The 72,089-nt window shown below is 44.0% G+C and overlaps 4 protein-coding genes across 4 annotated transcripts; all 4 read right to left on the reverse strand.

Annotated features, from left to right (window-relative positions):
- Positions 1-1,279: 1,279 nt before the first annotated feature.
- On the reverse strand, positions 1,280-5,240 carry LOC310818415 (cholesterol 24-hydroxylase-like; the record flags this gene model as incomplete). Its single annotated transcript, XM_083689359.1, has 14 exons — positions 1,280-1,432; positions 1,565-1,631; positions 1,758-1,846; positions 2,059-2,169; positions 2,679-2,763; positions 2,886-2,958; positions 3,075-3,140; positions 3,298-3,460; positions 3,558-3,671; positions 3,923-4,061; positions 4,237-4,323; positions 4,553-4,626; positions 4,867-4,948; positions 5,200-5,240. 14 exons carry the CDS (start codon positions 5,238-5,240, stop codon positions 1,280-1,282), a joined length of 1,344 nt encoding a protein of 447 aa, XP_083545485.1.
- Positions 5,241-14,843: 9,603 nt separating this feature from the next.
- Positions 14,844-23,968, reverse strand: ism2b (isthmin 2b; the record flags this gene model as incomplete). Its single annotated transcript, XM_083688349.1, has 6 exons — positions 14,844-15,361; positions 15,583-15,651; positions 15,952-16,092; positions 18,784-19,117; positions 19,909-20,166; positions 23,828-23,968. The coding sequence occupies 6 exons, from the start codon at positions 23,966-23,968 to the stop codon at positions 14,844-14,846; spliced, it is 1,461 nt and encodes a 486-aa protein (XP_083544475.1).
- Positions 23,969-25,128: 1,160 nt separating this feature from the next.
- Positions 25,129-39,733, reverse strand: sptlc2b (serine palmitoyltransferase, long chain base subunit 2b). Its single transcript, XM_083688972.1, has 12 exons — positions 39,551-39,733; positions 36,567-36,761; positions 36,020-36,174; positions 35,358-35,506; positions 34,945-35,069; positions 34,037-34,130; positions 33,426-33,531; positions 32,377-32,596; positions 31,622-31,748; positions 28,942-29,077; positions 28,577-28,706; positions 25,129-27,585 (listed from the first exon to the last, which is right to left on the reverse strand). Exons 1-12 carry the CDS (start codon positions 39,689-39,691, stop codon positions 27,472-27,474), a joined length of 1,692 nt encoding a protein of 563 aa, XP_083545098.1. The 5' UTR covers positions 39,692-39,733; the 3' UTR covers positions 25,129-27,471.
- A 6,532-nt stretch (positions 39,734-46,265) lies between these two features.
- Positions 46,266-53,234, reverse strand: snw1 (SNW domain containing 1). Its single transcript, XM_083688518.1, has 14 exons — positions 53,205-53,234; positions 52,533-52,686; positions 52,080-52,241; positions 51,764-51,859; positions 51,444-51,550; positions 51,057-51,161; positions 50,855-50,924; positions 50,611-50,676; positions 50,400-50,516; positions 49,892-50,036; positions 49,297-49,399; positions 47,788-47,905; positions 47,379-47,542; positions 46,266-47,092 (listed from the first exon to the last, which is right to left on the reverse strand). The coding sequence occupies exons 1-14, from the start codon at positions 53,216-53,218 to the stop codon at positions 46,900-46,902; spliced, it is 1,614 nt and encodes a 537-aa protein (XP_083544644.1). The 5' UTR covers positions 53,219-53,234; the 3' UTR covers positions 46,266-46,899.
- Positions 53,235-72,089: the final 18,855 nt, after the last annotated feature.

A 72,089-nucleotide genomic window follows, 5' to 3' on the forward strand; every position in this document is an offset into this window, starting at 1 on the left:
AGACATCGCTTTAGACTCAAACTCACCTGATCTGCATTCTAGAAATGTTGCTGAGTAGAGTGGTACCGAAAAATAGTTGTGTACAGTCCTTTATTCTGGGGCAACACTATTTCATCAGGGTAATTAGGATATAAGAATAATTACAAACCCTTCTGGGGAAATACTATACCAAATATTATATGGTGATGATTGATATATATTTTATTAAGATAATTAGCATATTGTTTGTGGTTCCTTGATCCCTATTTTCCATGTTTCAATGCTAAATACAGTTTAACTTGGGCGCTCTTATTTTGAAGAAATTCTCATTTACCAACATTTACATTGACCAGAAGTAGGTGTGCGGAGTTCCACTATTAGAGCTCAGAAAACACAGATGTAGGGATCTGGGTCAAGGGGTAACCTGGCTCAACTTGCTCCGTAATGGTGGAAAAATAAACCCATAATAATTGTTTGATTTAAAATCCAAACTGTTGGAGTGTAGAGCTAAAAGAAGACAATATGCTCCCTCTTTCCAATACTTATATAGGGCACTGTACAACCAAGTTCAGAGCCAAACCAGGAAAAAAAATATCCCTGTAACCATGTACCATGATAATGTAAAAAGAGAAAATGAAAATGTAATTGAATGTAAACCCTATTGCATTTTTAATTGTAATGCAATAATTTTCATTTTATTATAATGTGGAATGTGGCCCCATGCATACATCATGCAAAATCAACTTGAAGTGAATGACAGAAGCATGTGAAACCATGTGAAGATAATTGCCATGTGAAGATAATCATATCTAAAGCCCACATACTGTACATGCACTCCCCTGGTGACCCACTTCACACAATGAGTACACATGTTTCAAATGTTCAGTAACATGAAAGCTTAAGAAACAGAGAATACATTTCCCTTAGCTGAGTATTCTCAACAGGCTATAATACAAATCAGAGTTACATTCTGAATTGACACGCAAGAAGGTAAGTGCTAGGACATCCAAAATTGAGATTGCTTTGAAGGTGATCAGTGCCACCCTGTGTTCAAATGTAGGTTGTTGTGTGCCTGATAAAATGTCACTCTGACAGGCACTGTGCATAAAAATATTGATCATACAAAATCTTTGTTTAATAAAATGCAAATCTCATCTTTCATAACATAATCAAAAACAAGATAATAGACATGAACTTTGTATAAAACACTGATTAACTGTTAGGACATTGTTATGTTAAAGTCTGACCGAGTAGTTCTATCCCAGTTGTTGAAAGACAGGTGATAATCATCACTTCACATTCATGTTGGGGTCTGTTTGCGGTGTCGAATGGTGCAGACCACCCCACTCTTTGGTCTCAGAGTCCCAGTGTCCAGGATGTCGAAGGACTGGCCAGGAACCAGACTGAAGTCAAACCTCTGCACCAGTTTGGCCATCACAACCTTAGCCTCCATCTGCAAACATACAGCCATCAACACGGTTGTCAAATGTTACACTACAGACTTTGGATAGATGAGATACAGTACATATCTCATGATTGTTGCGAATGTGCGTGCTTGCGTGTGTGTGTGCGTGCGTGTGTTCACCTGTGCAAAGTTCTGTCCCAGACAGGAGCGTGGGCCCAGGGCAAAAGGGTAGTAGCAGTAATAGGGCCTTCAAGAGAAAACAAAACACAACATCCAACATCTCCATCAAACGTCATATATATTGATCCATCATACTGGGGTAATGTAGCCTACAGTAAGTGTTTGGTAGATGATGCATACATTCCATACTTACTTGGCAGCATCTGGATGAAACCTCTCTGGATCAAACCTCAGTGGATCCTCAAAGTATTTATCCATCCTTCCAGTGACATATGTATTGAACTATGAGAGGACAATTCATTTACCTTTATTTTTGACCTTATATTAGTGACTTTTAAAATGAATGAATTTCTGCCATTTATTTTCAGTCTGAAATGTATGTACAGATATATTTCAGGTACATATACAGTATGAGAGCATGCTTATGTTCTCTATACTAACACTAATAAAGATAACAAATCAAAATAAACAACTCTGATTATGAGGCCACTCACAACAGCTGCGACTCCGCCAGGGATGGGGACGCCGGCGATGACCATGTCTTCTGGCAAGAAGCGAGACGTTCCTGGAGCCGTGGGGTACATTCTCAATGTCTCCTTTAACACCTGATGGGGGGGGGGGGGGGGGGGCGTAATAGAAAAGTGATATGAAATCAAAAGAAAAGTGTAGACATTGTGCAGGGGGAGAATATATTTCTGAACTTGCATAGATGAGTTATCATCAGGACGACTTTGGTGAGTGAACATCTGAAATCAACCCGGGATAACCTGAACTGGCAGTATACTCCTGAAACAACACAACACACGCATATACAGTATGCTGTCAGATTAGAATTAGTGTTGTATTTATAGAGAGTCTTTGATTCAAGGTCTCAAGGAGATTTAAATTGTATGGGGGAAACTCCCCATCACCTGCCAATCGTCTGAGTGGTCATTTAGCTTTTATTCAACCAGTCAGGAGACAAAACAAAGTGATTGTTTAAAGAACAATCTGGACCTCTACTGCTCAAATGCTGCATAATCTTTGCTCTAGATCGAAGACAATTATAATGGCCGTTGGCAACTTGACGTCAGTTTCAATTACACCTCAACTATAATGGGCAGGTGATATTTACCTGAGATAAGTAGGTCATTTTCCCCAGGTCGTCATAGCTGATGTCCTTCTTCATCCCAATGACCTCATCCAACTCCTCCCTGACCCTTGGGAAGTTAAACATCTCTGAAACCAATTACCTTTGTGATGATGATAGTTACCAAAGAAAAGAAAAAAATGTTGAAAACAAGTGTTGAAGAAAATAAATAATGTATACTCTCTGGTTTACTTTGTCATTATCTCTGGCAGTCGACTGAGCTCCATAATGGCAAAAGCTAGTTGATTGGCTGTTGTCTCTTGCCCTATAAAAGAAAACAACAATACAACAACCTAGCTGTTGTATAGTTTCGGGTGTGTGGAGTGTTACTTATCAAGAAGGATTTATTTCAAAACAAATATGGCTAATTCAAGGGAGTACCCGCGATAAAGAACGTCACAAAGTTGTCCAGCATAACCTCTTCATCCTCTTTATCCATGTTTTCCTCTGAAATTAATTATATACACGTGTTACAACAAGATGGTAGTGACTGTTCATCAATAACTTGCCAAACTTGATGTGTGCAACTGTTATGAATTAGTTATGAATGACTCAGCTCTACATGGCATTGGGAGAGCTTCTAGCATGGTAATTGTTCTCCAACCTTTTCCAGCTGTCTTGAGGATCTGGGTGAGGATGTCTTTAGGAACGTCCTCTCCGTTTTGGACGGCCCTCTTCCTCTCCTTGATCCACTTATCACCAGTAGTGCGCAGTAGCTGACACGCCTCCCTCACCTCCTTGATGAACTTCCAGTTCTTCGGGTAGAACTGGAAATGACCAATTATACCATCAAGCCCTCAATGTGCCACAGGAGGTGACCATATTACTCATTCAACATCATTACAGATATAATCACCATTTTACCTGGAAAAAGGCATCCCTGACATAGTGGAACATGCCTTTCAGACACATCTCTATGGCGTTAGGAAAAGGGGAGTCAGTCTGTTGAGCCAAATTCAAATCCACTCCAAATGCCGCCTGCATACAATTGAGGTAGAGAAGAGGACAGGTTACCAATATCTAATTTACCAATGGAAGTAAGGACTGTCTTGTGTTGTACACAGTGGTTTGAATCTACAATGAATCCATATATGGATTCATTCAATCCTACAATGAATCTACATACTGTAAATTGTATTTTTGAATTGTCAAATAAAGTCAACCAATCAATCACATCAATCACTCAATCATCAAAGTGGGTGGTAATTGCAGGGTAACAGGACCCTGACCTTGACAATGACATCCAAGGTCACAGAGTTAATCAGAGGATGCATGGTAGTGGGCGTGTTGCCGTCTGCCAAGTCCTCAAGTCTGTCCATCAGTGTCTCTGCCGTCTCATTGAAGGTCCCCATCAGACCCCTCAGGTACCTGCCAAACACAGAATGGTTGAGTGACTGATACTAAGATTCTACTGTGTAAGCTTAGGACAGTCTTAGGGGGGCAATGTGAGACACTTTAGATTTTGGTGAGAATTGTATGTATTCATCTTTGAGCCTAGAATCACTAGAGTTTGACTTACGGATGGAGTAATGGAGTTACTTACAAACTGCTGAAGGCAGGGTCCATGATTCTGCGCTGTTTGTACCAATGTTCGTGATCCATTGCCGTGATAAGGCCACTTCCCAGAAACCTACAGAGAAAAAAAAGACGTTTTTTTCCCCTTGCTACTGGGATCATGATGAGATTACTCATGTTAACCTGCATAAGTAGGCAGTGGTGACAATTTAATTAATTCACTAGGGGAACCTGGGTGGGTCCAGAGACAAATAAAAGGCTAAAGTAAAAGTATTGTTCAGGTGGGTTCCCCCCATGTCCATCACTGTACAGTAGGTACACCAACACAATTCAGAAGGAATCACCTCTGTCCAAACAAGTAGAATAGACGTTTGTAGACCAATCGGTCTTTAAGGTACTTTGGGGACATCAGGATCTCCTGTGGAGACAATTCATGTGTTTGATTTGTTTTGGAAGTTTCCGGAGCACATTGAATGGAAGAGAGAGAGAAAGGTATGTACCGTATAATAAACGTGAAGAAACTCAATTTCTTCACATACAGTTCTCAATAAAGTGCATTTTGAGCAAGAGGCAGTCTGATACATTTATTGTGCAGTTGATTACACAACAGTGAAGCATATCTGGAAACCAGGTGTGGAGAGGTTGGGGACAGTTTTACCTTTGTGGCTTCCGGATCATCGATACATATCATAACAAAGTGTAGAGTATTGATCCGGTATACCGGTCCATATATCTCAGCCCTGTGAAAGATCACATTATCAGCACTAAACCTAACCCTAACCCTCAGACATGAGGTGGCCAAGCTGCAACCTCTAACTCTGGATTCGAGCCAACTCTCAGACTCAGAAATCATGTGTGTGCGTACGTGCGTGCAAGGGGGGGGCGTTTGGAGGGGTGTGCCTGTCTGCAGAATCATCATGCCCCGCACTATTACAATACCAACACACAGTCTCCCCCACTGAACCTGTACAAGCCAGCCGATGCCTCTCACCATTTCAGGAATGTGTCGTGTGTACATCGACCCTCTGCCATTTCTCTTATAATAATTGGTGCTTGTCCAAACAGAAAACTATGGGAAAGATGAGGGAAGTGAAAAGTAGGCAATTAAATGATGCGTACCTTATGAGTGACCCATGCATTCTCTTACAAATAGGATATCTTTCACAATTAAATACGTCACTCAAATTATTGATGGCAATAAAACACATTTTGCATTAGGTGTTAATGCTATTTAGGTAGGCTAACCACAATTAGATAATTTGAATAATATATAATATATATAATATACTATATATACTATATATGCCATTTAGCTGACGCGTTTATCCAAAGCGATTTACATTGCAGTGAGTGCATACATTTCAATATATATACTCACCTTTCCCTTGGCGGCCCCGGTATATGATCATATTTCCAATGAATATATTTCACATACAGACAATACCCGACAAATGCGATACAAATAAGAACAAACAGGTATGCAAACACATAAGCAATCCAACTTGCAATCAAATGAAACATTGCCATGTTGCTTGATTATGAACTTCACCAAGGCGAGAGACCAGACCGGACCAGACTGTTTTGATGAAACACTATCGCATAAGATTTCCGCCGCGTTCTCTTGCACACCCAAATGTCCTTATCTCTGAATGTGTGGCCAAGGTTCGAGCAGTGGGCAAGGATCGTCGAGTCGCGCAGCTGGCTTCATAGCACAGTGGTTAGGGCACTGGTCTTGTAAAATAATAAGGTATTTAATAACGGAAGCTGGGAATGGGACAAGCAGGGGGAAATGACAAACAAGGTAGGGCAGGTCAGGCAGGTAGTGCGGGCAGGCAGGTTGACAGGCGGACAGGTAGACAGGTGAATAACCGGGTAGGGTTTCTGGGGAATAAAGGAAAGACTGTTAAAAACAGAGAACAAACACGAGGACTAGTATTTAGAGGACTGAATCCTCGCTGGGGTCTGGACTAGGAAAACGTTTCAGCCTTCACTATATTTGACACTCTTTCACTTCAGTGAGAGCCAGTAATGAGAGCCAGTCTAAAAAGTGACTAACCTCTAACTAACTAAGTCGGCCTGCTAGTACGAGAGTTCACCAATTGGGGCAAATGCCCTTGGTGTCCAAGACCCAATTGAGTGGCCAATCTAGTTCATCAGTGTTTGTACAGTGACTGGTGTGTACATAGACATTCATTATCAGAAAATATAGAACTTCGGGAGAAAAAACAGAGTTTGCTCAAACTTCCAGTGTAATCAAATGAGAAAAAGAGCAGCATCACAGCGTGAATATGTCAGGGGCTCCAATACAGTCTAGGTCTAAGTGATGTATCATAAATATTTGGTATGCACTTTGCACTCAATAAAACCTAGTCATGCATGGCCAATTAAATGGAGTTAAATGAGAGGTGAATTAGAGTTTTGTATCTCTAAACTTCGAATACTGTTACAGTTATGCCAAAATTACAGCCTATGCCGCCTCTCTCACTCAAATCTGCTTCAGTGGGGAGGGAATTCCTCCATGACTAAAAATAGGCTCATCGGTCTCGGATCATTGATACGGGATCATTGGTAGAAATTGCGTAGCGGTGAAGGCTGGGTAAAAGTGGGAGGCGACGGATAGGCCTATCCAAACGACGCACAAGTTCAAAATAGCATTCCGACGCGGTGGATGAGGCAGCCGACCGACGCACATGAACATTGTAAATCAAAGATGTGAGGGGTTGAACATTCCTCCATCGTGCATTACTCTGAAGACGTTCGTATCTCTTCATTGAATTTGTTGTGCAGTGCCATGATGAGTGTGTGAAGAGGAGTCGAGAGGCGTAGACTATGGCCCATCTGTTGGCTAGACATGGAGGTTGATGACCGTGATTTATTTGGAGGGGATAACAGTTTCTCAGTTTGTGATTCTTCCAATGGATAAAGTTGATCACTTCTGAAGTCTTGATACGTTCGATAAATACCATGAATTGGTCCAGAAGAGAGCGTCTTTCATTTCAATCAAGTCATTATGTAGAACGAAAAACATTGAATGTGTTATCCACTATGTTACCATAGATATTGTAGAGAGATGGCTCACATCCAGGAACCACTTCGGTCCAAACCAGAAAAGACGCACAAAGATAAGAGGTCTTCTTTGCGGGTACTTAAATGACATGAAGAACAGGTGGTGGCAGGGGTGGGTGGTTAAGTTTTAGGATGTATTTCAGAATATTAGTTTTAATCTGTATACTTTTTCTTTGCCGAATACTCTCGTGATTCTTGTCAGTTAACTGTGATTCACTGTGACCTGTGATCTGTTCACCAAGAGCACATTCTCACCTCGTCTCCCCGCAGCAGCATGGCACCCAGAGAACAAGGTCCACTGCTGAGCGCAGGTCATATACAATCACACGTGATTGATTTGATTCGATGATCAAATTTAAAGTCCAATCCGGTGCCTGGTGTTAGATGGTTTAATTCAACCATGGGAACTGAGTCTACGATGATAAGGGTCGACTGATACTATGGACGCATCTTCTCCATAGTCTCAAGTGGCTTCCCATTCCTTGTCTCTTTTTATTTTTCATACTGTAGCTTGAAAAGCAAAAGCAAATCCCCAAGATGGCTTCAACTATACCCCTTATAATAAGTCTTTTATGTTTTCAGATCAGTGCAGATTAAGGTGACGAGCGTAGAAGAGGACACTGCTTCAGACGATTGGGACGCAGCCCATGACTCAGTGATGTATATTGAAGAATGTTGAACAGCAGGGGGCACTGTGAGCCCGGTCTTGAAATTGATGCGGTCATCCTGAGGGCCTCCTCTACATTGTCTTTCCCCAACCAACCTATCCCGAAAGACTTTATTATAGTAAAATGTCTTTGACATGATTTGTTGTTGATATTATTGTTGTAAACTGGATTGACTCTATTGATATTCAATGTAGTATTTCACATTTCAGAGAGATTATACCATACTGACTAGATACTGTATTGAAATCCAAATTGGCAATCTTTCTCCTACACTTGTGGCACAAACTACAAACTCTAGTGCTGTATCACAATATACATGTACATATTGTATCCAATAACTCGCGAGTCCAAAAAAAAAAAAAAGGAGCAATCATATTTCTGGCCTATGCCTTGGCCCTGTGTAAGCGCTGGAGGCGAGGGGCTGTTTGATGTTGTTATGGCTGGCTGTCTGCCTTCTCAGTAGCTCTGCAGCTCCAGGTCAGCCTTGTGTCGCAGGGAGCAGGGTATAATGTGTTGGCTGCTCCTGTGATTACGAGAAAGAGAGGAGAGATAGAGAGAGAGGAGAGAGAGGGGAGAGAGAGAGGGGGGGGAGAGGGGAGATAGAGGAGAGAGAGAGAGAGAGAGAGAGAGTGAGAGAATTAAGACTTCCACTGGACATGACAACGAAACAAGGTTTTGGAGTCTCATTCCACAAAGGAATGCCATATTTCGGGGGACTTTTCTGAGGATATTGCTTGCCCATGTTGGGTTCAAATCAAGGCCTAAGCTGCTTCTGAATATTGTTGTTTTGGTCACTCACAACAAAAGGGCAAGGCAGTGATGTCATTACAACTACAACTGCCCCACGATACAAACATAAGCAACTACAAAAGTAGGCCTGCAACATTTTGACATGCTTACATTTTGTAATATGAACCCATGTCAGGTAAGATGAGGTTTATTAAGGATGAAATGAGAGAGAACAGCTCATAAAGCTATTAGCTATTTTCCCTAAAGGTGAGCCTCTCGACCTCCACAGTTCACAGATGTTTATCCATGCCCTGAATGGAGGCTGGAATTGGAGATTAGCTAGATTGAGACAAGGCCCTTCTCTGTGTGTGTGTGTGTGTGTGTGTGTGTGTGTGTGTGTGTGTGTGTGGCGCATGTGTGCAACTGCATACTCGCGAGTGCATACTTGCATGTGTGTGTGTGTGTGTGTGTGTGTGTGTGTGTGTGTGTGTGTGTGTGTGTGTGTGCGTGCGTGCGCATGTGTGCAACTGCATACTCGCGAGTGCATACTTGCATGTGTGTGTGTGTGTGTGTGTGTGTGTGTGCGTGCGTGCGTGCGCATGTGTGCAACTGCATACTCGCGAGTGCATCCTTGCATGTGTGTGTGTGTGTGTGTGTGTGTGTGTGTGTGTGTGTATGGGCCTGTGTATCACTCTCACATGTGAGTCACAGGGGAGTTGGGGACTCTGTGGGTGGTATAGGGAGAGGTGGAGGACTAGGAGCCGTGCTGCCTTGCCTGTCCAGTGCGGTCGTACACAGAGGAAATCTCATATTCCTGTCAGCCTAGAAGAGTAAACAGGCTTGTAACCACCAAGAGCTGGCAGTCGGCCTGGGCAGCCATGACTAAGACTAAAGAGGAGAAATGGATGCACATCACCTCGTCACACACACACACACACACACACACACACACACACACACACACACACACACACACACACACACACACACACACACACACACACTCTGCGCAGCTTTGTCTCAGATGCCTCAGATCTCATTGTTTTTCCTCCTCTTTCTTTTCATCCTCATTTTTTATTTTACTTTTTGTAGGTCTATACATCTTTGAGAAGATTTGTCATTAGATAATATTGGATGTTACACACATTTTTTTTTTTTTTACATGTTTTTACATACACAGTTGTATATACTGTAACTGCACAATCTATAGATGAGTATTTCTACCCGATGACGGACATCTGTGTTTTTGTGAAATATGGAGATGATATATCGTGAGATGATGTGCGTGTCCTGCCCATGCTGGCAAATGTATTCAGCTCATTGAAAAACACCTCTTTCCTGATCAAGATTTCAGATAACATCAGTCCCGAAAATGTCTCCAGTCTTTTTATGTTATTTTCCTTTAGCTTTTTCTTTGGCTCTGTTCTGTCTACACATCTGTGGATATTTATCTATTATTCTGAACCACAAATGTGGTCAACATCTGTCTGGCAATATTCCATAGAGGGCTCATCTGTAGTCAACTTTCGACTTGCCATAGCAGACAGTAGTACTATAGAGACACACACACCAACCCCTTAGCAGCCAGTCTCATGTGTGTGAATGAATGTTGTGTGTTTCTTAGTTAAGCGTTTCCCGATTTTAATTATACACTCACAAACTAAGTCCTCCCGGTGTCACCTTTGACCCAAGCTTAGGCTGACCTAATGTTCCATAGGAAGCGTATTACTGGTCCTCTGATGTTTTCCCTCTTCTTATACAGGTCAAACAGAGCAAAAAGAAACGCATATGGCGACCTATAGGAATTACTCGAGAATCTAGAAAGCGTATTTAGATTACCTAAGCCTGTGGATTTACGTTACCCCGACCCTTGACCCTGTAATCCCTGTTATTTAATCCCCTTGTAAGAGTATACCGACAGACATGATTTCGTACAGGACAACCCAGAAAAGAGAGAAGGAGAGATTAATGGCCATGATGCCGACTACCATATGTAGAATTAATGGGGAAATAATTCTGAACCAGGGGAGGCTGGTGGAGGTAGAAATCATTCTAGTGAATATAATATAATAAGCAATGGTACCGAAACACACGTGTTTGATACCATTTCTCATTCCATTCCATCCATTACAATGAACCTGTCCTCCGATTTCTCCATCCACCAGCCTCCACTGTAATCTGAACTATGTTTGCCTGCTTGATGCAAATTCGAAGTCCCTGGCTCTCTGTGCACAAAGTGGTCTGGACTGGGCCAGGCAGCTATTATGTGCCCTGCCTCTTCTCCTAGTGAGAGAAAACAACTTGGTTTGAAAACATGTTTTAGGTTAAATATCCTGGTAAAATCCTGTAATTATTCCTAATATTTCCAATATAGATTAGTGCCTGTAATGTCACCGGAATCTGGGTTCAACTGATGAAGTAACTGATGTCATATAGAGTGCACAGTCAAAAGGAAGGATCAAAGCAAGTAGATGTTTGATTCTGTTGACCCGTGGTGTTTTTCACAAAGCTAATTTAACACTGAACACACGCCATCCATGTGTTACTGAAGCTGCTGTGTCAGGGTGCAAAGTAAAATCCTTGTTCCTAGTTCACTCAGAATACACAGTGATGCAGTTATGACTTTTTTGAACTCCTAAATGCACTGTTGAGGAATAAATCTCTCAATAAATCCCCAAAACGTTGGCTGATATGTTCCTCTGAGGCAACAATTTTGGACACGTGAGAAAGAGCCTTTTGAAACTTCATAGTCTTGTTTAAAGTTAACAGTGTTGGTCTATTTCGATTTTCTATTCGAAGAAGATTGTTCAAATTTGAGCTACATAAAGGACCAGTTAAGCCATGTTGTGTTATTCTCCACATTTGCTTACTGTATCTTGATCCTTTGGAGTTGGTGAACTAAGCTAAATGTTCTTCTCATGCCACGATTCCCACTCGTACACACAAAAGACCCTTTGATCCCACGCTTTGTTTGCGTCTAAGATGATAGCAGATAGAGCACTTTGGACAGGAATAAACAACACATAAAATGAAACATTCTGCCGGGTCTAATATGTATGAAGTTACAGGCCTTGGTTTCTGATTGAAAACAGATTGGCTCACATATGTTGAGGGTTTGTGCCCTGTAAGATCAGTGGGCGATGTCTGGATGGTCCTGGTTAAATCACAGCAAGTGGAACAACAAAGACATCAAAACCCATTCAGTTCCTTTCTCCTTGACTGGGCTGGGACCCTAGGAGAAGAGCATCCATCCTTTACTCTGATCCCATTCTTGTGAAAATGTTTATTTTGGTCACAACAAAGCAGGCTCATGCTCACCAAAGTTCACTGGTGTTGCTGTGCTGTGTTGTGAATGGGTAGTGGATTTTCGCTGGGAAAGTGAACTACAGATATAAAAAGGGGTACGAAAAGCATTCTCCCATGGGCATAGCCGAGGAACATATTTTGGTTCAAGGTAGAATCTTTTTTTCGAAGAGTGTAGAGATATAACTAGTATTCTCTAACACAACTGTTATTTAAACATAATAATAATAATAATAATAAAGCTGTTGTTTGATGTGCACAAAGACAGAATAAGAAAGAGTAAGAATAAGGATATTTTGTATAGAATAAGGACACTTCAAATGAGCCAGACAATGAATGCAACGTCTTTATAATATTCCTCATTGTAATTATCACAACATATTTTTTAGCACTGAAGTACAAGATAAAATGATATACAGACACTCGATGCTTGTTGCTGTTGAAGTTGTGTGAGGCAAGTGGTTTCCCTTTTTACGGCTGTCGCCTGTGTGTATATCAGTCCAAGTAGTGCACCATGTGGATTATAGAGTCTGTTCAAAGCTTCAGCAAACTTAAAAAAAAAAAAAAAAAAAACGGACAATAAATACTGTACAAGACCATATGTAATAACTAGTTTAAGAAATCACAAAAAGTTCATGCTTTAACAGAAACTCACATCATGATATATACTTACAAAGAACAATGCAGCTTTTCTGGCAAGTTATCTCTTCACGATAACACTAACATGTATAAACAAATGACAAAACATGAGTACATTTGATATTCATCATACACATAATAACTTGTATATATACTGATGTATTGTTATTGATATATATATATATATATATATATATATATATATATATATATATATATATATATATATATATATATATATATATATATATATATATATATATATATATATACCTTAAATAAAGTGCCTTCCTTTAAAAATGTGATTCAGAAACGTAACACGTGTTCGCATACATTTCAAAATAGAATTCCTGAAAGAGGTTTGGAGCATAAACATGAAGACTTCAAGCCAACAGTTCCCACATCTATGACGCCTCAGCAAATACAACGCAACATATCATATCATAACGACAACAGCTATTCAAATTTTTATTCGATTTATTGACAGTTAAATCGCTTGCCAAAAAACTGCACAAAGAGCATCATATTATAATCTTTATAGTCCCTACTGTATTCATTCACTCTTTATTCATTTTCCACCGGAGATCAAACGTTCTGTGTCCCCTTATATGCACTATTCTCAATTTGAATGCACACTCTGAAGTACTGAACCGGGTCCCAACAGTGCTCCACTGCAGAGGTAAATGGACTAATCTCTAACAACAACGATAACGTGAGTCCCCCTGAGAAAACTGTAGAAACACATCCATGAAGAATAGATTCTCAAACTGTCAGTTACACTGAGCACTGTACGATCAGCTCAGCTTAGTAGATACTATGAAGAGAAGAACAGTCTCCTAATTAAATCGTGTACTATGCACGGTAGTACACGTTCCCAATTGCGTGTCCTGGTTGACGCATTCGAGAGATTTTTGGACGATACGTCAAAAACTGAACATACGCTACATTAGGGGAAGTGAATTTGTTCTTACATGACTTGCGTAAAAAGTTAATCTTCATTAACTTAAAATTGCGTGTTGGTTAGGCAGTATTAGACATTAACGTTGAATGATTAAGGTAAGGGTAAGTTGTCAGGGGAAGGCAGTACACGCAATTGGGACGCATACGATTGTGTATATATGTACACGATTTGAGTAGGAGACCAGTCTGTAAGAGAAACACCAGACCAGTCTGTAAGAGAAACACCACTGTTCTGTTGGCATATTGAAAGGTATGAGCATGAGGTGATTGGTGGTATTGTCTGTATTGATCTATCTATCAATAGATTCATACTGTATGAACTATGTATTAGCTTGTCACCAAATGTCTTTATCTCAGCCTTAACCTTACTTTAACCTTACTTCGAGAAATGACTCCCCGAATTCCTATCTACATGGATATAGTCCTGTGGTCCTTGATTCAAATACTGTCCTAAGGCTTGATGTGAGACGTAGGTGGCAGCAGCATTTCTATGGAGTTACCTTGATTGAAATGCTAGCAATTTGGCTGGAAATCTTCCCCTGAAGCTGATGCATTGTTTCATTCCTCAAATTCATGCAGGTTGGTTCAATCAAAAAAGCCCCTCCAGTACCTAGCAAGTGTCCTAATCTCCTTTATAGCAGCATAGTCTGTATTATTATTCATAATATGTTGGACTTTCCATACACATTCTGTCTCATCAATACCCTCTGGATTATAAAACATACCACAGTACCATACATCATTTCACACAGCAAAATCAAATCAGCAATTTGATTCTTTTTTTTTGTTGTTGTTGTTGCTGATCGGCCAAATAGCTCCTAAACACCAATAAAAAGCCACCGGCGAGCGAGACGTCATGCTTACATGCACACGACAGTGCGTACCAGACTAAAGGAGAGAGAAAGAGCTTGTTTCTACCATGCTGGATGGATGCGTAACAGGTTGAAAAGCATTGTGACAGGACCGCATCTTTTTTTTGTTCTTGTCATTCAGTTCTGTTCATTAAAGTTCAGTTCTGTGAAGTTCTGTTCAGTTGGGCCATGCAGGACGCTGCGCCAAATCCTAACTTGAGATGATAAGTTTGTAATTCAAACTTCCACCCCCAAAATCTCCCATTGGTCATCAATGCATGGTGATAAACATAACACATCATGCAAGTCATACACAACACTCCCCTTCTCAAGTTAGGATTGGGCCGCCGCCCGACCCATGTAATCTCCTGCTCCTCCTTCTGGGTGCTGTAGTTTTGTAGTTTTGTAGTTTTGGCTGCTCAGTACTCCCGGGCTTCCTCCAGCTCGTTCATGAACACGTCCTCGTGGGGGTTCGCCGGGCAGCTCAGTCCATTGTTTGGCGGCCTCACGGCGTGGAAGCGGCTCCAGTCCCCTTTACACAGGATCCAGGGAAGCACATCCACCTTGAAGTGGAGCTCGGGCGAGAACTCTGTGCTGATGAGGTTGGGCGTGCCTGCGCCCTTCCCCCGTGTGATCAGCCGGCCATGGTCATCGTAGCAACAATGCTGGGCGGCCAGCGTGGTGCCATCCCCAGAGAGCGCCGAGCGGACACACGTCCTCGCTGATGGCTTGTAGATGTCCAGGCGCTCCTTGGGTCCGCTGGCGTCTCGCCACCGGAAGGGTCGTTCGTGTCCCTCGTCGAAGATGCTGACCACCGTGTAGGCAGTGGCCGAGGGGTAGGCGCAGGGGCAGCTGGGGAGCTCAGACAGGACCTGGTGGAGGTACCTCTGGAGGAACTCACTCTTACAGTTGAGCCACTTCTCACAGCTGTCCACATCTGTGGGGTGAACAAGGAGATACTGCATGAAATGTCTGGGTCACACATAAAGTCTTCCTACCTATGGTAGGTTATTACATGATTATTACCTAGGTGGCTATAGTGTTGTTATCAATGTTTGCTGGGATTGCTAGGATAAACCTATTTGGCTAAACGTAGTAGTTAACTAACCCCATTTGTGTTCATTTGTTTGTTTAACCCGTACAAGACATTCTACTGACCTGCGCCGAAAGGTTCAGTGCCGTTCTCCATCTCGAAGGGGAAGGGCTCCACCACTGTGTTAACGTCATCTGCAGAGAGAAGAGTAGAACAACAACAACCACACAGTCAGACAACATGCTGTATATCTCTTACAATGACCATGTAGGACAGACTCAGACAGTGGCATTCTAACTCGAGATCCACATGTGTAACATTTGCGTAAATCTTCAATTGAAGTCGATGGGAAATGTGCTCAATGATTCGTCTTACGTATGCAGATCTTGAGCTCAGCTCCTCAGATCCAGAGTTCCACTGGGAACTACTTCTATATAATTCTAGAAGAGACTAGAAAATCTAGAATAGACATGTTAGCTCATATGAAAGCTCACCGGTACAAGGTTCAAGGTCACACTTGGAGGCTTCGGTCAGTGTGCAGGAGTAGCCACATGACCGGGTCCTCTTCCTTTCCCCATGGCCACAGGTGACTGAGCAGGGGGACCAGGCACTCCACTCCTCTGCATCCCCCTTCTCTGTACATAGAGGAAGACAAAATAACAATGCTCAGAACACATCACAACATACCGTGTTTCATTTGAGTCCTCGGTTCGAATGAGTGAACCTAACTGGATTAAGAAACCTACGAGCTGGTATGTCCCTTAATCTCATAAAGGAGCAATAACATCAGGATGTTCACTCTGTAATCAGAGAGAGTTGAATTCCTCTCTCAGCTGTGAAGGAGGCTACGTCATATCTGCGGCCACGGAGCTACATTAAAAGCATTTGGCTCATTTCACCGCTTACATTTAACAAGCTTTCGAGGAAGAGAAAAACAACAACTTCAAAGCACTTGTTAGGGGATTAGGGGTGGGCACAATGGAAAGTCCTCCAACAAAATTGTGTTACCGGAAATAAATCAAATTAGAAAAACAATGTATACGACATAAATAGCCTAAATTAATTAGTATAAAGTTAACCATATTAACTTAACATATTAGGCTACATCTTGAAAGCTCCCCAATGTCATTGGACATTGCATTAATGACACAGAGGGCATCCCAGTGAGAAAAAAAAGGTTCCGTTGCCTCAAATCCTATTTCCTGTTATTACATTGACCATGTTAACGAAAACAAAATCCATAACAAGTCTTTCATATAGTACTTATAGGCCTTATGTCAATGTCCTCCATCTCAAGCAGCGTAGACTTATACTTTTCCTTTGGTCTAACCTTTCCTGGGCCCATAGTCCTGTAATGTAGGGTTTGTGTCAAATTAGAGAGGAGCTCTGCTGGGGCTGCAGCTATGTGCCTTCTGAAAGGTTTTCTGCCTGGTGTTAATGATACCAAAAACATGTTAGCCCTCGATTAGAGGCGAGGTGGGCGCTGAAATGGCAGCTTTGGTGCAGCGTGCGCCCGCACCTCCTTTGTGACGCTGCCAGCTCGCCAAGTGGCCACACACAGGAATAGATTCCACAGGAGAGTTTTTAATTACAGGAGAAACCAACGTTGGTATCTATGCTTTATGTTCACGAAGCCTTTAGATCTGACCACTTAATAGACATTGTTGCCCATTCATGATCGCCCACTTGAAATGCACTTCATTTAGACATTGAAGGTTAATGGTTCATAAACATGGGGGTAAATGTCACATACTAGCATGGAGCTTTTCATACAGTTTAATGTGTGGTGTGGCATTTTCGGGATTATGGGTACTTGCTGTGTGTCTGCTAGAATTTCAAGATTAGGTTACCTAAAGACCATGTATTCAGTATTCAGTTGGGAATAAATATACTGTTTAAGATAATCTGAAGCAGAGAGGCAAATCACACATTCATGACAAAGAATGAGTTTAGAATGTATGCCTGTATACATGTGAGTGGACCCTCATTGGAACCAGGGATGCAGCCCCTCAGTCACTCTCTTTGCACTGTAGCCTCTCTATCCTCATTGGTCTGGTCAGCCCAGCCCAGGCCAGCCCAGCCCAGGCCAGGCCAGCCCAGCCCAGCCCAGGCCAGCCCAGCCCAGACCAGACCAGCCCAGTTCAGCCCAGCATAGCTCAGCCCAGCCCAGGCCAGCCCAGCCCAGTCCAGACCAGCCCTGCCCAGACCAGCCCAGACCAGCCCAGACCAGCCCTGCCCAGACCAGCCCAGACCAGCCCTGCCCAGACCAGCCCAGACCAGACCAGCCCTGCCCAGACCAGCCCACTGTCCCTTCCCTTCCTCCCTTTTCATTTGTCCCTCAGCTGAATCAAGCTGTGCAGCCAGAAGGCACGCTGCTCTTTTTCCCACCAGAAGGGAAAGAGGAGAATTAAGAGAAACAAAAACACAATAGAGGCGTAATGTTATGCACGACCCTGAAAGCCCCTGAATTCTTGAACCGGCTCAAAAGGCCCTAGCCGCCGGAGGGCAGAGGGCTGCCGGGGTCTGGGGCCCTGGGGGATGAAAAGACCAGCCGAATGGCCCCTGTCATTCTGTGTTCCCAATCTGCCCCTCTAATTGTCCACAAGCAGTGGGCTGTTTTGTCAGGGGGGGAACAGCCTCACGCTGCCATTAGCGAGCGCATCGGGCCCGTCTTCAAAAGGCAGGCCTCTCCGGCTAGCAGGACCAGTGTCGACTTCAAAGGCACCGGGGCCCACAATGCCCTGACGGTCGAGTGCTCGCGGTTGCTCAGTCAGGACAGGCAGCCCCCTGCCCGCCGCAGACCTCAGTCAATCTACCTCTCGCTCCCTGTATCTCTCTCTCTCTCTCTCTCTCTCTCTCTCTCTCTCTTCTCTCTCTCTCTTAGCCTCTACCAAGCCTACAGCTCTCGTTCTCGCTCTCGTTCTCTCTCTCTCTCTCTTTCTCTCTTGCAGTCTCTGTCTGTCTCTCTTTTCTCTTTTTTTCTTTCTATTACTTTTAGCCTGATGAATTCACAATAATCTATTTTTACATTCTCAACTTTTGGAGGCCATTTTGTCATTTTCAACTGCAATTGTGTATGGAAAAGCTAAATCGAGTGACACGTTTTTTTCCCTCCTATAAGCTGATTATCAGATGTATTGCTAGCGACTAGCACGTATACATAGATACTAGGTCAAGTGGTCCCAGCAGTGACCCTCTTAATTGATCCTGAATGGATGAATTAAATCATATTGAGTTGATAAAGTCCTACCAAATGGAATTGAATGTCATTGTGTTTAGTTGTCTGGAGTGCCAGCTGAGCCAGTGTACCACTAAGCGAGGCTCACCATAGTAGCTCTGTGTCGCGTCCCACCCTTCGTTCCAATGGCTGTCCCAGTCTCCGCCCACCCCACTGGGGAGGGGCTCCTCGCTTCCGTACTCCAGCGTGTAATCTTCCTCCTCCTCTTCCTCCTCTCCCGTGTCCTCCAGGCCCGAGCGACCCGTCCCGTCTTCGCTGGAGTCAGCATCGGTGTAGCCCCAGAATAGAGGCCAGAACAGCTTCTTCCCTCCTAGCCAGTCCACTGTGGAAGAGGGGGAGGAGGAGGAGGGCAGCCAGTCTTTATCCTTAGCCAGGTCCATCTCCACCTCCATCTGAGGGTCATCCACCACCTCAATGGTCACCTGAGGGGGAGGGGGAGGGAGAGTGGCTGCTTTAGAGGACTAGACCTTCATATAAACGTGTGCCTGAGAAACCAAGTTGTACATGGTAGAGTAGGAAACATAAAAAGACATTGGCTTTGAATAGACCAAGAATATGCCCCACAACGGAATAGCTATGTATTATCCGAAAGCCACAATGACAGTCAGAATTGAGTAGCAAACTCACTTCAAACCAACCATCACACAACCAAGGGGGGGAATTTCCGGAAACTACCAACTTAGTGCTCTTATTCAACCAGCCAGACATAAGCATGATCACTCAGTCAGATGAGCCCAGTTCCTTCCTCCCTTCCTTCCGTCTCACAGGGGGAAATGTGAACATTTATTACAATTAACTCCATCTCATTAAGCCTCTATGTATGAGTCATCCCTGGATGTTAGGTGGGGGACCCGCGCTTCTGTAGACATACAGCCTAGACCAGGGAACAGGAGGGCTAAAGCCTGGGACTGACTTACGCACACATGGGTTAGGGTTAGAGATGACAGAGTTCATTATGTCGGCTAACCACAATCTGATTACTTCAATTACAATCTGACACTGTGATCTTAAGTCTCTCTGATGTCTAATCAATGACTCGCGCTGTGCTTGATTTAGTCTGTCTGGTGCAATAGAGCCTATGGAAATCTAAATCCAAGTACACCACAAACATGTACTGTATATGTGACCCAGGTTTGTGTGAAAACTGACTTGTTTGAAATACGCCACTTATGTGAAGCTGAACCTCACACATTGCCTAAACCCCACCACTCACCTGGATGTTGGGGTTTTGGGAGCTGATGTCTGCATTGGCGAGGTCAGGGAAGTTCTTCAGGTCCAGGACGAAGGGTTTGGTCTCCTCCTCTGGCTCGGGCTGGGGTAAGACCCCCACGGACCTGTGTTGGGAGTGGGACCACCTCCTCTGGTGGCGGTGGGGGCCGGTGGCAGGCAGTAGACTCTGGACCTGGTTCTGCTGCTCCAGGGCCTCAGGACCTGCATGGTGGACCCCACTTGGGAGTTGCTGGGCACGAGTCTGAGGAAAAAAACACAATCAAGAACCACATTATTTAATGGTTCCCCAAGCAGTCAGTTTAAAAGGAGAACTTGCTCTCATTTACAGTCATGAAACACAGTGGTCTGGACCATAACAGTCTAAAGACTTGGGATGAATCATAGTAAATAGCTACTGGCTGGCTTCTGACTGGCTTGATACATTTGCTATTGGCTTAATAATTGGTTTAATGGTTGGTTGATGAACCCCTCAAGAATATTCCTGCTGGTATTGCTTAGTTAATCGGAAAAACCCCTATAACGTTTCGCCATGTTGCAACTGACTCAGACAGTGCCCCTCAAAACCATTGGGGCGGCCAACCAACCGACCCCCGTTTCTCTTTCTTTTTCCCACAGCAGCCATGGCATCCAGGCCTTTGACAAAGAGGAGCCTGTGCCAGATTCTCCCATTTTAATGAGAGGGCCTGGGAGGCGTGGGACCCCTGGGCCGTCCTGTGTGTGTCTGAACCTGCCGTGCCACCGCCACCGCTCGCCATCGCCCGCCATCGCCCGCCACAGGCACAACATGCCACAGGTTCCCTTTCAGGTCCTCCACAGGCCGCCCATCAGGAAGTGGGTATAGTTATAGGTTATACTGTATATGACCACTGATAGAGTCAGATAGTCTTTCTACCCCCCACATCCCTAACGCCCCCCCCCCGCCCCCCCCCCCGCCCCCCCTCCTCCATTCCACCAAGCCAGTACAGTATCTCCTGTGCAACCAAATACCACAAACATGCGACAGAGGACCTCAAGACTGGAGGGATGCCAGCCTGTGGTCTCTGCAATGTGATGCTGTTTAATAAAACAATGAGGGGAGAGCTGAAGAAAAAAAAAAATCTGGACCGGTGACAAAACGGTTGAGAAAGTTGTGGTTACGGTCCCTAGAACAGGCCGTACTTTTTCAGTGGCTGCAATTGTCCCATAAAAAGTCAGCCGGTCTGATTCAACCATGGGAACACATGGTGGCCATTTAGAGGCGAAGCCTGTCAAACATCATGAGGGGCAAAGAGTCAGAGGCAGAGGGAAGATCCTGTAATAGGCTTCCTCAGGGCCTAGTCAGCTCTCTCTCTCTCTGTTTCTCTCTCTCACTCTCTCTTAAGATGGATTATCATGATCATACATGGCTCAAAGTGCTTGCAAATGAACCAGACAGTGCAGTCCCACAAGACAAGCCTCTAAAGCTCCTTTTCCTTGCTTGTGCCATGTTTAAGTGGTGTGTCATCATTTGAATGGTCTTACTGTAGCTTGGTACTGGTATTCTCAGTGTCTCTTTCCTTGACTTTTGAGAGGCGTAGTTGTAGCTAGATCTGGGTCTCAGTCTGACTATGTGTGCCTAGACTTCCTACTCAATATTTATTTTGCTCCATTGTGCTGTTCAGTGAAGTGAGACACCACTGGAAAAAGGTCACACACACACACACACACACACACACACACACACACACACACACACACACACACACACACACACACACACACACACACACACACACACACAGACCACACACACACATACACACACACACACACACACACACACACACACAGAGACAGACAAGACTTAGACTAGAGTCATGAGGGCCACATACTTTCACACCTTCCTCATCTTGTCTTTTTACACATCTGGATCCTGTATTCAGTCACCCTGTATATCACTCTCCTCCTCTTCTCTCTCTCCCTCCCCCTCTCTCTGATCCCCTTCTCCCCCCCCCCCTCTCTCTCTCTCTCTCTCTGATCTCCCTCTCTCTGATCCCTCACTCCCTCTCTCTGCAGAAGGGCTGCCCTGATCAAAGGCCTATTGGCTGATGGTATGTGGTCTGTCTTTACAGGCCACTATGGGGATGCAATAGTCCCAGTCCCTGCCATTCCGACTTCCTTCACACACACACAGCACTATTGAATTCCCCCCCAATGTGAAACAAAGCCTTGTGTCCCTGCGTAGGGGGTGGCGGGTGGGACACTGGATCCATTTAGGCCTGGTGGTGACACACATTCAGATGGGAGAGGAGAGAGGAGGTCGACATACTGTATGGTAAAGCAAAAAGGGGAAGGCAGGCAGGCGGCGTGATGGCAGCGTTGATTTATGTGGCCACAGATATCAAAGGACTGCACTTGGCCATTTCCAAACCATTACAGAAGAACAATAAACTATGGGGCCCCTTTGATCGCCTCTTGGAAATGTTGGACCGAAAAAAAAAGGAAAAACAAATGCAGGCTTGGAAAGAGGAGGGGAAACAGATAGGGCAAACAGGTCTCAATATTTGGGAAAGAGGCCATGCACACTCCATCCCTCCCAACCCCCAGCCCCCCTCCCTCACCCCCCCTAAGATGAGGGAAACCAAAAACAGGAAATTCCACATTAACACAGAAAAGGGCCAAAGTAAACAATCAAAGGGATAACCTTTGACCTTATTCCAGTGTGAGAGCCGCTTTGGGTCTCGGCTCGCTTTAGCCCAGTTACATAAGCCCTCGTTATTGTGCAGCTCTACTGTACTGTGCTATGTACACACACACACACCCCCCCCATCCCCCCCCCTCCTCCTCCCACCCCCCCTTTGGACCTGCATAGACCAGGTCACTGGCAAAGGTGCACAGTCACCATGGCACTGACCCTTCAGTGCCCAAAACGCACACCCTCGTTTCTGACACATCATGCACTCTTTTTTGGTTTTCTGCGTGATGCCAACTGACATCAATCTGTGAGTTAGACTATGGGACAGGACACAATTGTGGTATCCTGACAGAATGCTACAGGAAAGGTTAAAAAAAGATCTGAAACATGCTGAGACCTGGAGTCTGCCTCTGCACCTTCACTCTTTCTATTTTTGCATCTTTATGTGACCCTTCAGCTCCACACACACAAACATGCACGCATGCACGCGTACAGTAGAGGCACGCACGCATGCACACACACACACACACACACACACACACAAACAAACACACACATAAACACATACACACAAACACACACACACTCAGACTAATACATCCATATATGTCCATGAGCGGCACAAACACCCTCTTGGATACTGAACAGAGGTAACTAACAGACCTGGGTGCGTGTCAAAAGAAATACAGCTTTTGAATTTATTGAAGGTGCCGTACAACAGCAGCCTGTGTAATGCTACGCTCAGCCTAGACTGACCTTGCTTCAATGCTCAAGATACCTTACTATACATGGAGAGACTGAACAATCCCAACAACTCATCACCCTGCAGTCCAGGAGATTTTTCATTCATTTGTCCTTTGATCCATGACTCATGATGAGATGCAGTGAATAGGCTATGCACTAGTGTGCATTACATTGTTAGAGTCTTTGATATCTGGGTTTGGTGAGACAAAGTTAGTATGTTTATGCATTTAATGCATAATAACATCACATAGCATCAGACCAGACCAAGTTATTGGCCTCCAAAATATAAATCAGCATTTGGAAAAAACATGAATGGGATTAAGAACATTTTGTTACAATTAATTACAATAAAGCACATATATATTTGACTACTTGCACAGAAGTTAATTTACACTGACTCAATTCATTAATGAACAGTTTTTGTTATTTTTTGCTGATTAACTCAGCTATTTTAACACTGCGTCAGATAAACACAGACCAGGATTTTATTTATGCATTTGCTTACCTCCAAAGAAACTCCGTTATGGACCTTGTTTGCTGAGTTCTTATGTCTGGTGGGAAATCCCATCACCAAACTAACGAAAAGTATTAGAAAGATAATCAATAGCATCAGGAATCTCCCTCCGGCTTGACACATTTTCTCCATTGAAACGATTAGTAAGAGGTATTTCGTGGTCCTCAAATCTATCCAACTTATTCTTCAATTTTAGTTGAAGAATTTCTTTACTTTCTTTTGAAAGGAACGTTATTCTCTATCCCTCATCACATATTCTCCTTCCAAAGCAAGTTGTTTCTGAACAAGTGAATTTTCAGCCAGAGCATCGAAGTCACCCACTTATAAAGAAGTGCGCTTGTGTCCACTAGCACCCGACGCACTATCCATATCCGCACCAGGACGCAACTCTCGCTTCGACCCACAAAGCGCTTGTTTTCACGTTTCTCTGTCTGTCCGTATGGCGCGTCTAGGTAAATGTCTGGCGCTCATCAAGCTTCCCCATACAATCAGACTAGAGCTTTAAGTACCAAAGCTCTCAAAATACCCATGCAATGTCCCCGTCCGCACTGGTGCACGTTTATTCAACTACTTTAGAGTTCGACTCATTTTCTCGTGGTTGGCTGGGTGTTTTCTTCCAATACATTGACATTGGAGTTCGGTGTGGGTTTTTTTTTCTCTCTGACGCGCTAATCCATCATCCAATTGAAGTGCCTTATCCACGCAGGTTGTGTGTCCCGGAGTGTGTCTCCTTTCGCGTTGGTAACGCAACCTGTTTTACGCACTGTCGTCTTCCCTAGCGGACTGCTGCTGAGGAGGTGGAGATGCTCATGACACACCCTAATTCTGATTACCTCTAGGATCCAGTAACCCGAATGGAGATCGAATGCCATCATATATGAGAACTGAGCAGTGACAACTGGTGCGCATAAAGGTAAAGGAGAGCAACTGACATGATTTTGGATGGACAGGTATAGACAACACATGATGCGAGAAGGCACAACAAAGCCATATCTTCTCATTGTTGAAGAGTTAATCAACTAATAGTGTGGGAGTACTTAGATCAAAAGTATCTCATCCAAATGTATGACTCATTTACACACATTTTTCTCCAATATGAATGTCAGATCACCATGTGCACCAATGGGCTTTTGAATGCACTGTGCTTGTGTGTGTGTGTGTGTGGTCAAAGCAAAGGAAAAGCCACAATGCAATGTCATTTAATGACATCCTGTAAAAACATTCAGATTAAACAGTGTGTGTGTGTGTGTGTGTGTGTGTATACCATGACCAATAAAGACACACTCCAGAACTTGATACAAAGATAGACTTTAATCATTGCACTGTTTCCAACAACATATATCATGGCTTCAAAAACCTCTTTAAGTGGTTTATCTTCAACCCAAATATGTTGAACTTGCCAAGGGTACAATCTACTGATAACATGTTTACACAGTAGTAGGTCGGTTGACAGATCTCTCTGTGCCAGGTTGAACAAGGACATTTTACATAAAAGGGCTCTTCCCATGTTTAAAATACATTTACTTTCTTAAATCAAATGATTACTGGACATGTGTGTTTTAGCATGTTATGTTTCAACCCAAACAGCCTTCCTGAGATAAATGGTCATGTTGCTGTCTGCAATCACATTGTGCCTCAACAGAAAGGAGAAAGAAACCGACAAAGACAAACATGGGCCCACCCAGCTTGAACACTGTTGACAAGAAGCAAGGTTTCAATCCACATGACAAATAACAGACAAGACGAGACGATACACTTTTAGTGTACACTACCATTCCCTGTTTCTTGTGTTTTTAAATCAAACGCTTGGCTCAAGTGTCATTGAAGTATTACGAACCAAACCTGCTGCTATGCAGAGGAGACCAGTAACCTCTTCGGAATAAGTGTCATTCTCAGAAGACAATGCATGACTGTGACTTAAGTCTGGTGAGCGGACGTGTACTGACACCAAGCGCTATTTGTGTTCATATTAAAATCCACAAATCTTAGTTATTAGTTCCAAAATGAGCATGTAGGAGGAATGTTCACCTAGCCAGCTTCAGGTCTTACAGACTGGCTAAAAAGCGGCCAAAACATATTTACAGTATATTTCAATTCAAATGGACAGAGTGGAAAAAAACAACAACATGTAAACACCACAAACTGGACATTCGACGATGACATCATAGGCATACTTCAAATGACCCAAGGGCTGACATAGAAAGTCATAACACAACACAACACAACACAAAACAAAAACACAAGCCAAAGACAGCTCAAAGCTGGAATGCCATTAGATAAGATAATTATGATACAGTGGGCGAAGAGACGCTTCCTTAAGCTGAGCACCGAAAGCCCCAAAAAACTCCTTCCTTATCATTGACTACATCATCTGTGCATTCTTAATGCCTATCAGTAGTACTAGCACTGAATACGACGTGTAGTTTACCAACACACACGTCACACTCTGGAACATATTTGGAGCTGCCTTTAAAATAAAAGAACATCTTCCACAAAACACAAGACTCTTGAAAAAACGAGGACATTTGAAATAAATATAGGTATCTGTAAATCAAAGGAGCATCGTTTTGAATGCAGCATCATCATACATACAGATACAGGCGGGCTAGACAGCGTTTCATTGTGTTAAGGCATGGACATCAACGCTGGTTAATAATTAGCACTTTAGTGAAGGTAGAAACCCAGATGACATGTAGTTCTTTAGCTTGTAGAAATGTTGAAATGACATTTGGGCTTTGAGTGCAGGTGTAAACTAAACTCTAAATATGGCTGAAAAATGATAGAAAAAATAAAATCAGTAGAAAAATATTTCAAACAAGTTCACTCTGTTGGGTTCTTTCCCTGCCTTTTCACCTTCATCTGATCTTTTCTGAGCGCATGTGTGTCACATTCAGAGAGAGAATCATAGAAAATATATACTTTGGTTAGAGAAAGAACCCACTGACAGTATTCAAGTAACACACGTAGCAGAATGGAAAGCTTGAAGTTCAAAACAAGCAAGGTACACTAGATGATGTACCGCCTTTAAAATTTAACCATGTATTTTAGTGGGTTACCTTGTGGGGTTTGTTACCCTAAAACAGTGCTCTACCGAGGTCATGATAAATATTATTTACAATTATTTCTTTACTTCATTTTGTTTTAGAACATCTTCCATTAACCAACCTCTATATTTATTTATCTATGTTTAACCAAACAAGTGGTATATCTTAATGGCAACACGTTCAATCACGTCTAACCCCCTGGATTTCCTTGTCTTTTACGAAAAAGAAACTCCATGTTGCTATTATTGCACGAAAACAACATCCTAAAGCAGTGTGCACACAGAAGTATTACTTGAAATGTTAGGTCCAACACAAATAAGGTCACAATAATTTAAGATAAGACAAGCGTGGAGCTCACACACTTCAAAACGACACTGCCATAGGTGGTTGACTTTCATACGTCACAGGAGGAGTCACACAGGACTGTTCTACTGTGGGGGGTGGGGGGGACCAGTGCAGTCTTTGGTTCTGGTGAGTGGGTCAGGATAGGGATAGGAGAGTGGTTCGGGGGGGGGGGGGGGGTTGAGGGTTGGGCTGTGTGGGTGGGGTCAGGGTGAGATGGGCTGTTGGTGGGGGGGAAGGTGGGCTGTATCAGTCCTGCAACAGGCTCTCCTCAGACTTCCATCCCTGGGAAGGCAGCAGCTTCTCCTCTCTGGAGTACTTGATCTGCAACAGGTCTCCCACTTCACTGATCGCCTCCAATGCCTGAGAGAGACGAGATGGGAGAGAAAGTGTGATTTGAGAGAGAGAAACAACATACATTGGTCATGAGCTGGAAAGTTATTGAGGGAAAATACAGCATGAAGGATTATCACCAATTGTGTGTGTAATCATGTGAGTGGAGACAACTGGGGGGCTACCATGAGAGAATCTAGAGTAAGAAATAAATCATAGCAAAGCAAAGCAACAACTGAGCAACAACTCCTTAGTCTTCCACCGGAGACGTTATCTATGTTGCAATACTGAAAGCCACCTGGAAACAATTTACCTTCCCTTACTCCCTCTCTCTCTCCTTTCAAGATTCAACAACTTGAGCAAGAGAGCGCTGGCCTGGGTTTTTCGAAAGACAGAAAACGTGGTTTCTAGCATTCAACAAAGGAATGCTGATGTGCATTAAATTTACCATTATAAAACAGCGTTGACATGATTATCAAAAAAGATGAATGAAGTGTCTTTGGAGAGACAACACACACACACAAATAAAACAAAATCTGGGCTCCACCACAGTTATGGCACTGCCTTCCAAGCCCCTTTGAGCCGCACTAATAAAGGACACATTGAAATGCCTTTATTATGCACAACACACCTGCTCCACATCAACCCTGACTGTAGAGAGACAGGCCTCACTGACTCACTGCTGGAAAACACTCACTCTCACTACTTTGAAGGGGAGTGCCTATCAGCAATCGAATGATGCTCCTCTCTCGAGGAGGGAGAAATAAAGACTTCACTCACGTACCCACAGTCCATGTTCGGACCAGTTTCAGATGCATATCTACAGTCTAAAGTAAGCCTCATCCCCACTGATCAGTAATCATAAGACCAGGTGAGAATAATCAAGTGGAGGCCTTTCAAGTGGAATAATAATCAAGTGGAAATACCCTTTAGACTATTGAGAAAGAGGTACGACACACCCAAGGAGGTGTGGTGGAGGAGGCATGTTTCGGCTGAGGACTGTGATTGATCGGTGACTCACCGTGTCGAGCATCTCTCTAGTGTGGGCGGCCGACACGCAGAAACGCGCTCTGGACTCTATGATGGGCGTGGCCGGGAACCCGACTACCACCGTGCCAATGTTCCTCTTCAGCATCTCCCTGCCGAACGCCCTGCAAACACAACACAAAACAAGACTTAGCAAGACTCTTCCACCACACCCACTGCTGTTGCCCAGGCCAGCCTAAATCTCCCATTGATATCAATGTATGATATACACAAAAGTAAAGAGTTATACATAAAGTATCGTGCATCTCAAGTTAGAATTAGACTGTGTGTTTAAGGTTTGAATTAAAGCACACAGGTGAATTCCGAACCATCCAATATCCTTCATTAAAAGGAACCTACCCTATTTTGGCGGGCATGTAGAGCATCATGGGTACGACAGGCGAGTCGTCATTGCCGTAGATGATGAAGCCCATCTCACGGAGTTTCCTGCGGAAGTACGTTGTGTTCTCTGACAGCTGCCTGAGACGGTCACCACCTGGAGAGGAGGAGAAACATTTGAAACATTAATTATCTGACCACAAAGAGTCTTTTTAATGACACTTGTTCACAACCTCCATTCTAGTCCATTGACCTTTCCCCTGAGCCGCATATGACTTTTAGAGGAGGCTTCCGATTGCCATTTACACCATTCCCTGTGCTGCCTTTGGTCTTCCCTGATCTGAAAGGTCTGGATAGAGTTCAGCAATGGCAATGGCTCCACCGTACTGTCCAAAATGTAGCTATTGAAGACACTACGGCAGAGCTTGGGTAAGGGGCTAGGGACTGAAATGGAGCCAGGCTTCAGTCTCCTGGTTCCATTCTTCATATGTAGGCCTATGCTCAGTCACAGTCACTGGTGATTGCTACATCGAGTTATATTGAAAAAGCCACCTTCCGTCTACCTGCTCCAAACAAAACAGGTGTACAATGTCAACAACAACCCCACCCATCTGCCACTGTGTTGAAAAAAACCCGGAAAATCTACAGCTTCAAAGCTGTATCCCAGACACAACAAGTCTGAAATTAAATTCACACAGACGTATTCCATTTTTTTTTCAGAGCCCAGGAATTCAAAGCCATTCTGAGCACTGTGGAGTGATTAGCTGAAAAAAAAAAGAAGAAAAAAAAGAAGGGAGATATTTTCAGACGGATTGCTTTTCACTCGTTTGACATTCCTTTCATATTGAGGTATGTCCTCTTGTCTTGTCTCATGTCCCATACACATACTGATCCAATTCATGTCAGCTTCAAACCAGGAACAGCCATTTTATTTTGGCCTCCCATACAACGACCCAACGTTAGCTAGCTGCTACAATGCCACTTCAACTTACTCAGGCATGTTCTTGGGGCTTCAAAGGCCTGAATTTCAAACACATGAGGCTGCCTGAAACCAATCAGACTGTCAATGTCACTCTTCTATGAGGAAAGTGTCAAGTCAGGACTGCAAGATCAGCCATTTCTGTTTGCACCACAGAGAATGGTCTGGATAGAGCCGAAAGATCTGCTGTACTGAGGCTCACACCTGGCTTGAAATAAAAGGTAGAAGTTGACCACTAACTACTGCTACAGAGCCAGCTATTTATCCTGTCCCCTAATGGTTAAGGTTAGGTTTGGGGTTGTGTAATCTGATCCTAGATCTGTGGTTCAGGGTAACTTGTACCTCAAGTCCCCATCGGGAGTCCGGAGGAAACGCCCTGTTAGAGCAACACGGCCCTGGAATGACCTGGTCCCTTGCTGGGCTGACTGTGTGTGATGGGCTGAGTGGAGTCCAATCCCACTCGGAGGTCCCTTAAGAGTAGGGCGCCACCCAGAGTTCTGGCTCCCAGTGCCAAGCCGCTTTGTACCCAGCTGGAGGCCACACACACGCCATAAAGCCAAATGTGGGAAAGTCCACACAACCACTTCAAGAGCTTCAATCACAGGGAAGTAGGGGACTGTCCAGAGAGTTGACCCTGACTCCTGGCTCTGGAAGGGGGATAAAGAGAGAGGAGGTTGGGGGGGGGGCGACCTCCACATGTGGACTTTGTGTTAAAGGGGTGCCTTTTCTTACTTCTACTCCAACCAGGGGAGGCTGGTGGAGGTAGAAATCGGAGGACAGGCTCATTGAAAGCCTGTCCTACGATTTCTACCTCCATCAGCCTCCACTGACTTGCAAAAAAAGTCCATACTGTGCTCTCACAAGTGTTGTTTATGCCATCTCTCCACCATTCAGCTGAGGCACATTGGGACCCCCCGAATCCATTTGCAGCCCTCTCAAAAACAGGAAATGGACTCTTTCAACATCATCCACTTTCCCTCAGATACCAATAAGTGTGTGTGTGTGTGTGTGTGTGTGCCCATGTTGTAGAGTACGTGGGTCCAAAGGGGAATAGAATGGCATCAACATGTACCATGTGAGTATGATTAGCCAGCCATTCCTTTGTTTACCTTCTTCTTGCCAGTGAGGCATGTACAGCCTTTTTTCACTTGACTCTGGGTGTCTGCTTGCCAAGGTCAATAAAAACACCTAGCTTCAGGGTCAAAGTACAGAACAAAGATGGGGGCGGATCTAAAAAAAAACCTGCCTATGACGTCATTGCAAACCCCTCTCTGTCATCTGTTAGAGAAGCCATGACTTTCCATGAAGAGAAGAGACCAACCAGCTGGTTTTATACAACCCCAATGGAGGACATACACTGTGCTGCATAAGCCTGTGCTGCCATCCTGTGGTTAAAGGTAGTATGACACTTCTAACACTACAGTGCCAAGCACTGTCTTATACAGCTGCTCCCAAATTTGCATGTGCCATGCCTGCTGTGACCAACATAAAGCCCTGAAGCTGTCTGAATTTACATGTAATTTTCTAAGTAAATAAAAACCCATGTTTTGGTTTGGCCACAGCCCACCTGTGAGTCCCTACCCACCATTGGTGAAACAACAGTTTAAAGCAAAAACAATCAATAAGAACCTATCAACCTATCCACAAACATTACTGAATCCCCTTCTATTCACTAGGACAGTGTCTTCCCGGCGACAGCAGAGGCTTGCTGTTTACACCCACCCAGCGTAGTGCCGTCCTCTCCCATGATGACCTTCATGGAGGTGATGATCTGTTGGGCCACGGGCGGGGACATGGACGTGGCATAGATGGCGCTGTGGGAGTGGCTCCGCAGGTAGTCGATCAGCTCCTGGGACGAGGAAGAGAGACAACCATTACACCTCTAAAACCAACACTTAACCTGGTCGCCATCTGTTGGTGGAGTATAGCAATTGCACTTCCATTCCAGTGCTTCCATTGTGCCTGACCAGGAAATTAAACACACCTCTATACAAATATTGTATATCTAGCAAGCTCCCATTACTGTCGTTGTCATGCCAAACCTGTTTTGGCGATACAGTCTATATACATACAATATATACTTTGGCTATGCACAATCACATCCAGGGTGACCAGGCAAACATTTTCTTTCTGACAAACTCAAACTGTTTTCCACCATTGGGAGCTGGATGGACCTAATCCTGGGTGGTGATGACTGAGGCTTATTCCTAACCAATAGTGTAAAAAACAAAACCGGAAAAACCATCCTGATGACTAACGACCACACACACCCAACATGTGAGGAACCATCCTTCCTCCGACTCTAAATGAAAATCAGACCAGAGTTGTAGATTATAGACGATAAATCACAAGAAACAAATAAGTTGACTCTGAATCAGACAGCTGCTAATCAGAATCATGGTCAGGTTATCTTGGGACACACGGCCAGTACTCTTCCCTTTAACCCGTAATACGTAGGTTACGGAGTAGTGCCTCACCCTCTTCCCTCCGATGTATCCCCCAGCAGACCCAAAGCTCTTAGTGAAGGTGCCCATCATGATGTCCACATCTTTGGGGTCCAGACCAAAGTAGTCGACCACACCTCGTCCGTGGGGCCCCAGGGCTCCGATGCTGTGGGCCTCGTCCAGGTACAGGTAGGCCTTGTAACGCTTCTTCAGGGCAATGACCTCAGGTAGACGCACGATGGAACCCTCCATACTAGGATATCGGGAGACAAACAGGGTGAGATATACAGGACAGAAATAGATAGATGTACACACACAATGTTTTTCATAGGATGTTTCTTCACCTACAGTCGTTGAGAAGACCATATAAAGTGTTTGGCAGCTTCTTGTGTTGTGCGTGTACTTTATTCAGCACTTAAATGTGTTTTTCTCTAGATCCCCAGGGATGAGCCAGTCGATTAGCTATACATTAGTGAACCCCATTGACTGGTCGAGGACACGGCTGGAGCCTCCCTAAGAATAATGACATGGATCACATGGATTGGTTGACCTCTTACAGAGGTCACCCTCTGAAGAGCTCAGTGATTTTACAGTATGTCCAAGTCAGCGGCATGATTCACTCCATACAACGGCTGTGAACAGCGACATACTCCACCAGAAAACAGCAGCACCCTGACTGAACATACAGTACATAAAACAGAATATGCTGACAAGTTTTCCTCAGCGAGCCATACTGCTTCCTTCTGCGGAAGTGTACGTCACAGATCCAATACACCTAGAGGTTGTTAAAGCCGGTGTATACCTAACAGATACAGGAGGTTATAAAAGGTATACCTCACATACTGTACAGTACATACCTCGGGGTTAGAAACGGTCGTTAACCTAACATATACTGTAGTATGACTAGAGCTTGTAAAGATACACGCCCTTTTCCATACTGTTATAGAGAGAGTTAAACAGGGACTTCTGTCATCACCACCGCATGCTGACTAAGGGTTGTAAATATCCATTATGATGGATGACCGAGGGTTGTAAAAGGTACATATCTATACAGCACAACAAAAGATAAAAGCTGTGTGTACCTGTAGATTCCCTCCACAAGAATGAGGATCTTCTTCCAGGGCCGGTGTGTTCTGGGTTGGCCGTTAACGATGGCGTCTCTCAACAGCTTCTCCAGACTCTGCATATCTGGAGAACAGAGAGGGGGTAGCAAGGTTACAGAGGAGAACACGAACACACACACACACACACACACACACACACACACACACACGGAGCCTAAAACTAGAGTTTTAAGCTTCATTTAAGTTCAAAAGTAGACAGGAGGAGTGAGAGGAAACTAAATAAACAATATTGCATCGTTTGATACTGCATGACAGAATAGTAATAGCAGGTATGTTGTATTACTGTACGTGACTACAGAGTGATTGCACCAACAGTGTGTCTGATTCAAAAGGTGGGTGAAACTGTACATTTATATGTTGAACGTGTCAGGGGCGCGGTGTGGGTGGGTGGGGGGGGGGCCAAACACACCCATTACTGTGTGCGGTAAACAAACAAAAAAGAGCTGTGTTGTATAAGTGCATTGTACGGAGCAGGCCCTGCATGAGCTGATTGAAACGGACCCATTGCCCCTGGTGTTTCTGCTTGTGTGGTAAATAATTAGAGTCCATAGCGGTGTTTGCTTACTCACTATTGTGTTTGAAGACGCGGATGGTGGACCCAGACAGCCGAGCCCCGAGGACCAGCGACGCGTGGTTCAGCTCGTCGCTCAGGACCAGACAACCCTACCAGAACAACAACAATAAAAACAATATTCATTTTTTCTATACGTACGGTAGCACCTTTCATAAAACATAGGGTTAGAGTTAAAGTCCTTTACAGTTAGCGATTAGCCTTAAAGGGAGGGGCAGAGGACACTGTCAGTGCCTGTTAGTGATACCTCTTCCATCTCCTGACACCCCTCCCTTTTACCAAAACATTACACCACCTCGTCTGGTGAATGAAGGATTGACTGCAATCACACAATTACAAGCAGATGTGAGGAAGGGAGGAGGAGAAACTCGCTGGGTTAAGAATTCATGACGTGTCCGCTGACATGTGACTGGTCTTTGACTCTCCTCCATGAGCGCAGTGCTTCTGGCGCCTGTCAGGAAATGTGTTGCTATGCTCATGAGGAAGTGCATGTGTCTGTCAGTCAGGAGCTTTACTTGTCAAAACAAGCACTTAAGAGGCCTGGAGGGGAGAGGAAGTGGAGTAGTGAGGTTTGTGTGGGTGTGTGTGTGTGTGTGTGTGTGTGTGTGGGTGTGTGTGTGTGTGTGTGTGTGTGTATGTGATTCAGGCCGAAATCATTTCCTATTCTCGCTCAAGGCCATTCATGGGTTGCCGTAACAGCCCCATGCACTGGGAATGTTTTGAGAACACAGGAATCGGGAGGAAACTAGTGTTATGGAACAGTGTGAACTCCAGTGTCCACAGTACAAATTGCAGAAACATAACATGTTTTCTCCCTCACAAATAAGAAAATAGGCTTAGCCCAACTTGTACGGTAGGACACCAGGTATGATTTCAGAGAGAGGGAGAGAGAAAGAACATTCTTACCTTCCCAGTGAGAGCAGGAATGTTCATTGAATTGGTGGCGAAGCCCATGCCAAATGCCACCGATGATTCAACACCAAGGAACCTGGCAACCAACTGCTCCAGCTCCTCGTGTATGTCCAAGTTCCCTGGATAAACAACAACAACAACGTCTGCTCATCAATAACAAAAATAACAGCTTGGCTCACAACAACAGCGGTGTAACACCAGGCACGGAAAAGGACTTGGCCTTCATGTAAATGTATGATCTACAACATGTGATTATGCTCTGTACTCTGTCATTGCGGGGACACTGTCAAAAACCATGACGACTTCCGTTTCATTCTTTCCAGGGAATGAAAATTAGATTACACAATAACAGAGTGAAAACAGGATGCGAGCGCGGCGGCGGTCATAATACCGTGGCGGCCTCTTACCCATCTCGTGGCGGGTGCTGATCACTCCCACCCCGTACTTGTGCGTGGCCTCGGTGGCGGACTCAGCGCACCGCCCTGTGTTCTCAGCAAAGCCCAAGTAGTTATAGGAACCCATGTTAATGACGTCCTTCACCACCCTGCCCGTGTCCCTGAGGGAGAAGAGGAGACAGACACAAACACTCAGCGACTCTGAAAAAGACCGTGACACGACGCAGCGTGACGATAACAAGAGATATGGATGGAGGATGCCTCTTAGTTTAATCTGTTCTGTTATCAGGCCTACTTGCCATTTTAGCACGGGTCGGAAGTGAAGGACCACTCATTAACTAAGTGGCTGTGAAAGGCTACCGATACAAAATCGCACTGGCCTTGCTAAAAGCCAAAGCCTCTATCATTAACACACAGTATCTGGTGGTTTCGTCCTTCCTTTTATCATTCAAAGTGGGGCAATGACCTCAGGCACATAAGGGTCCTCCATGCGGAGGTAGGGGTACAAAACACCGAGTTGTAGAAGTACTGACACACACACCCCCCCAGCCACCCACACAAACATATCAATGAAATGGATCACCCCTTAGTCATATAATGGCCATCATGCAGCATACCAATCCAGACACAGACAGACACAGACAGACAGACACACTCCTGATAAGGTCACTCACTCGAATGTCCAGTTGTAATCGTGAGAGACCCTCTCCACCAGATCCATCTTGGCCCCAGGGACGCTGCAAATGGGTCGGTTCCAGTTGTCCCGGATCCTCATGTATAGATTCCTGGTGTAAAAGTTCTCAAAGTCCTGATACAGTGGAACAAAGTCCTAGGGAACAAGAGAACCAGTCAGTCTGATTGTAGATCTCTGAGTAAGTGCTATTTTTTTCAACACACATGTAATCTTTCAAGCTTTCAGACACTTGACTTGTCAAACTCTTCAAAAGTCATATTTCCTCTAGTCTACACTGAGCAGACTAGATGAGCATATTTAGACAGCATAAATTTTTTTTTTTAAAAGTATGTGGAAATTGCTTGGACTGGGGTCACTTTCACACCTTCTCCACACAACCCCTGTCTTGTTCGGTGCTGTTTCAGATACACCCATTGCACACAGTGTCAGTCAATATTAATTTGGCAGCCTGTCAAGGCAGCATAGGCCTACAAAGTGAAGTCATTGAGGTAGTGGGAGCAAAGCAGCACCAAGCCACCAGGGCTTACTTTCTGCTCCTCCCTCTCTCCGGCCACATGACACTTCTCGATGCCCCACTCCCTGAGGAAGTCTCTGAGGTATCCGAAGATGGTGAGGATGCCGTAGCCCATGTAGGTGAGGACGGCCACCATGAGAGGCGTCTCCTCGAACGACTCCACAAACGGCTTCTTGTAGAGACTGGCGTTACGAACGGCATGGCGGTTCTGGAGGAAAAAAAACAAAAAACAAAACACTTGTGTTATTGTTCTCTGACAGCCCCTCGGAAATGAGACAAAATCTCCTTTGACAAAATCGTTTACAGAAGAAAAAAAACGATCGTATTTAAGTTCTTTCAGCAGACATGCCCACCCTTCTGAGACGGGCATGGATTAATGTCATGGACTGGGAAAGCAAAACAAAATAAAAAGTCATAGGTGTATTATTGTATTAATCACATACAGTTTGTCTGGCTTAGGCAACTATTGTCCTGCTGTTTTTTTTTACTCCCTGATACTTGTTGGTCCATTCATGTCAATGATTGCCCCATCAAGAGTTCACATACCTGGGGTTCTCAGGTCACTGATCAAAAGGCAAGAACAAAACCCCGCCAACCCTGAGGCCTTTACAAAACACATCTATAGGAGAAGGCTCTCAGCACACAAAGCTCTCCCCTTACAAGGTAATGGATAACTCTCCTTAATCTGTTTACTCATTAAATCACTAGGAGTAAAAACACTAGTCTGATTGTGAGAGGACAGAGCAGTTCAAGCTAACATGTAGCCCTGAGACACAGATTCTCTCTCTGCTGAAGAGAAAAGAATGCCAAGCCTAAACACAGGAGCTCTATACTCTTGTTTTACCCTGTTATTGGTGAAAAGGTGTTTAAAGTTGGTAAACAAATTAAGAGTGCCTAAACATATGTACAATGTATACTACACAAGCCTACTCATGGACCCTAAACAAGGCCTTTGTCTATGAACGTTAAATGGTCTCTCAATGGACATAAAGCAGGTCACCTCATGTAGTCCTGCTATCCATAGGTCTGCAATTGAGGCTGAACTGAACTGTGGCCCAATTGTCCTAAAACTGCCTCAAATCAAATGAACCAAAGTCAACCAGCCCCGTCACTCATTAAAACTCTGTGCTGCCTAGCAACCACATGTGACCTAGTCATGCCCCTCTGAAATACCTCTGCGGACGACGAGAGGGCAATGTGTGTATGTGTGTGTGTGTGTCACAGTGTGTGTGTGTTTCACACACAAGCTCAGAGCCGGTCAGACAGGCTCCCAGGTCCTTCTCCCTGGGAATCATGGGTAAAAACACTGTGCTCTCATTGACGGAACCTGTGGTTTGTCTGCTGTCTAGGCCGAGGCTACACTGAGCCACTCAAAGACAGAGTTTCATGTTCAAACACACCCTTGAGAAAAAAAACGTTCATGTCCCAACCACAGATGACTAAAAACAGGTATGTGATGTTTGCATGCTGCTTATAGCCCCAAGTCAGCAACGGTTCTCCACAGACCAGTGTCAATAATACTCACAGACACTGCTTTGGAGCTCAGGTGGAGATGACGTACACTGATATTGACTCCCTTGGCTCATGTAATGTCTGATTCCTATTCATGGAGAGAAACACGGCCAGTGCCACAAACATGGCACACAAGCTGATGACAAATATTGGCAAACAGTGTCAAGGAAGTGAATGAATGTCCTTGTCTTGTGTAATCTTTTCAGGGCTACTTATCAAGATACACCTGCAGTAACACCATGGATGAGCATTGCTGTATCATCTGTCATGACTCATATCACGAGGCTAGCTCATCACGTCACCCCTGGGTCCACCCCCACCCACCCCCACCCCCACCCACACCCACACCCACACCCACACCCACACCTGAGGCTACTGCTGAATACCAAATAGCTCACAGGCCGGTTAACTGTAGGCCCTCATGTTGATCTGAGAGGATTGGTTAGGTAACTGTCTGCTCAGATTTGATCTAACAGGTACAATGATTCCAACTAGCCTGTCAGAGGGCAAGATGGAGCTACTTTCACATCAGATACACCTGTCAGATCTACAGGCATGCCTAGGGGGGTAGGGATAGTCTACAGACTCACCCTCATCCCCTCCTGCAACCCCTAGGGGTGAGCTGTCATGGGTTAGGTCACACCGTAGAGGTGTGTGTGTGTGTGTGTGTGTGTGTGTGGTGGGGAAGGGGGACCAGAGCTGGCCAACTCCAAGCTCAGAAACCATCAAAACCAGGCGCTATCATGGTGACTCTATCATGAGTGACATTCCAGGGACTACTCCCTTAGCCAACAGCATTTTTCCCCTGGGAGCTTTGTGGGTGTGTTTCTCTCTCCAGGGTCTGGGAGACAAAGTGCTCCTCTCAAGTTACGTTACACAACAGCGGTGGTATTCTCCATGGTAGTGTCAGTGTAAACAGAGACAAGCCCATCTACATCTCACACTGTGACCAAACAACAAGCAGTGTAAGGTTACTACGGTATGGCACAACTGCCTTCTTCTATCTGATATCAGGTAGACCTGGCTACACCTGGCTGGAGCTCCGAAGTTCATCATGAGTGCCCAAACAAGTCTGGTAGGTTAGAGGGAGAATTTTGGAGAACATCAGAATGACTATGGCTCATGAAATCACTTTCTCTCTGTGTTCAATGACAGCAGGTTCTATGTGACAACCTTAGCTTAGCTTACAAGCAGTCTAGACAATTGTGTTAGAAAGTAAGGAATCAATCAATCAATCAAAAGGGGTTACATTGAACAGACTTCCATCACTTATAAGGCTACAAACACAGCTGTTTTCATACTTTGTATTCTCCATGTTGGCGTGGGTTGCTCTCAATTTCTTTGTTTAGTTTGGAAAACTAATTTCACAGAAATGAGATATTACAGTTTCTCAATAAGTGATAACAGCTTGTGTTTTATGTTATTGCCGATAGCCCTTCCCTTCCCTAGTCCCATCCAGCCATGGTATTGACGGCTGGGCCTTACCTTCTCCCTCGAACGATACTTTTGTTGCTGTTGGAAGAGGTACTGGTTCTTCGGGAAGCCGTTCCTCCCTGACTTTTTCCCGCAAGAGGTCCGGTGACAAACGTCCCCATTCAGCAGTTTATTCGCGGAGCTTTCCGTCATTTTTGTCGGCTAATTTCTCCCCGATGTTATCACCGCTTGTTTGTTACTTGACTAATCGTGAAGACGTGAATGTACGGTCTTTCGATCTAACGGGCTTGGTAGACGAGACGCCCACCGTTCTGTGCAACGTGAGATTACAGGAAATTCACGCCCCTTTTATCTTTCAGCGACCAATTGAGTCTCTTTGACGTCACCCAAAGCTGAATAAATGCATTAGGGGGGACGGTCTATAACACATAGCATGGAAATAACCTGCAGTATACAGTGCCTTCGGAAAGTATTCAGACCCTTTCACTTTTTCCACGTTTTGTTGCGTTATAGATTTAATGGATTGATGGCAAACTATATTAATTTAATCAATTTTAAATTGAGTGTATAACACAACAAAATGTGGAAAACGTGAAGGGGGCTGAATACTTTCCGATGGCACTGTACTTTTCCATAGTTGTAAACCTTGAAGGGCCCTTTTTCTGTGACATCATTTTTCACCTGTGCAGGACCTTGGTCAAGGTCAAGGTTAATCATAAAGACATGTTTGCAACTATTCACCAAGGGAAACCACCCTTCTCTATTCAACTCTATTCAACAATTTCCCCTGAAATGAATTATAAATGTAACATAAAATGTTATAAATGCATACAAGAATTAAATTACTTATCATCTTGTATCTATAGTTTTTTTTATGATGAATACTTTACTTTATTACTTGTCTCACACTCAGTCACTGCAACAAATACAATTCAAGTGAATGTCAAAACATGGGTTGCCTTAATATGATCTTTCATAAGTAACTCTTTCACACACACAAATAAATAGACAGCAACATTGCCACGCTGACATAATATTTCTAGAACAATACATTTTATTTCTCTTTTGTACAAAGTACTCATCTCAAAGCGCATGACATGACAGTGGCATGGCAGTGACCTGTAACATTAGCCTAACATGTAACCTAAGACCCCTATCTGCTCTGCTATCACAGCACCTTATTGTTCTACCTACACAGTTCCTCATTCTCTCTATAACTCCAATATAACAATGTATGTCCTTTCATAAATGTTTTAATTCGTACTATATTCAAACAAACGGTACATAATAGGATACCTTTGTTATGCTTGGACTTCAATCAATCAATCAAGCTTTATTTATGTAGCATATTTCGTACATTAATGCAATGCAATGTGCTTCACAAAAAGATATAACCGATTAACGGTACACTCATTCATTTCTGGTTTTGCTAGCTATATGTCATTAAGGCACATACAATTGCCAAGACATTCTGGAACACAGAAAGGAGAACACTTCTGATCGATGCAATGCCACTGAAAGAATGCATAACAATAGAGCCTTTTCCTGTAGTCAAGTCCTGTCCTCTGATATCGCCCTTCAGGTCCTCCAGGTTTCCTGTCTACATGTTCTGGAACATGTGTGTCTGTACAGTATGTCTGCTTAACAGGGACTCAAACCATTCAAATAATACACTGCATGCTACAACAACATTGAGGTGAATAATTATTCAATTAAGTATTAATTAAAAAATTAGGTATTATTCAATAGTGTGTGTGTGTGTGTGTGTGTGTGTGTGTGTGTGTGTGTGTGTGTGCGTGTGTGCGTGTGTGTGTGTGCACGTGTTTTTAAAACCGAATGTATCATATTTGATTTATCCCAGAATTATTACTTGGTTGAATTAAATAAGACCCTGTGTGTATATATCTTCTCCTCTCCTTCTAGGTGGCACTGTTGGTCCAGTTAAATTGTAGAGAGGATCCTCATATCATACAGTATCACAAATATACAGTCTTTGGTTTGATTCCAGTTGCTACATTCTAATGTACGATGGCAATAGTCTAACTAACATAACACAACTCTTATACAGACAATTTCACAGAGATTTGAGATTAAGACATTGCTGATATCATCAAACCAATTGATTCTCCAATCAATCTTTGATGGAAGCTGTGTGTCCTTTCTCAAGGTTATACCCTTCACAGTGTGGCAATGAATTATCCAAACTGCATTTGCCAATGCATACAGGCAGTTAAGCTCTTCCTAACTTGATGGAGAGAAGAGAGAAGACTCCAGGTTTAATAGGTTCAAGGAGTGGGTTAAGTGGGAGGAGGAGGAGGAGGAGGAGGAGGAGAGGGATCTTAATCTCTATATACTGTGTAGAGCTTGGGCTCTGATTGGAATCGATTCTGAACAGATTTTCACTATACCGAGTAAACATTATATTGATGAAGATGAATGGAAATCGATCACAAATAAGGGCAATACACCTGTTTTAGTCAATTGACTGTTTTCAGACAAATCTGTGTTGTTGTATGATATATTTTTCTGATATGATGAAAGACAGAGTAGACTGTTACTATTGCAACTACAAACAGCTACGTTTTGCCTGTGGTGAAATCCTAGCAGCTATCTGGTGTCTACATCATCGACTCATACAGGTATGTACTCTATGCAAATGCAGAGATACAGTACATTGATAGCTATGGTTGTTATTATACATGAGTCTCTTTTTAAGGTAAGAGATCTATCACAGCTTTATCCCTACGATTATTCAACTCATTGCTCAATATATTGTATATACTGTCGGGACAACAACTTAATTATTGTGTGTCTTGGCTGACAAGCTAACCTGTAATTGATGATGTACTGTATTTGTTTCTGTGATTATCATTCAGTATCATACCATTCAGATGATAAATCCCCAGCCTTTGTAGTGATTCCCGCCAGCTTTGATGTCATCTAATAAATCATCATCAGGGATATCAATCTCTCCTTAGTTATAATCATCAGACAGCCTATCAAGAGGCAACATTTCCTCTAGCCTATCAAGAAGCTAACTGATAAATGACTATGTTCAATGCTTGGACATCCATTTATTTACAAACCTAAGCAATACAAATCACACACATGATCTGAACCATAGCTGGTCAAAGTATGAGGTTTGACGATTGTTGTTACTTGAAAAGTCCAGCTAGTGTGCAATGAGTTCGGTTTGATTACATGTTTATTGGCTGTCAGCTTGTTCATCATCATCATCATGATCATCAAAAATGAAACAAGAACAATCACCTACACTATTACTATACCCTGTGAGCACAGCTGGTCTCTTATTAGATGAAGACATTGGCCGAGATGTCACTCAATCACGCCTCACAGCAAATCCCAGAGCTGTCAGTCTGCAAACATTGAATTCCAGGCCAGCCATGGTCTAGTCAGTCACTGTGGGGGTGGGGGCAGCGGGTCTCTGACTGACACAACCATTAGAGAGTTTTATGCCTGTCTAAACCCTCTCCTTGTAATGGATTATTTAGTACCAAGGGACTGGGAGCCACTGCTCCTGAGGAGTCTCTCCCTAGCTCTCCAGGATTTACAGGCTAGCCACAGCTACCCAACTGCTCAGACATTCAAACCCAGACTTCAGGCTAGACTAGTGGTTTAGTAATGAGTGAATGTTGCTGACCAGGCAGCAATGATGATTCACTGTGGCTCAGTTGGTAGAGCATGGCACTAACAACGCTTAGGTTGTGGGTTCATTTCCCGTTGGGACCATATATACTGAAAAATGTATGCATTCACTGCAATGTAAGTTGCTTTTCATAAAAGTGTTAGCTAAATGGCATAAATTATTATATTATCAATATGGTAGGTTAAAAATTGAATGGCAGGGAAATATTAAACTACCGTGATAATGTCACAGAGGACTGAATAACAATCTGTGAGCATCATACATTTACAGATTGAATCAGAATGTACGTGATTGATGTGCATACTCAGACAAACTACATCCAAGAGTACAAGAAGGTCTTGAACAACTTGATCGATAAGTGCAGCTATCTCCTAGTATTGTTAAGAAAAACAAATGTGTTTGGCCAGACAGATCAAAAGTAGCATTGAGCCAAAACAAATGTATCACAGAACCTCATTGCTTTCCTACCACAGAGAGAAAAGGAAAATATCACAAAAACACATCGTAAATAACTGAAACCGTCCTTGAAATGTAACAGTGAAAATTTTGCCAGACAACTCAATATTGTTTGTCTTTTGGTTGTTGTTCTCATTGGAACCAAGATAAGAACCTATCAATCACGGTTTGTGTCTACAGTTTGAGGATTCCATTATGGCCCTGCACAATGTGTTTGCTGTTTGTGCTCAAAGCCACACAAAAGCTAGCAAAACAACCAATTTTCTTTTTACCCTCATAAATAAGAAACTCATTCATCTTCCACTGTGCAACAACCCAAACAACAGACTAGTCTAGTGTGGAGGAGGACCATTATCAACCTGTCCCTGAAAATTAAATACATCTCAAAGTCCTAACAATGGGCTGAAGCTCAAATACGAATGGGAAAGAACAGCCTGTGATATGCTTTAAACCTAAATTGAAACTGTAGACGAAAGCATCATACTTTGAGTGGTGTTTCTCCTGTCCCTGTTAAAGAGGTTGTCCAATCAAATGCACCTGAGCCTGGTGCCTATGATGTCATCATCCAGTACATCAATACAAATCGAGTAAAATGTCAGTCATGCTGTACGTCAAACAGACCCATAAACTCTCAATAAAGGCACCCTGTATTAAAAGTCGGCCATAATAACACACCAGACGTGTGTGCCACTACCGACCACCAAGATGCAGTCCTTACAGTACAATGGACCGGAAACAGCTGACTTAATTGATTTGACATGCTGTGTGGATTGATTTTCTCACGCCACCACTCTCCTCCAGCACTCCCAGCAGTTTACCTCTGCCTGAGAAGCATCTCTTGCTGTGAGGGTATTGGATGACAATCACTGACTCAACTCTCTCCACACGATAAAGGTCAGTGCAAAATAAAACACCACTTTGCTATGAAGGAGTCACACTTTGATGTTCCCCTGTGCCCTGTGGGGGGCTGCAGGTACAAGCTGACACACTCTTCCTCTTATCCAATAAAGCCAGTAAATAAACACAGAGCCAGCCGCCTTCGTTCGACCGACCTCTCACTGAGGGAGAAAATGAATTCCGCTGGAAATGTAAAAGGCGTGACTTGAAACAGGAATAAAGCCCTGTGAGGCACAATGGAAAGTGTGAAAACGGCTATCAGGCGGGTCGGCGTGTAGCCTCTAATAAACCAGCCGAAGAGAACAGTCTGCCACCTACACTTGGCAGCCTGTCAAGGATGTTATAGTCATCTACACACTCTGGTCCTGCTGTGTTCAGGCCAGTCTATCACTGTATCAAGGCCAACACTTCAGGGGCCAACTTCTCCAGATTTGATTCACTATGGGTGTGGTAGCAGGTATAGTTTACTATAATATGTTTTAGAGAGGGAATAAAACAACATGGAAGGTAACCCTAAAGGGAAAACAAAGATGATGAGAGGGACTAAGATACAGTGTAAATGGTGATGAGTGTCATGTTCTATCTCATGTTCATCCCTTACTGCAAAACAGTTCAGACAGATCATCAGGCTCTTGGTCTTCAAAAGGGCTACATCCTATAATTGCTCTACAGCATTGATAAAACTACGATTCTAAGAAGATAAAAATGAATCTTTTAACCAAATAAAGAGTCTAAAACTGTGAGTGAAGTTCCATTTGCTTCATCCCAAGACGCATCAGCTAAATACATGAAGAATGAGAGTCGCAGCTCTCCTAAGTCCTCAACTGGAGCTCTAACACCGCCCCGCTCCAGTTGATAAGACCCTTGAAGGAAAGGTACAATATAGTGAACAGAAGACGATCTTTGTCTGAGAGTGCGAAGCCAACTGCCAGTGTCCACCAGTGTAGCTGTACTTCCCAATGCTATCTTGTGGGAGAGTGTTTCGCAGAGCCTTGAGAAAACTTGAGCTGCAATAGCACGTCATACTTGAAACTAGGCTCATGGCCGTTCAATACATAATTACAGTTCAAACACAATCTGTCATCTTAAAACTACATTTCTCAAGATTATGACGATTAGCTGGCATTTAACACACTAGCAGCATGTCCATGAGGCTGAACTCATGTGGAATGACAAATATAAAAAAATATAAAATCAAATTCATAAATCAGCCACCACAGCACGTTCAAGCATGAGTGAGGGATATGGCATAATTCTGAGGTTCCGAAGATTGCTCGACTGTGTAATGTTGTGTTGATTAGCTTCTAAGGCCTGGATGTTGCTTTAGAATAAAACTGTCACACTACATAAATCATTAATAATTGTAATGAATGGAACGAGTTTTGTTTTAATCGACACATAAATCTCAAAGCATATTTTTGTGATAATGTCACTGGTAATGCTTTGTAATTGATGGGTTCTGTGAATCCACTTTGGGTATTTAATCATCTATGTAAATTGGGATACATTATTCAGGATGTGATCCAATCTAGGGAAAATGGTGGTGTACAAAACAAAACAATTACAATAGAGGAACTCCCGTTGAGTTGAGTTGGGGAAAATGCACCTGATGAATGCACTGAATTAGTTTCATTTTTTAAGAGAGCATATCAATGTGAAATCAGACCTGTGGTTCCTTTAGAGCAGTGGGAATATCATATTTTTTCATTTGCATAATTGGAACCGCAGGAAACAGAGACAACTTCATTGCATAATATGAAATTTATTCGGCGGTAGTACTGTACAAGAAATATAGTTGGTTTACAATGTCTCACCAGTAACAGAGGTTTTATAGGTATTCTGAAGATGTCATATCACACAGGACCTAGGGAATTCAAACTGAATCACAGGGAATGCTATACATCATATCAAATGGGTCATAATACTGGTTACAGAGACGACTAGGGGGGGGGGGGGCGTCCTAAAAACACACTTCACATTCAGAAGATTATTCCCCATGTGTGAAGACAATGGTGGGGTATAAAGCAAAAGGTAATCAAATCAACACAGAGGAAAAAAATCCCTGCTAGTATCCTGGGGGTTCAGCGATACAACACAACAGAAGTAACTTTGCATTGTTCCAGAGAGGTGAATCATCCTCCACAACCTACCCACCTACCTACCTACCTACCCACATGCTCAGATTGTGTTCAGTAGGCACAAAAAGAAAAAGAAAAAGAAAACAAAGCTTTCAAAATGAAAGTGAAAATTAGCATTCTTGTTAGACAAGTTCTGGAGGCGACTCAAGACATATATATATAAAAAAAAAACTTTTTCCATCCATTGTATGTCTACTGAACGCAACCCTGCCGACCCTTGCCCAGACGAGAGGATCTCGGCCTCACTCCTTCCTGCGTTTCTTGTCATGGTCGTAGTCCTTGGAGCTCCTGCTGGTGGACGGGCGTTTGGAGCCTCCGTGCTGCTTAGCCTCCTCCAAGAACTTGTCCAGACCGAAGGGGTCCTCCTCAAACTGCACCGGGCCGTCTCTGCGAGGACCGTGGTCAGTACCGGAGAACTCCCTGTCAGGAACAAACCTGGGTGGAAGAGAGCGGACAGAGAGAGTGTGAGGATATGTTCCAATATGTATCTTTCTATGTATTGTGAGCTGTGAAAAGTACAATTAAATCAGATTTTTTTTTTTAAATATTGTTTTATATATCGTGATATCTGAACACAAAATACAGAAGCCCACCCTTCAGTGACGCAGAGCTATCGAACATCAAGGAATAGATATAACAGATTAAAAAGTATGTATTAGCACAGTACAACCCTGTGGTCTACCGTCAAGAGAGAAGGACAAGGCACCCCTGGATGTTGTACCTGCTGCTGTGCATGAGTGTGTCCAGGTCATCTCCGTAAACGTCCTTGTCAGAACCCTTGGTGGGCCTGTAGATGTTCTGGGCAATGTTACTGGTGCCCCTGAAGGACTGGTCGTAGACGTTGTACATCTCGTCCTCACCACCCGCGAAACCGCTGTCCATACCCTGAAGGGGGGAGCAAAGGTTACACCTCTGTCTGGGACTACAAAAAACACTACAAGGAAACACAGGTTATATCAGACATCTACCATCTAAAAAAAAAAGGGGGATGACTGTTTGGACAAGGGCTAGCAGGCCTAGCATGCTATGGTCCTAAGTGCAGGATAATGTGTGGAACTAATGTTGGCCAAGGACTAGCATTCTATAAGTCCTCAGGCCTGACAGTGTAGCAGTAGTGTGTTGGGTTTCACCTTGGACTGGTTGAAGAGCCTCTGGTCATACTGGGCCTCGCTGGAAGTTCTGGGGTTGGGCTGTCCCAGGGCGTAGAGCTCACTGATGTCTCTGTCCTGGTCCCTCTGCAGCTTCGACCTGACCGAGGAGGGGGGGGGGGGCGACACCACATGGTTAGAGAGGAAGGACACATGATCCACACAACACATTCTCTCTCACACACACATCACTGTGCACAGACTGATTTAATCCAGGACTAGGCTCAATCTGGAAATTGCCCCTCAAAGCACAACAACTACTATTGGTATAATCTGGAGACAGCACAGCAGCTTCCCCCCCGAAAAAAACTGCTGACCAGTGAAGGCAGAAGGTTATAGAAGAGAGAGAGAACAGTGTGGGTTTCTACAAGACTCCACACATCGCTTTCCCGCAAAGTGCTAATCATTTTCAAAAATCATTACAAATGTGCAGACAGTGTAATTACTTTGTGGTGAAAACTATTACAAGGTTAAGTACATGCTGCGGGCCAGCAGCCATAGTAGTTAATGAGGCCCATTTCACCCGGCAGTCAGGGCTGTCGTTGTAATGACGCCTCCCAGGCTCTCCCCCTGGAGGACAGATGACATCATTACATCATCTGATGGCGCCACTGCAGAGGCAGGGTCACACACACACACACACACACACACACACACACACACACACACACACACACACACACACACAGGAGCACCACAGTATCACCCCTCTCTGAGACACTGCAGTCGGGGGAGTGGGCAGAGAAGAGCCTGTGCTTGGGTGGTTACATTTACATTTCAGACATTCAGCAGACGCCTTTATCCAAAGCGACTTACTTTAGACAAATGGACAAATTGTTGTAAGTGAATCATCTATACATCAGCCTTCATAAGAAAAACAAATCTATGCTAGGACCATGGGCCATTGGCAGTCACAATGCTAGAAGATTTGAGTGAGTCTTCAGTCTACGGCGGAAGACAGGTAGTGACTCTGCAGTCATGACAGCAGTGGGAAGGTCGTTCCACCAGCAGGGCGCCAGGACAGCGAAAAGCTGTGACCGAATAGCATGACTGCTGCATCCATGTAGAGGCGGCGGTGCCAGGTGGCCAGCCGAGGTGGAAGAGCGGAGTGGATAGAGAGGAATTGATTATGGTAGTAAGGAGCGGAAGGAGGTCTTTGGAAATGGACTGGAGAAAGGGGGAGGGGATAGGATCGAGAGGGCAGGTGGTTGCCTGCTTGGATGTGACCAGTTTTAGAATAACATCAGGGGAGAGGGGGGAAAGAGCTGATAAACCAGAGACCGAGTGTAGCGCAGTGGGTTTGGGAGGAGTGGTAGCAGTGGTGTGGTGCTGGGGCCAACTGTGTGAGTTCAGCGTTACTGCTGGACCCACAAATGACCCAGCAGGGATGAGTGTGTGTGTGTATGTGTGAAAGAGTATGTGTAAAAAAAAAAAGTGTGTGTCCATGTGTATGTCTGTGTGCGTGTGTCTGAGTGTTAAAAATGCATGTACCTCTTATCGGGGGCGGCTCTGGAGATGTTTCTGTCGTGCTGTCTCTCTTTCCTCCTGTCATGGCGGATCTCATCACGCTCCCTGGCCTCACCGTCCTCAACACCTGCCAGGGAGAGAGAGGGAGGGAGGGACGGAAGGGAGAGAGAGAGACGGGGAGGAGAGGGAGGACACGACAGCGAGAGAGGAGGGGGGAGAAGAGAGATCGAGAGAAAGTGGAAAGGGGGTTAGCAGGTTGCTCACTCACATGTAAACAGGACTGACAGCCAAGCCAGCCTACTCCTCTCTACACAGAGAGCACTAGAGAGACATGCCCAATGCAGGACTTCTGTCCTGAGTGGCATCTATATATTATTAAAACATCACTGGTATTTTAATTCAACGTAATTTTTTTCAATGATTTGTCAGAGACAATGCATTATTGCATGCACAATGTGTCTGTCATAACACAGTTTGCCAGTGTGTCAAACTAATTGTTTTCCTGCACGAGTTGAGGACAACCAAAGAAAACCACACACAACGTGTGTTTATAAAGCATGTGTTGTTCTGTTCTGGATATAGTATGGGACAAACATTCCTGAAGAGGTGGCAGACCCACCTTTATCCCCGCCATGACCTTTGATCCCTGCTCTGCGGTCACGGGCCATCTGAGCGAGCTCTCTGAGCTTCTCCTCCTTCTTCTCCTTCTCTTTCTGGGCCATCTTCTTCTCCACCTGGGCTCGCATCTCCACCGCCTCTCTGGCCTGCACACATCAACACACACACCTCTTTAGACTGGGATCCTCTGTATGCCTGGGCATTGTCAAGTCAGTCAGTCAGTCAGTCAGTCAGTCAGTCAGTCAGTCAAGACCACACTGAATAGCTGCTTGTAAATAAGTGAATAGAGAGAGGTTTCACACTTCTAAGCATTCAAATGTGTAGTAACCCTAATACAGTGGAGGTGTATACAGGTGCCCCTCTCTTTCATGTACCATGCTTGAAAATAGTTACATGAAGACTTGCCTAGAAGAGAGAGAAGAGAATGACTAGAGGCTTGGAGAGGATAGGGTGCTCATATCCACAGCACAGACACACCCACACAGACAGACACCCCCACAGACACACACCTTTCTATCTGCGATGTAGAGCGCCTCGGCCAGTTTGGCAAAGTTCTCATTGATGTGAACTGTCTGCAATCCCCTTCCGTCCGCAGCCAGGCGCTTGTCCAGCGGGATTGTGTAGCCCTAAGAGAGGAGAGGAGACAGGTTACAGCCAAACAAACATCTCCAATTGATTCCCTACGCATGTCCAGAGAGCTCGGGACTACTGTTGTGGTACCTTAGCGTTCTTCCAGTTTGAAATGCAGGGAGGAATCTTCCACTCTTGCTGTTCCTTGACTGTCATCTGGAAGGACAAAGAGGAGAAGTTAGTCATATCTTTGCTCAACATTTCCACACCAATAGGAGGATTACATTTAAAAGAAACAACACAAAAAGTATCCCATCATTTTATTTAACATGTCAGTGATTGAAACAGAATGTTTTAAACAACAGTTTAGTGATACAAGGATAATTGATCTTACCTTTCTGCTTGGGGAGTGCATAACTGGAGCAGGAGGGGAGGGGGGACCCCGAGGAATCTTCTTATTGATCCTGAAATATCAACATTCATAAAATACAGTAGTCTTTGCCATTTCATTTTTTTTTTTTTTTACACAAATATCTTCTCTATCAATTAAGTATATTAAATCACTGAGACGGAGGTTAGTGAAGAACGTTACTTACTTAAAGCGTGGGGGCTCCATGGGATCCTTCTGCATCTCCACCATGCGGATGACTCTCTGCTTGGCGCCAGAGTTGAAGGCTACTCCTTGCTGTGATGGGGTGTACCTGGGGAGAGAGATGGGAGGTAGAAGCATCAGTGAGCCTTATTCATGTAGCACACATTCAGAGCAAACATCCCTAAATAAAACATATGGTTTCTACAGTTGTCATGGGCACTGTGCAGGGAATACATGCACAAACATTTGAACAGCTCTATTGTTTTTTTTTTTTTTTTTTTTTTTTTTAAACAGCTCATTCAGAATAAAAGTGTCTACCAAAATAACCAATGAGCCATCATTGATTAAGTGTTACTAAAATACCATTCATTTGACCAATCAGCAGCCGTACCTGATGTACTGTGCTGGGGCCTGTTTGTCAGCTGCTCTCACAGGCATCGCGGCGGCAATCTTCTGGGACACCTGCTTATCCAGTGCAGCACGTGTCTTCTCTGTCAGCTACACACATACAAGAGAAACATGCATCAATGTCATCAGTCATCAACCTAGAACACAGTGGATATACAGTAAGCCAGGGGATCATATTGTGTTGATGTCACCCGGTTGGACTTCCAACTTTATATGCATTTTAAAATGTCTACTATGATTCATTCATTCAGGTTGCGATTTGAGGTGTGGTGTAGGGCACAGTAATAGTCGAAGCTGTCTTACTTCTTTGACAGCCTCCTCGTCGGGCTTCTGCAGCTCTGGGGCTTCATCATTCAACACTTCCTTGGGAAGCAGGTCTGTGTACTTGCTGAAGATCACCTGCATGGGGAGACATAGATGAGAGCGCAGAAACACCAACGCCATGCCTTTCATTGATAGTTGCACCTACCCTCTAAGACTCATCTCAGAATGTATAGACCGTAGTCATTTCTGCCATTTGATAAGACAAATAATTTCCCTTGCACCACAGAGACACAATGTGGTGATGTGTGTTATTAATTGCTAAACTGAGATAGAATACATTTGGAAATGGCCATACCTTGTCTTTCCCTTGGCCTTGTCGGGCGATGGCGTCGTATTTGATCTTGCCCTCTGCGTCCACCTGCACAGCCAGGGAGTTGGAGCTCTTCTTCTTCCTGCCCATCTCCAGGGGGAACTGGGCCACGTGTATCTCAGGGAAGGCTCCTCCATCTCCAAAGTCCTATGACACAACGGGACAACTATCAGAGGACGAGGAGCAGGCTACAGCAGAAGCCAGTAGATAGGGCTTCACTCATACATTTGACTTTTGTTATTTACCTGCTGACAATTTATAATTCAAGCACGCTTCTGATAAAGTATTTGACAAGGAGACACAATGTTACAACTATTTACAGACACACTCAGTCATATGCATTGCACCACAAATACTTTATTTACACTTCTTTGTAGCACTAGTTGCAGTTAGGACAGAATTGTACTGTACTGTGTATTGTGTTATGAATTCCAGTACCTCAAGGGCGCGGGGAACCCAGCTCTTCCTGTAGCCGTAGGGAGGGGGTTCTCTGCGGGATGATATCAGGGCAGTGGAGTGGGACCTCTGGGCTCTGGCCCGTTCCTCCGACTCCAACTGGTCCTGAGACAGCTGGGTGGGCGCCGGTAGAAAGCTGCAGGCGAAGACACAGGCATCACTATTATTGTAGCTAGCAAGAGTGAACTCTCCCTAGTTCATCGCAATGAGAACGTGTTGAAATGTGACTGCCCTATGTTTCCAAATCTTAGCTAGGCAGCTAGGCTAGCTAGCTAGCTAACTACCACGGCTACGAACGTCCCGAATGTAAAGAAGATAACCTACATTAGTGTTAGCGACGGGATTAAATTTGACACCGTTAATCTACTTTGCTAGCTAGGTAACATATACAAAAAGCCGGTGTAACGAGCTACTGACGACTGTTGTGTAGCTCTCTAGCTGGGGCTAGCTTAGCTTGCTATAGTTAGCTAGGCCGGGTGTGTTAGCTAGCATAGCTGCTCACGAAACACCGAATTTAAAGCACTACTGTGATCCCCTAGTTTATTTATCGACGGTGGTAATCACGTGTAATAGCATCAAATTATATCAACATTAATGTCTGATCACAATCGTTATACTGTGTAAAACATAAATAAAGTCAGGCCACCCACTCACCTCGTAAGCGACATTTTTCTTTCTTCCAGATCTGACACGCACAAAACTTACGCACAAGACGTTCCGGTCTTTGAGATCTCGCGATGTTTTCTCATTGCGCACCTCGTGTGCGCACTCCTTACCAGTAGTGCACTCGACAATGATTTTTGTCAAGAAGCACACACATACGTGCACACACACACACACACACACACACACACACACACACACACACACACACACACACACACACACACACACACACACACACACACACACACACACACACACACACACACACACACTTTATTAGGAACACTTGTACACTTTCTCATAGTGGAGGTGGTGTAATGTTGTGGGGAATGTTTTCTTGGCAAACTTTGGGCCCGTTAATACCAATCAATCATCGCTTGAATGCCACAGCCTATTTGAGTATTGTTGCTGACCATGTGCATCCCTTCATGGCCACAATTTACCCCTCTTTTAATGGCTACTTCCAGCATTATAATGCACCATGTCACAAAGCAAAAGTCGTCTCAAACTTGTTTCATGAACATGACAATGAGTTCAGTGTTCTTCAGTGGCCTTCTGATCTGAATCCAATAGGACACCTCTGGAATGTGGTAGAATGGGAGATTCACAGCTTGAAAGTCTACCTGAAAATCTGCAGGAATTATGTGATGCAATCATGTGATCATGGACCAGAATCTCAAAGGAATGTTTCCAACATCTTGTGGAATCAATGCCACAAACATCAACAAATACTGATTGTGAGAACTTTAATGTCTGAAGAAAAGCCCTTGGACAAAAAGAAGCCCTATGAGACGATGCCAGAATGAGCATCAATGACCCTAGCAATACATCCTGCCTTCTCTAATTCACCTTCCTGTCACTCATCCATTGACAGCATTGTGTTCTCTCAATACTGTCAGTTCACATCGATCAAAACATTATCCCAAGAATGCGCTAACAACTTAATAGGCTCCTCCACTCACTAACTCGCAGACAAAATATCAGAAGTGATACTGTGTTTTAGACAAAGGTTGCTGGGTTTTTAAAAAAAATAAACTTTTTATATGGAGACTCATCATTGAAGAATGGTTTTAACGTCAATATACAGGCCCACATCCAATATCTACATCCCCAAAGAACAAAGAAGAAATCAAACTGGAAGTAAAGATCAGGGTGAGGTTAGACAAAGATGAAAAGCCAGTCACTATGTCAGTAAGGCAGTGTAAAAAGGCTGCTCTTTGCTGCGTTAGCCTTAGGCAATGATAGGATCAGCAGGGGTCATTTCATTTCCACAGTGTAACCGTCCTTTCCTCGGAGTTTCTTTTCAAGAAAAGGACATCTGTGAAAGGGTGTGAGGTTACATAACTGTGACTGCACAGAGATCGTTATATGGAGGGTGTAAAAAAACTATTTTCTAGTCCCATGCTTAGTGCTTGGCTGATTCCACGCTGCCTGCTCCTGCTCCACTGGTTTGACGCTGAAAGTGAGTGCCGATTCGCTAGGCTGTTGAACGGCATTAGCGCTGAATACTGATTCATCATGCTTTTCCAAAAGGAGTTAGCATGGAGCAGCGAGGCAGTTTAAAGCTGAAGGGACAGTGAACACTATCTTCGGCAAAATAGCCAGGAGGGAAGCCAACAAGTCATATTAAGGTCAGACTCTGTCTGTTCATCTGTTGGAGACCTGAGTGTCTAAGCAAGACCAGAAGGATAACCGAAGCTTTAAAACATGGTTTGTTGTTGTATCAGGAGTATTACTCAACGAAACTTCACCTGTAAATGTTATTTCAGTAGTGTACCTGTGATGACTTGTAACTGACGCACTCCCACTGGCACATTTGTATATCTTAGCAGTGCAAAGCAAAGGCACATGGTTTCTAATGAGTGTAGAAGATGTAACCTTGAGCCATCCTGCATCTCTCTCTCTCTATCTCTCTCTCTCTCTCTCTTTCTTTATCCGTCTCTCTCTCTCTGTATCTCTCTCTCCTCACTCCCCCCCCTCTCTCTATCTCTCTCTCTCTCTCTCTCTCTCTCTCTCTCTCACACACTCTCTCCCTCTCTCTCTCCCTCACTCTCCTGCTCTCTCTCAGGACGAGGCAGTCTGTCACTCTCTCAGGAGAGACGCAGTTATTAATGTGACAGAGGGTAAAAGGACGCGTCGGATGAGATCAATCACAGGACCCAAGCAGGGGACGAGCACACTTTTAATAGACCCAATCATCTGTGTGGGTCCTCTTCTGGGTCGCGTGGGGCATTTGGCATTGAGAAGCCCCTCTCCCTCTTTCATGTCCTCTCCCTCAACACACGATGGTTCCTCCTGAGTGAGTGATCATTTCAGGCCTCAGCTGAAATCACTCACAAGGGCAGCAGCAGTGGCCTAGATTTCGGAGGATGTTTTCGGGCAGGGGATGAACAAAGTTGATACGATCAATCACCCTGTGTTTACCTTTCACTGTGATATATAAGAACAATTATCACCAGGCGCTCAGCCCCTTAAGTATTCATTGATAAGACATCAAGCCTAATTTCCTTGAATAAAAGGGATCTACTTATTAAAGGGATAGTTCGAAGTTTGAACTTTCTCTGAGGAGATTTTGTCATGTAATTTAAATGATGCTAAATGAGTTAGTGTCCCGTCTATTAGCGACGGCGCTGCTGTTCACCTAAACATGAAAGTAGCCTCAACCGTCCCTTTAAGAGACAGCTGTCTGGATAGCACCTGTGATCATTTCAACAGACAGAAAAAGGTAGACAACTCTCTAAGGAGGATGATTAGGGAGTGGGTGAAGGTTCTTGTGAGTGTGATTTAAATGGAATTTCTGGTTATAAAACATCACATGCTGCTGTCCTTCCTGCCATGGTGAAATAGTGACAACCCATCCAGGGTCGTTGACCCCAATGTGGGTATTACAGTGTGGTCATTAAGTCAGGCAGGCAGGGGAGGGGAGGGGAGGGGAGGGCAGGGGCTGCATAAGTGCTGTGCTGCTGACACTGGGGCTGTGACAGAGAAGCCGTAATTCTGGCCGGCTTGGAGGTGGTATGGCTGGCAGCCATGTCAACCCTCCCAACAGGAGACGTGTGAGGAGCAGGGACGACAACACATGTTCTGGGATCCGTCATTAAACAGCCCCTAGCCCACACAACCAGGGACCGGAGGAGGAGGGAGGGAGGGAGGGAAAGAGGAAGGAAGGAGGGAGGGGGGAAGGGGGGAGAGAGCGAGAGAGTTGATTTCCTCTCATGAGTCTAAATTGATTGATTCACATTTCTTACGTACACTCCTATTCACATATTCAAAGGCTCACATTCAGATACACAGGTCTATTTGTGGCTTACATGCTCTCATTTACTCTCATAAAATATCTCACATTACCCTGCTTATGAAGTTGTTGAGAGATTGTGTGAATAGAATGTTGATTTGAGAACAGTAAGTGAACATGTATATCACCTACACTCTCTCACATGAAACATGTCAACTCATACTGCACCGCTGGTGCCCAAATGTGATGTTTTTGAAACGCAAGCGGTAGCTTAGTGACTCATGAGTGACTCAACCATGGGGGTCTGGGAGAAAGTCTCCATTCTTTGTTTTTGTCTGGCTTGTTCCTGGGCTCAGCTCCTTCCTGTCTGAAATGATTAATCTCTCACTGATACACAGGTAAACGCTTGGAGGAGGAGAGGAGAGGAGGAGAGAGGAGGAGAAAGGGGAGGTGAGGAGTGGAGGAAGAGGGGAGGGAGGAGGAGAGCTTTGTGGCTGCTGGGGAGTGAATGAGAGGAAGAAAACAAACCAAAGTGGGTCAGTAGCCTTCCAGTCTTGAATGAACACACACACACACACGCACACGCACGCACACGCACACGCACAAACACGCACACACGCACACACACACACACACACACACACACACACACACACACACACACACACACGCACATACACACACACACGCACACACGCACACGCACACGCACACGCACACACACACACACGCACACACGCACACACACACACACACACACACTATACCAAGCACAGTGGGATGGGTGATGAGAATATGTTATTCAAACAGTGTCTCTGTCCCATATGATCTAGATTAGACACACAGCAGGGAGTCTGGCCCAAAGCGCATGCGTCCAGTAATACCTTTCTTTACTTCATAAATCTAGAGGACAGACACAGTACACCCTGCAGTCTTTCATTGTTTTCTGGACAGAAAGTGAGACCTGTTATCTATTCTCACCAGATAGAGATCACACAGGTGATAACGAGATCACACTGGCAGGTGTTTGTTTTATAAGTGTCACTGCCGTATTCAGTTCTAGAGATTAGTTTGCTATCTGTGGTCTCTCTGCTGTGTTGGTTAGAGTAAGCACATCAAGGAATATCACTCCCTGAACTCCTGGTCAATTTGTTAGCTGTCTGGCTGTAATGAAGGTCATTCCCTTCATCAGAGAGAGAGTGAGAGAGAGAGAGAGAGAGAGAGAGAGAGAGAGTAAGACACAGAAAGAGTGAGAGAGAGAGAGAGAGAGAGTGCAAGAGAGCTCTCTGTGTTGTTTTAATGGCTGCCAAACTCTCTCGAGGGAGTTGAGACCTTTAGCCAGTGTGTTTGAGCTGTGGGCCATGTTTTCTGCCCTGTGCAGAGTGGGGTCAATCCTGGTCAACCCTCTCCACTAACGCCTTGCATCAGAGCTGTATACAGAGAAACACCAAGGCTAGCCAAGGTCAATAGAGGGCATTAACAGCTTATAGGAGTAAATAAACCAGAGAGGGACCTTCTATGGGCTGTGAGAGCTTTGTAAAAGGACTGCTACGACTGGTAGCAGGAGGAAAGAGATTTGTATGCATAGATGATATATTCACTGTGTGAATCCACATGATAATACTCTGTTATTCAATATCTTGTATACTGTATAACAGACTGGATGACTATGGTTGGCTCAGTTGGGATGAATTGATGAAAGGGAGAGGAAAAAAAGAAGCTGTGGATTAAACACCCCCTTTTATGCATACTGATTGGACCATTTACTAGCCAAATTACAATCTTTTTTGCATGAATGGTTGGCGAAGATCAACTGGAATACAAACTAGACATGGAAGTTCTGGCTGATGCAAATGTTTTAATTGCTCAAACATGTGGCCTACTTTATTTGTATACATTAGCATAGTATACATAGAATAGGATGATGAAAAGAGATGACAGTGTATCATCTGCATTAAAGAGCTGATCACTTCATCAAATATACAGCATTTCATGCTGAGGAGATACTATAATGTTGAACTGAAACATCTACCAGTAGAGGGCAGCGCTAACCAAAGGAGGGATATGGTCCACACACGCACGCCCACGCCCACGCGCACACGCACGCACACGCACACACAGACAAGCTGTCACTGTGGACGAGCTTGCAGAGGTCTGAGAAACACCTGCCTGCAGGTATCTCTGCTTTAGCTCTTCTCTCTCTCTCTCTCTCTCTCTCTCTCTCTCTCTGTGTGTGTGTGTGTACAGTTCATATGTATGTGTGTCTGTGTGGGTCTGGGTGTGTGTGTGTGTGTGTGTGTGTGTGTGTGTGTGTGTGTGTGTACAGTTCGTGTGTACATGTGTCTGTGTGGGTGTGGGTATGTATGTGTGTGTTTGTGTGTACAGTTCGTGTGTACGTGTGTCTGTGTGGGTGTGGGTGTGTGGGTGTGTGTGTGTGCCAGAAACAACATTAGAGTGCTTGAGGAGAGCCAGCAGTGGCCAGACATCACCTCTGCAGCAGGCAGGCAGAGATGCTGTTTTCACTGTAATGTTGGACCCTTTCCACTCACACAGTGGTCCTAATGCAAATCCCATCCAGGGCAGTGGGAGGCACGATCTCAAGCAAAAAAGCCTGAGCAGGCCTTCACTTTAGGAGGAAAATCACTCATTTCATAATCGACACAAAATTGCTTCGTCACTCTGCGAGTGCTCGTTAAGAGGCAACGAGATGGCTAATTAAAATGCTCTCAGCAAACATCGACAGCCTTTCCGCAATTACTCAGACCGCTGCTTGCATTCAAATAAACAAGCAACGCAGTTGCCAGTGTGATAACCCCATTTCATGCTGTGTTCATCCCTCTCTTTACGCCTACGGTGCTGGTGTGCGTTGGTGCTCTGACCTTGAGAAGAAGATGGGCAGCAGCAGCTAATTTACAGAGCATGTCGCTCGATGGCAGGGGCTGATAGTGTGCAAGCGTTTCCGGCTGTGTAGATATGGATCGCTACAGAATTTGTGGCAGATTCCTGTAAGTGAAGCCAAGGTGTTACAAGATGTACTCAGAAAATCAAGCGGGCGGCACAGTTCTGCTCCAATTTAGCCTGTGTGGATGTCATGTGCACACTGTGAATGGATACGATACAGTATCTGAGAAGTGGTATTGTTCTGTTAATAACTGTTCATTTTCTCTATGTAGTGCTGCTCCCCCCATTCGAGTGAGAGCTAAAACTGTCCTCTGGCAGAGGAAAACAGTCTCTCTGTCTTTCCCTCATGGGAGCATGCTTTTTAGGTGCCTTCTCATCCCTCTCATTTTCATCTCTCTCTCCCTCTCCTCTCCTCTCCCCTCCTCTCCTCTCCCTCTCTCCTCTCCTCTCCTCTCCCCTCCTCTCCTCTCCCTCTCTCCTCTCCTCTTCTCATCTCTCCGGCGGGTCTGCTGCAGCCAGTCTGAAGAGCATAGCTCATCCCTAAGGAAATCACACAGCAGAGTTAAGCCCCAATTCTCTACCCCATCACTGATCTCTAACTAAAGTACACAGAACATGGCGCACTAAGCAGCTCAGGAAGTAAACTCAGGAACTGTCAGGTTCAAGTCTTTATGAAGATGATACACGTTGTAATATCCCATAAGCATGCTGTTTAATTGTCTTTCATAAGTATGGACATTCTGTTCATTTGTAACATCCTTGCCTAGTTTTGTGTCTGTATCATAACTGGACATATACAGTTAAGTCACAAATGAAACTGAACAGAAGAAGAAACTCTTGTCTATTGTTTTATATGGATTAGGGTTAGGGTTAGGGTTAAGGTTAGTTGGCGCTAACAAGGCAGTCTGTTGCCTACAAACACCTCTCCTTACTAGAATAGCAAATCACAAAACAAGATCAAAGGGGTTGGTGTGATGAAGACACAACCCGTGAATGAAGGAAAAGTTCTGAGGAGGTGTGAAAGCTACTTGGACCTCTTTTTGTCAGACATCTTATTTAGCCATGCTTCACTCACCTCGTCTCAGATTCTCTCCCGCTTCACCTCTCTTCTCCTCTGGATCCAGGAGACACCTGAGGGTGTGTGCAGTAGGAGCTTACACACACACACACGCACCCGCACGCACCGCACACATGCATGCACACACACACGCAAATACACACACACACACACACACACACACACACACACACACACACACACACACACACACACACACACACACACACAGCTGTAGGACATGTTCTTGCCACAGTAGGAGCACTGTCAGGCCAGCCACCCCCTCCAACCACTGTCTGATCGATTTGTCGGCGGAGCGCGGCCCCTGTGCTTTCATCTTTATGCATGGAGATGCCCCCCGGAGTCCCCCCCCCCCCCCCCCCGTCTCCCCTCTGCATCTGGCCTCCCCCCCACCCCCCCCCCCCACAGCCCCCCTCGGGCATCTGGCGTCCTGAAACTGAGCTCATTTTCATAACGAGCGCCGCCCTGGTTCACCTGGGGACACCATGAGCTGTTGGACGGCTGGTGCGGGGGTGCCTCTGCCGTAACCACTTCCGACAGGTGAGGAGGAGAGGAGGGAACAGCTGCGCTCCAGCGGTGAAGCGGCTGGGTCCGGTTTGGTTTGGGATGGAGGGATGGTCTCTGAGTGAGAGGTTTGGTTTGGGATGGAGGGATGGTCTCTGAGTGAGAGGTTTGGTTTGGGATGGAGGGATGGTCTCTGAATGAGAGGTTTGGTTTGGGATGGAGGGATGGTCTCTGAGTGAGAGGTTTGGTTTGGGATGGAGGGATGGTCTCTGAGTGAGAGGTTTGGTTGGGGATGGAGGGATGGTCTCTGAGTGAGAGGTTTGGTTTGGGATGGAGGGATGGTCTCTGAGTGAGAGGTTTGGTTTGGGATGGAGGGATGGTCTCTGAATGAGAGGTTTGGTTTGGGATGGAGGGATGGTCTCTGAGTGAGAGGTTTGGTTTGTTTCTGCTCCTGAGGAGAGGAAAACAGCACAGCTGCTTTTCAGAAACAATGGGATATTCAACGACATGGCATACGGTTTGGGAATAGAAATGGTAATTTTCTTCTTTTTAAATATTTTTCTTTTATTGTCAGTCCATAGAAATTCATAACAAGTCCCAAGAGACAACAACATTGCCAGTTTATCACAGTGAAAGTAACAACAAAAAAAGAAAATGTCCGTTTTCAGTATATGTGATTGATATACTGATATATACAGTATATTCTATTTCACATAGACTAGAGCAGGAGAACAGTGGGAAATATGTGGCCATTTACATCTAAGAGTCAGTCAGGAGTGGCGAGCGTAAATGGAACTGCCACCACTGTCTCCCTTATGGTTTTATCTGGATGTTTCTGAATTAGGACCATATGAAAAGAGCACTAATATGGATTTGTGAGGCCTCCCCGTATAAAGATAGCTCAGCCTGCACTCAGGACCTTGGCTATAGGGGATCACAGGCCACATATTTCATCATGACGGCTGAACTGGAAATTAGCCATGCATGACAGAAAAATACAGGGCGTGAAATTAGCTACAGCCTTCCCTCCGCTGTGATGTGTTCTCTGACGTCAGGCACTCCCTGCTGGCGTATTTACGCCGTAGCTTTCCACATTGAAATGAGCTGCCAGAAAAATGCATATTCAATTTAAGAGAAGTCAGCAGCACCTGAGAGGTGGAGTGGAGTGAAAGCTGGGCAGGTTTACGGTGCCACACTGGCCAACAAGAAGAATAAATAAAACATACACCCAGAAAGGAGAGTCTGAGCAGTAAGCGTCTCTTCCCTGGTCTGCCTGTTGCCATAAGATGATACCTATATGAATGTGTGTGTGTGGAATGTAGGACAATTTAAATTAGATTACAATCCCACATTATCGCCAAAATGTGGTCTGCTCAGCCAGAGCTATTAGATCAAATGTGAATTCTATAAAAATGGATACCCCCCTCGGTTTACAAATTCTGTAGAGGGCTTGGGCTGTTGCATATAAACGTGCAAAGTTTGCTTCTAAAAATGTACTTGTTCTTGATATCTGGGTACTGGACACAAGGCCTGATATCCTGGTTCTCTCAGAGACTTGATTCAATCGTTCAGTCTCGGATAAGGACATTGAAATTGATGGTTACAATATCTTCAGGTGTGATAGACTACAAAAAGAGTGGCGTGGCGAAATACCTGAAAATACACAGATAAGAAACCCAGCAAACACTGATTGACCTAATTTTGACAAACAGCCCCCACAAGTACTTCATATGGGGTCTTTGCCAATGATATCAGTGATCACCATCCTATTGAATGTATGATTATTATTATTACAAAACATAAAAAATACTGATCCTCAAATAATTATGAGGAGAAATGTTACACATTTTTCTCCCTAGGCAATTCTCCATGATATGTGCAGTGCATTCGGTGGAGTAGGAAAGTATTTAGACCCCTTCACTTTTTCCACATGTTGTTATGTTACAGCCTTATTGTAAAATGGATTAAATTCATTTTTTCCCTCATCAATCTACACACAATACCCCATAATGACAAAGCCAAAGCAGGTTTTTAGAAATGTTGCTAATTCATTAAAAATAGAAAACTGAAATATCACATTTACATAAGTATTCAAACCCTTTACTCAGTACTTTGTTGAAGCACCTTTAGCAGCGATTACAGCCTCAAGTCTTCTTGGATATGACGCTACAAGCTTGGCACACCTGTATTTGGGGAGTTTCTCCCATTCTTCTCTGCAGATGCTCTCAAGCTCTATCAGGTTGGATAGGGAGCGTCGGTGCACAGCTATTTTCAGGTCTCTCCAGAGATGTTCGATTGGCTTCAAGTCCGGGCTCTGGCTGGCCACTCAAGGACATTCAGAGACTTGGCCCGAAGTCACTCCTGCATTGTCTTGGCTGTGTGCTTAGGGTTGTTGTCCTGTTGGAAGGTGAACCTTCACCTCAGTCTGAGGTCCTGAGCGCTCTGGAGCAGGTTTTCATCAAGGATCTCTCTGTACTTTGCTCTGTTCACCTTTCCTTCGATCCTGACTAGTCTCCCAGTCCCTGCCACTGAAAAACATCCCCACAGCATGATGCTGCCACCACCATGCTTCACTGTAGGGATGGTATTGGCCAGGTGATGAGCAGTGCCTGGTTTCCTCCAGACGTGACGCGTGGCATTCAAGCCAAAGAGTTCAATCTTTGTTTCATCAGACCAGAGAATCTTGTTTCTCATGGTCTGAGAGTCCTTTAGGTACCTTTTGGCAAACCCCTAGCGGGCTGTCATGTGCTTTTTACTGAGGAGTGGCTCCCGTCTGGCCACTCTACCATAAAGGCCTAATTGGTGGAGTGCTGCAGAGATGGTTGTCCTTCTGGAAGGTTCTTCCATCTCCACAGAGGAACTCTGGAGCTCTGTCAGAGTGACCATTGGGTTCTTGGTTACCTCCTTGACGATGGCCCTTCTCCCCCTATTGCTCAGTTTGGTGGTTCCAAACGTCTTCCATTTAAGAATGATGGAGGCTACTGTGTTCTTGGGGACCTTCAATACTGCAGAATGTTTTTGTCTGAAAAAGTCCTGGATAGGCTTCATGTAGCTGGATTGAACTTTTTTAAAACGGACAGAATACTGTGTGTATTTACTGATTAAATACGTAATACTAATACCTTACATTAACAATATTACGTTATCTGTAAATAATTGTAACCTGCATTTGTATGCGATGATACTGTTATATATACTATTGTTAATACTCATCATTGCGTACTTAGGTCAAAAGGTCGGCTGGACCTCGTTAAAGTCCTATAGATCTCTTCTTTACTTCCTTTTTGTGTACAACCTACTGCATAAACTCTCATCTTACCGAACCTCATTATTGAAATATAAGAACATCATTTACCTAACTCGTTCTCAGAGATAACTCTTGAGATTTCTTGGGTCTCCACCGAATTGGGTAAATCCACTTTTAGTTTTAATGCACCTCACTGCTGGAACAATCTACAAAACACATCCCAGTTGTTTGTTCTGGTGCCGCTGGGGCAAATTTAAAATGTTGACTGAGGTCTTCTTTGATGAAGGATCTGATTGTTTATCTTGGTGTAACACGATGTGGGGTTTTTACTGTGTGTACTGTATATTTAATGTGTCGTTTTGATATTGTATTTATATTGTGGACAGGGTGCACCTGCAAAAGAGGCCTTGGTTCCCTTGTATAAATAAAGGTTAAATAAAATATGAACAGACTCTCCAAAGTGACAGCTATGATGTCATAACCAGCCCTTGCATGACCTAATGTAATGTATGTACCCTGCCTCTCCATGACCTTAAGTGTAATGTTTACATAAAACATGTCAGTTTCCAGGAGGACCTACAGCATGGGAGAACTAATGACTCATCTCAGCATCACCACACCTAGCTCCCCAATGGAACATGAATTGAAGTTTATTTGGTTGAATGAACAGTGTTCCAAGGTTATCACTCAGAGGCAGTCAGATGTTCTGTCTCCTAGTAATGAGTAGTTTCCTCTGGGATAAACAGTGACTTTGTCGATGGCAGCAGGTGATTCAGGGCCTTCGGGAGGAGGATTAGAGACCGGCTAACCATCGCTGAGAGCTAGCTAATAAAGAATGATGCTCACTGTTGTCTTTCCCCAACCTTTCTCTTTTTTTTGGCTGCCAATTTGGAGCAGTCTCTCTCTCTCTCTCTCTCTCTCTCTCTCTCTCTCTCTCTCTCTCTCTCTCTCTCTCCTCCCTCTCTCTCTCTCTCTAGTCATTTCACACAAACTATCATGGGTACACCCGAATGACACATCCCGAAGCAGAAGGAGATAGCATTAAGGGATTATAATTTAAAGAGAGGCTTTATTGGGTGGAAAACATGACATCTGAGGGAATATGTGTCAAAGAAATGAAAGGTTAGCAGTTTAGGTTGAGGTATAGCTTTGTTATTATAAACACTCTATCAGGGCTAGTACAAGAGTTCCAGCAGAAAGTTTTTGACTTTAAGGTGAGAGGAATATGCCTCCATATAATAATAGGATGTGTAATAAGAGAGTAAGACACAAACATGCCTTTACCCTCAAACTGTCTCCTCATGAGGCTTGTTGCAAGTAATAAGGGAATCACACCAGATTATGTGATAACTTGTTATAATGTAATAACTTTTGCATTTATCATGTAATAAAACCGGATAAAGTAATAACTTGCAGGATAATGTAATAAACTTGTTACACAGAAAATGTAATAGCTTCATTACATTATCCGGCAGTTATTATGTTATCCGGTCAGTAAACCTTGTAATTCAAACCTTGTTTTGGTGTTTGGATGTTCCACACTCTCTCTACACATCAACATTCTGATTCAAGAACAAGCTGTGATATTCATAGGCTACAATCAAATACCTTAAGTGAACAGTCAATGATAACATTAGCTTTGAGAGGTAAAATATCATCATAATGATGATATTTACAGCATAAACGTATACAGAGAAATTAAAGTAAAACAATCTGCAAAAATAGGCCTTGAACACTGATAATTATTTCTTCAAGCAACAATTCTATTCACTACTCCAAATAAATATATATTTTTTCAAATAATAGTTTTCCTAAATTTTAAGTAGTGAAAAAACAAAATAGAATTGATTGGTGATGATGCAAGATGAATACTGCAAACAATATTGCTCCTTGCCTGCGTGGGTTCAACCCATTGTGTTTTTATGTACTGCGTCCCTTCCTTATCTGCTAATATATTATAATGTACCTTTGTAGTGTCTTAAAGTTACATTGCGGAGGATTTTGCCCTTGGGTTGCTTTTCAGATGAGTTTGATATGTAAAGTGCTATAGTTCTAGAATACCTTTGTGCATGCTGCCTTGAAGGGTATAAAGGATAGAAGTATATAAAAGATTTAAGTATTTAAGATCACAAAAGACATAAGGAGATGAAAGGGGAACTATACAATGGATATAGTTGCTTCAGGACAGTCATACAGTACCTTTTCCTATTGGAAGTAGTGATAGTTTCTAATGAAAACCACTAGCCCCATCCCTAAGGGGGTCAGGACTAACCCTAACCTGGGGGTTCTCTCAATGGGAGACAACAAATGCTCACTTAAACCTGGCTGCTCAAATCTAACCGTTTGATGCATGCTTTCACTGAGAATAATCAGCCGTATGAGGAGACAGTTGGAGTATAAAGGCAAGTATGTGGCTTATTCTGTTCTCCACATTGTTTTTCTTTTTCCCCACTGACTTTGAACGGAAAAATACCAAACCTCTGTTCTCCAGATAAATATTGATATATATATATATATATATATATATATGTTTGAGTAGTGAAGGTTTGAGGAGTGTCACTTTCACCATTTCCTTTAGAAGTTGGAAAACTCCCACAGAACTGGTAATCTCAAAGGGCATGAATATAAGCATACTAGTCTTGAATGTCAATGGGAGAAGAAATACGCTCACACCTGGCTGCTAAACTCCTTTGATGTGAGCTTTCCTTATTGACAGGGCATCATCAGCTTTATTAGGAGACAGTTGTTGTGTAAAGTGGCTTATTCTCTTCTTCATATGCACACCTATTGATTTCAATGGAGGAATACCAAACCTCTTGTCTCCGGATCAGTATCTGCAGTATGTGTCCTATTTCTGTTGACAACAGGAGAGGACTAGTTTGATGTAGTGGGTATAGGTGCAAGGTGACTTTGTCATCACACAATGATAATTAGGACAGAAAACTGGTGAAACATTATCCTCAGACTTCTCCCTAGCCTAACATAATTATGTCTTAATCTATACCTTTGAGCCTTCACATTACAAATATACCAGATGTTACATATGTGTTACAAACGAATGTGCCTGAAACATCTACCTCTCTCTCTCCCTCTCTCTCTCTCTCTCTCTCTCTCTCTCCCTCTCTCTCTCTCTCTCTCTCTCTCTCTCTCTCCCTCTCTCTCTTGCTCTCTCTCTCCCTCTCCTAGTCCTTTTCTCTCTATTAACACTTTTCCACAATCACTTTTGGGGCTGGTGCCTGACCTAACCTTTGGGACTTTTTGGGGATAGGCCTGCGATGTGTACTGCCCCCTCATTGTTTGGCTAGGCTAGACTATGAGATTGCTACTTGTTATGTTACAACATAATAAAACACAATATAAACCGTGAGTTACTCTGGTTTGGAGTCACGTTTCGAAGCATTTATATGCACTATTAAGTTTGCACAGCTGCGGGTAAGAAAACCTGTTTCATTTCATGGGAAATGTGGCTGGCTCATCTGGCTGGCTAACTGAAAAATCGATGCTACCAGTTCAAACGAAATAAATGCCTCACATTCAACCACACAACTCCTTTGCCAGTTTCCTTTGCTCGTTACGTTCCTAAGAAATTCGCTGGAGAAAAACGTGAATAGGCCCATAGGCTGCCCCTTTACTACGAGAGCACACACACATCTCTATCTTTCCTGTGATTAAATGTGACTCTAATGCTCATTCATGTAAGCCTAAGTCTAACTCAATATACAGTACAGTGCATGTTGTCGAAATCCCTCAGTACAGTGGAATGCGTATTTCAAACACACTATACCACACATCTAAACCCTGTCATTTGGTTGCATCCCATATACGTTCAGCAGAGCCCACCGGCTTACACACGCTTTTGTCCTCAGATCAGTGTGTCATCGTTTGATGTCATTCGACATTCACTGCGTCTTTAAATGACGACAGCAGCGGCGATGGCGCATATGTCAGGATGGTAAAAAGCGTAGAAGTAGTGTTATCTTCTTAAGCAGCTTGGCAGAAATAAGTGATTAATCACAGTGCAGTGTGGTGTGGACACCTCATCAGCCGACGGCGTGATGAATGTGGCCCCGTAATGCTGAGGCAATACATGCTATCGCTGAGGCTCTCATCGTAATGAATGTCACCACTGAGAGACTGAGACGGGAGACACTGAGGAGAGTCTGAGGAGTGTGGCAGTGAAATACCACTTCAACAGGGTGATAACTACTACCGTACTGGAGTCTGGGGGCCTGTTTCTTTTGTGTTGCAATGTGAATGACTCTCGCTCTCGCCAGGCGTATCTAAACAAGAAACTAACAAAGTGATACATATTTTCTGAATTTGATGATAAGACTTGAGGGCCTGGCTCTTTACTATTGCAGAGAGAATGAGAAGAAGGAGCCATCCCATATCTAAACAAGAAAACTAACATGGTGAGATATTCACTGGTAGATGAAAGGATTTTTCTGGTCGAGGGATAACAATTTTGCAGGTGAAGATGGGGGGGCGACCCTCCCTCTATGAAAAAATACACTAGAATTGACATCAACAACATTAATAATATTACAGTATGTGCATTAATGTCACTACTGAGAGCTCTGTGGATCACAGGCCTCACCGTATGGCACCATATCCGCCCTGCAGTCAGGGACAAGAAAATAGGTGGGAGGAGCTTAGGCAGCGAGACACCTGGTGCGTCCCAATAACCTACCTGCTATTCCTCACATCTTCCTTCCTCGCGTCCTTCTCGAAGCACATTGGAGGAGAACATCCAAGTTACCTCCCCTTAGATCTTCTGCTCCGAGCGAAGAAGGACGAGGAACAGAGGAGAGAGACTACTGGGATGCAGGGACCACAATCCGGATGACAGGACTTGAGAAACAAGAACAAACTTGAACATTTATCAGACACAGGACCTTGTGTCACTATGTCTGTTCAGTTAAGCTTTCAAGGGGTTTACTGACCATGCTGATTGCATGTTAATATGATGTGCTCTAATGGGTATTCAAATGAGACTACCAACTGCATTAGTTTGTCAGTGGGGGCACATCTTTATCAATGCAATAGCGTATCGGAAAAATACCCCGAGCAAATTCGTTCGCACTATATTTCATGAACTGCATGAAATCATATTTAAAACCTCAGGGACGTAAATGTTAAAGATTTGCTTTATTAAATCATATTCCAGAGTTATCCCATTGGTTATTAATAGAGATTTCCATTCCTCACAGTCCCAGGGCAGCGCATACAAGCCCCTCTGATCAATACAGAGCTAATTTGATAGCATGGATTATAATAGAGGCATTAGGAGCCATTGATTAGCACTCAGCGACCCTAGTATGTGTATGAATAGAGCGTCAATAGAAACTTCACTCACAGCCAGGGGGAAACAATGAAGACCCTCTAGCCATTTACAACATACAGTATGGAAGAATATAAATGTCAAGTTCACTCTTGATTTTATACTAGAATTTAGAGGTTTTAGAATGTTTCAGGGCCCTGGGGGTTTGCTTACTTCATTGCTGTTTCATCACCCCACCTGTAGATGGTGCATTCTAGGGACTCTTGCACCAATTGCCATCAACTTGACATTCATCATGTAGATGGAATTGTGTTGTATACAATTTCTAACTGACAATGAATGGCATGTATTGCATAGAGCTCTTCAAAGTGCTTCTTTTAGAGAGTTCCGGACATATCTAAATGGATAGGCTTCAGCTCTATTGCTTTGACAGGATAACATCACCCACCTAAATACATGTACTTTACAACCTTCTATCCAAGTTCAGATAGCACAGACAGGCATATTGGAAAGAATGTTTAGTCAGTCATTGGATTAATGAAACAATCAACCAATCACTAGCCATTGACCCAGAGAGAAAGAGAACCTTCCAATATGCTCTGAAAAGAAAACAACAACAAATTGAGCCAATGGCCTTTATCGGCAAGCAGCACATTGCTTATTTCACCCTGTGCAGTCAGGGCAGGCAGTCGGCTGGACTCTAATTAACTCTGGAATTGGCTTTTTTTGGCCTAACACTTTTTTCAGTATTCACAGGGCCAGAGATTATCTTTATCGTTTTTTTGGCAATGATAATCCTATTCTGCCACGGGGGGAAATGCGAGCCCAGGGCTGCAGTATATTTCCTCCCGCTACCAGTTCACTGTTTACTATCGACTGTCTGTCTAGCCTTAGTTGGCTCTGTCTAAATCCAGCTGTCTGTCAGATACTCTAATTCATGTTGTAGCTCTTCAGTGCAGTTTTACACTAGGTGGAATAAGGTCAGACATCTTTGGAATCAAACTGCTTTCTCTACAGTGTATGGGAGATAAGTAACAGCTGAGTAATGGCTAGAATGAGATACAAGCCAGAGTATATCAGGAAGTATATACATGGAGGCCAATTGTGTACTGTCCCTGTCAATTACAGTGCTTAATGAATAGACATTTTGAGATTGCCATCACTGTCTAGTGTGTGGGGGGACACAGGGCCTATGGTCGGTGAAGGAGTGATGGGGTGATGGGGTGGCTGGGTGACGGGGTGATGGGAGGGGACACATGCAGCCTTGTAGCCTCAAGACTGGAGGTTTAGCGATTGCAGACCCATGGAGAAAGGGAGAGAACGGGACAGAGACTTTCCTAACAACGAGAGACAACATTGAGGATGACTGGAACCTTAAACTCAGTCCTCCAGTTGTGACACGTCACTAAGAACATTCTCAGAGAGCAAGAGCAATAGCATGCAGACAGACAGGGCGAGGGAAGAGAGATTGGGAGTTCTATACTGTCGTAAGTGTTTGTGAAGTTTCATCTGATCGTATGTGGTCGATGGCATGCAAAATGGCACCTCCTCAACTGCCTGTCCTCCATGGCACACGACGTTTGAAAGAGAACGATGTTTGAAAGAGAGAGAGAGAGAGAGAGAGAGAGAGAGAGAGAAAAAGTCATTTTCATTGTAGTTTCTACTGACTACATCAAATGCAGACAAATAAAGTCAGAGCCTGGAAATTGAGTTTTGCATACAGACCTATGATTAAATTCCTGTGGTTATTCCACTCCTGGTAGCAGGGGAGCTCAGCGCTGTTACAGCAGTGCAGTAGAGTTGACAGTCAAGTCCTTGTGCTGACTCTTCACTCTCAGGGGAACTACTATTTCCCATGAACCTCTGGGGCATACATGAATGCTATCATCCCCTGCAGCTGTCATGGTAACTGGTATACAATTTGTGCATGCACAAAATGACACGATATCTGATGACTGAATAAAGTGTGTGTGTGTGTGTGTGTGTGTGTGTGTGTGTGTGTGTGTGTGTGTGTGTGTGTGTGTGTGTGTTGTTCTTTTCACTAGACCGAGACCAAGTCAGTGTTCATAAGGCCACAGGTAGCAGCAAGCAGCATAAATATTTGGCTGTACTTGCCAGTACACAGTGACACATAAGGTGACACATATCAAAAATGTAGAAAAGTGGAATGAGAAGTGGAAAAATATGTTTCTGAAGATTTGATGTTCTTTGTGTGTGTGTTTCTTTTTCTGTAACCCCTGAGGGGGATGTCTGACTGGAAATGTGGACACATTAGTTTTTCGTATTAGTATTCCATGAACGGAAATGAGATGACACTTACAGTTGTTGACATAACACCTTGCTGTCAAAAGAGTCAAGTGTTTAACTGTGATTTAACTGTGATTGTGCCTAAGTTATGTTTAGCCCTAAGGTTAAAGCACAACATATTCTTTGAAAATTGCTACCAATTATCTGCCAATTTCATGGCACGCATAGTGTCATGCTTTTGATGGTGTAACATATTATGCTATGCATTCATTATCATAGTCAGCCGGGAGAGAGCTCCTCAAGGTAGCCACACTCATATAAGCTTAATTTCAAGTGATGAAGTCTAAAAGTCAAGCCTTTATCAAATCTTACCAGTGTAT

This window comes from Argentina silus (assembly GCF_951799395.1).
Source record: "Argentina silus genome assembly, chromosome: 17".
Lineage (NCBI taxonomy): Eukaryota > Metazoa > Chordata > Actinopteri > Argentiniformes > Argentinidae > Argentina > Argentina silus.

Bases quoted from the DNA above. Each gene is read 5' to 3' on its own strand.
- sptlc2b (XM_083688972.1), bottom strand. From the start codon at position 39,691: ATGACGGAAAGCTCCGCGAATAAACTGCTGAATGGGGACGTTTGTCAC. The intron at 36,762-39,550 runs GTAAGGCCCAGC...TTTTTCCTCCAG, and splicing joins AGTATCGTTCGAGGGAGAAG to AACCGCCATGCCGTTCGTAA. The intron at 35,070-35,357 runs GTAAGAGGCCGC...TTGTTTATCCAG, and splicing joins CAGCACCCGCCACGAGATGG to GGAACTTGGACATACACGAG.
- snw1 (XM_083688518.1), bottom strand. The intron at 50,925-51,056 runs GTAAGTAACGTT...TTGATATTTCAG, and splicing joins ATGGAGCCCCCACGCTTTAA to GATCAATAAGAAGATTCCTC. The intron at 47,906-49,296 runs GTACATGCATTT...CTCCTCGGTCAG, and splicing joins AGAGCCGCCCCCGATAAGAG to GTCGAAGCTGCAGAGGGACC.